At 42.4% G+C, this 72,089-nt stretch overlaps 2 protein-coding genes across 3 annotated transcripts; one reads left to right on the forward strand and one right to left on the reverse strand.

Moving 5' to 3' along the window:
• Window positions 1–10,627: 10,627 nt before the first annotated feature.
• On the forward strand, window positions 10,628–13,580 carry SMIM32 (small integral membrane protein 32). The gene is made up of 2 exons (XM_055812437.1): window positions 10,628–11,413; window positions 11,587–13,580. Exons 1-2 carry the CDS (start codon window positions 11,355–11,357, stop codon window positions 11,963–11,965), a joined length of 438 nt encoding a protein of 145 aa, XP_055668412.1. The 5' UTR covers window positions 10,628–11,354; the 3' UTR covers window positions 11,966–13,580.
• A 7,446-nt stretch (window positions 13,581–21,026) lies between these two features.
• On the reverse strand, window positions 21,027–51,541 carry SMAD5 (SMAD family member 5). Of its 2 annotated transcripts, none has more exons than XM_005242745.4 (7): window positions 51,252–51,541; window positions 32,445–33,062; window positions 30,979–31,230; window positions 29,694–29,813; window positions 28,845–29,066; window positions 26,083–26,339; window positions 21,027–25,123 (listed from the first exon to the last, which is right to left on the reverse strand). In XM_005242745.4, exons 2-7 carry the CDS (start codon window positions 32,845–32,847, stop codon window positions 24,980–24,982), a joined length of 1,398 nt encoding a protein of 465 aa, XP_005242802.1. In that variant the 5' UTR covers window positions 32,848–33,062; window positions 51,252–51,541; the 3' UTR covers window positions 21,027–24,979. The 2 variants fall into 2 exon arrangements, with proteins under 2 accessions (XP_005242802.1, XP_055668235.1); XM_055812260.1 differs by lacking the exon at window positions 51,252–51,541 and adding an exon at window positions 43,196–43,365.
• Window positions 51,542–72,089: the final 20,548 nt, after the last annotated feature.

Raw genomic sequence — 72,089 nt, forward strand, 5'->3', positions numbered from 1 at the left:
TCAGTGATGTCATTCTTCGGATAGCTCGTGTAAACTGCACAGCCAGCCCAGCAATGAGCCAAAGAGGCCTGAGGAACCGTGACGATTCGGGTGCTATCCCGTCAGCCACAAGAGACTAATGACTGGAATGACTGAGCCTAGATTTTGACACTTGAGAGTACATAGAGTAGGTGTCGAACAGATTACAGTTATGCACACAGATGGAAGAAGTAGATCACTGGAGAACAGAACTGTGACAGTATTAAGACAGATAAAGTAATTTATTTTATAGGAAACGATTATAGAGTTGAGAATCATGGGGTGCTTTTTTCCATCAGAGTGAAAAGGAGAGAATATCTGATTTTCTTCCACATGATCTACAAGATGTGTCATGTGCTTCTGGTGGTGTCAGAGAGAAATAAAACGGTTTAGAGAGTGGGCGAACATTTAGATTTCTGCCTGATTGACAATGTGCAAGTCAGGGAATTGGCCCAGCATCAATGAGTATCTAATTAATTTTGGCAGTAAATACTGCCAACACTGCAGGAAAATGGTCATGTAACAGGTTCAGAATCAATACATTGTCCTATATTTAAAGAGTGAGCAATGAAAATAATAGCAATTTTACTAATTCCCTGTCCCAGGCTTCCCCCTGCAGAAGCTGGAACAACTACTGGGTTTAGGAGTGCTTTTTTGCCAGCATTTCTGAGCATCCATTTAGTTTAGTGACCAAACATAAAAAACCCCAAAATACTGGCAGTCACCCACTAGGATATTACTCAGATCTCAGGGAGAACTTCCCTCCAAACCTGGCAAAACAAGGTCTTCTGCTCTGAATTAGAGGGTTTCACATCGCTCCGCAGCAGTGACACCACGCATGAACCAGAGCAGCCTGCACTGAGGCACAAACGCTTCTGTCCTTTGCACCAAGTCAAGGCGTGCACAGAGCAGGACGGATTTCTGACATCAGAACCGCTGGCATTCAGGCATGCTGAGGCCAAATCCTCTCATAACCAACCCAGAAGTTTCACAGAAATTAAAAGAAGAAATCTGAAATTAGAAAAAGATGAAGGAAAAACACCCCAAACAAAAAAAACTACCTTTAAGGAGGAGAAGCAGTTTGAGGTAGCTCAAAATTATTTCAGAAATTAATTGACTTTGCAGTAATTGGCAATGCTATTTAGGCACCAGGTAAGCAGTTATTTCATTTATAAATTAAGAGCTCTAAGGGATGTTAAAAGCCGATGGCAGAATACTTGTAAAAAATATATGGGTTTTTTCCTGCCAATCCCCCATAACATTATCTGTAAAACACACACAGACAGCACAAAGGTGTCGGAGCCTTTCAAAGACTTTTGTATATGCTTCCCCTGCACATTAGAGATAGGGACATTAGGAGTTGAACAAATCATCAAAAGAAATGCATGTGCCTAGATTCTCTTCATTTCAGTAGTCTACATATTTTTCTGAGGCTCCAAGTCCAGAGACACCAGATGGTCGCTTCTCTCAGATATTTAGGCACCTACACATGCAAATAGGTGCCCAGCGGTATTTTCAAGCATGTCCAAACACTTTCCTCTCTAAATAACCATTAAAAATATTGATGCAACATTTTCATCCCACGAGATTTTTCTCAAATATCAAAGGGAAAAATAGTTCTACAGAAATTTGCCAGTAAATGAAAAGATGCGCACCTCCAGGCTACAGAGTGGGTACCACATAAATGTGATGTTGCAGCCAAACGCAATAATGTATAGGGCAAAGCAACGACAGTGGCTCGGGAATAACCTGGCATTGGAAGAGTTAAAAACTCCAGTTAAAGCTAGATAAAAACTTCAGCCAAATTTCTTTGTATCGCAACCACGTGGCTATCGCTGGCTGTGCCCACGAGGTTCAAAAGCCAAACGGCTCCAGCCCTCTCTGCAAGGAATGGGGACACAATAATCCACTTGGGAAAGCTCATTTTAAGAAATTCAGCTGAAATTTACCCTATAAACATTCAGCAAACAGTCCTGAACCACAAAAAGAGAAGACCGAGGCAGCTCCGGGTGAAGACGGGAAGTATAAACGCTACACAATAGCGAGATTTATCCCCCTTTTCCGGGAGAGTGGATTGTGTGTACTGTACCACCAGCACCACACTCTGCTAAAGCACACAGCCTGTCCTGGGTTTTATTAAGGAGGAATAGGATGTTACTCTGGTTCTTAAGAAGAATATTAAGAAGAATATATGATAGGGTTTGTCCCAGATATTTTTTTTTCTTTAGGTTCCTGACACTTCAGCAAATTACAGCAAAATAGAAAGGAAGACTGTCTTGGGGAACAATTAGAGAGTTTTAAAATGCAGTAAAAAGTTACAGATGAAAAAGAACCCTTCTCTTAGCTATAATTCATACTTTTGTCTTACAGGGAATTAACAGAATTTTATTACTTTGATCTTCTAAAGAATGAGTTTCTTAACTCCATTAGTCATTTTTGCTCAATTTTAAGTTTGGATGCCACAACAGACAAACCCCCAGCATTTTAAAAGGGAAAGTCCTTCCTATATTTGTCAAAATTGCCCTACTGAAAGTCAGTTCAAAAGTTCAGTTAAAAAGCTTTTATGGCAGACAATCTGTTATAATTAATGAGCATTCATAATTAATGGCTGGCCTGATGTAGCCTTTGAGAAAGTTCACAACCTTTCTCTTTATGATCTCAACAGAACAATTTCTCTTTATGGCCACAACCTTTCTCTCTACTTAAAAATTTAGCAGTGGGTTAAACGATAGCAAGAGTTAGATAATTTGACTATTAACCGAAGTCCTTTCTCTTGCAGTTCTCAGAGACCATACTAACTGTACTGATCATAAAGCACGAATTTTAATAACAATACCGTACTGTATTCCTCACCAGGATAGGCTGAGAACTAATTAAAATACATCGGGAATGTATTTGCCTCTCTCTAGGCAAGGAGCATGCCTGAGTAACAACATCTTTCTGCCTCATCTCAAACAGAAGCAGCACTCGATAACCCTGCTTTCCTCTGCACAGTTAGAAGTCAGGTGAAGTTTCATTTCACTGAGAGGAGGCATTAGCTGCAAATATTTCAAGGGGCTGCGATCGGAGGTATTCCCATTTGCTTTATATTTCATGCAGGTTTCCTTTTGCGAGCACTGTTATAGATGTGAAAAGACATGTTGTTACCCTAACTGATACTGGGTATTGAGCTTCTCAAATTTATTTCCATGAAGTTAGAGCAATGAAATTAAAACCAATCTGTTAGCTCCGTGAAAGAGCAGATATTCCAGAAGCAATAAGATTTTAGATTATTACAATAACCCTTGTCACATGCTGATAGATTTTCTTTCTAAATTTATTCAATAAGCACAAGTTTCAGACCATTTTTGCTGAGGGCATGTTCCAGCTTCCCTGGGTGGTGGCCAGTGGCTACATGCCCACGGACGAGCCCCCACCCCATGATGGAGCATCCCTCCGAGGCTTCCTGAAGTAAGGGATGCTCCAGCATGATGTAGTCCCATCCCATCTGGCAACTGTGGGCAAACCTTGCCTAATAATAGTTACAGGCTTAGGCAATGAGACCCAAAGACACGGAGCAATCAGTTAATGAGGACTCACAGGTTAAGTTATGCCGGCAGGAGAACCCAGAAGATGAGTAAGAGCGGTTTCCCCTGCAGCAGACACCGCCAGCGGGGCTTGCCGCTCGCAGAGCTCTTTTCCCACTCACAGATCCCTTTTCCCAACCCTGCCTGGCAGCTGGGCTTTCCTCTTTCTCCTGGCTTATACCAACACCCAAATAACCTAAAGCAAACCTTGCTTTCCATAAAGGCCTGACCAGCAACGCCCCAGGGAAACAAGGGGAGGGTGCCTCTAGGTTTGTGGCAGGGCTTGGAAATCTGGAACACAAGAAGATTTTGATTTCACCTGATTCAAGGCTGGGTCTGCCCCAGGCGGGATCATTTCATATTCACTATATAATTAAACAGAACTTAAATATAGAGCACTGACAATATGTATCAAGTCCTTCTCCAGGACTCAGATGCCACCACAGAATAAGGAATAAACAGGCATGGAAACCTGACAAGTACAGGTCTATGAGCCTTTTTCCCCTTTTTTGGGACAAATACATTCAGTGAACAGTGCCAGCCTTTCAGACCAGCTCTGCTGTAGGAATTGAAACGACAACTTTACCCTTTCCTTGTACATCTGCAGGTGGTTTTGGAGAGCAGAAAAAAGGGAAGAGCTGTTTTTTCTTAACAAAGGATTTAATCAACAAAATTGAAACAAATCCTTTTGTTCTGCCATCGTACCATTGAGGAGACAACAGTTCAGCTGATGGAAACCTTGGCTCTGCTGAGGACTGACCACCCTCTGCCGTGGGCAGGCCACCCGCTTCCAGAGATGCTCCATGTGTTCTGCAGAAGGTTTCTATCTTCACACCAAAACTACCTTTGAGTTAAAAACAACGAGCAGTGGGATTTCTTGAGTCAAGCTGTTATGAATGACAAATCAGAAATCACAAAACCATTTTTCTTTATCAAGCAGCACACAAACCATTAACCTCCGCAATTCCCTGGCCTTCTGAGGAACACTGTGTTCAATTTTCCTTTAATTTTTTTGCAGTCATTGATGAAAATATGCCTTAAAGTGCCAGCCAGCCACACTGAGAGTCTGCTACTTCCCCAAATAAATTTTATGTAAAACTCTGAAGTTTATGCCCAGTCTGAGAAGGGTGGTGTGCTGCTCGGTCTCTAACCTGATCTGTTCCTCTCCCCACGGGGCACCCAAGGAGCTGTGAGGCAGCCCTGTTTATATGATCGCTCTTTCTCTGAGCTCACGCTGCAAGCAGAGCTGAGCTCACACCGAGACCAGTAATAAATAACCCACCGTGAGCAACACATTTGCTTTATTAACTCACACAAGCAGGGAAGCACACAGGCAGCAAACTGAAATGCTGCTCGCTGGGGCAGAGGTGCTGTGTTAGAGCAACGGGACACAGGTTTACCCTTCCAGTGCTGATACCTATTCAGCCCCCTCTGCCACCCTGATTTAGCTGGTTCTTTAGTCCTTTTTACCACATCAGAGCACCTTGCTACCTTCAGCCATTAATCCTCCAGACCCCTGCCGGGTAAGGAAGCATTATCAAGTCCATTTTTCAAACAGGGAAGGAGGCTGCAAAGTCATCACCATGTTGCACAGAACCTGATCAGAGAGACGTGCAGGCTTAGCAGGCATGCAGAGGGGCAGAGTGCCCCTGGTCTCTGAAAGAAACTTCCATACACATGTCTAGGGGATCACCTAGGTTTAATAACTCACCCTCATTACCTGGTGTTGATTCCCTTGAAAATTCACAGTCAATACAGACCTTAAAAAAAAAAAAAAAAAAAAAAAAGCAAAAATCAATAACCAGGAAAGAAAGGGGAACTGTGTCTACCCAGCCTGTCATCTGCTGTCTGATAGACGCAGTCACACCTTCCCATCACTGACAGACCATGCCCAGACGCCTGCAAGAAAGGAGGAAAAACTTCTGACACCAGACAGGTGAGCTGTACAAGCAAGAAGCCACAAATAAAGACAGGCTCTGCTAATAAAAGAACCCTGTGATGATCTGTGAAGCTTCCAAAACAGTCCTTGTCTCACCCTAAACACCCAGTACTGGGAAAATTAAGGCAGAGAGAAGCAGAGCAATTTCTAGCTGAGTGTTCAGCATTTTCTCAAAAGATGACATGGACCCCCCAGCCCCTCTTGATCTCAATTCCCCGCAAGGAAACTAATATTAAGGTTAAACACAAAGTTTTAAAGCTTACCGGTTGAACAGGCAGGAGGGTTATATATGCAGGTGGGATGCATTTTGTGCAGCAGCCTGGAGAAAGACTCATTTTATTCCCTTTGAGAAGAGACATGAATAGGAGAGAGATGAAAAGCACAGATCCCCCACAGCCTCCCCAAATTGGCTTCTGATCCCCAGAGAGCACATTCAGGATGGGGCAGAATTGCTTTTATTCATACCGCAGTTTGGTAAGGCATTGCTAGTACCAGAAGCAAAACGTATTCAAAACCAAAACCTCGCAGTGAGCTGGAACACTTCATCCCTTCTTTTCTTTACTAAAATTCAACCTTCAACAACTGGAGTTGTATGCTAGGAGTTACAGACACTGCCTACAGCTCCCAGCCCTGTCAGTGCACATACCTGCTCTGGGACGTGTCTCCCTGGGTAGCACCAGGGGAGGACCAGGAACCAGCCCCAGGCAGCACCGGTGTGCTGAAGACAGGACTCTACACTCACAATCTAACACATCTCGGCAGCCCACAGAGCAACAGCCCGTGTCTGCCTGAGCATCGAGCTGACACACACCTGACGACCTGGGAGAAGCCCTTCTCCTGCCCAGAGCTGGGCTGTTGCAGAGCCCAGCACAGCTTATTCCTCCCCTTTCGCACCCAGCTCAGCTCACAAACCAGTGCCTCATGACTAGAAATCGGTTTAAGTGTAAAGGGGGTACCAAAGACAACCGCTCTCTACACTTACACCTTTTAGTCTTACTTCCAACACACCTTCCTGCTCACGTTCTACATGTGTGGATGCACTGATGCTGCATCCCCTGGAGCATCGCTGGATGCCCACCCACACAGTGCTGCGTGAAACTCTTACCAAGCCATGCTTTCCCTTCCGCATACACCGAGCAAGCCACTGCAAAGTGAAAAGGATTTTTTTTTCAGCATACAGGGAACCCACGTATCTACCACACAAGAACACGAAGCTTTCTGCTGAGGGTGAAGCTCCCAGTACTGCAAAACCCCTTGGAGGCTCTGTCGAGCTGCTGCAGTATGCTAGATGGGTGATGGGAGGGCAGGGAAGCTAGGATGCTGCCAATGCTCACCAAACAGCCCAAATTATTTCCCTACATCCACTTGAGCAGCGGTAAAGCTTACCGGGGTGCCAGGGTGCTTATTCCCCGACCTCCAATACAGCATGCCTTGGTCAATCGTGATGCTCCTCACAACCCAGAGAAGAATGACAGACTGGGATGCAGCCCTACCTGATAAAATGCACCTAAGTTCCCTTTTTCACAGACTTCTCTGGAAACTTTCTAAATACTTCTGCTTCAGCTGGTGCAAACATGCCCCAAGAAACCTAATGTTAGAAGTTGGTTTTAAATAGCACACACAAGCTCCTTCAAAACAAAATATTTGCAAGATGCCTCTGCACTTGGGCCAACTTCTTCAGGCATCAGCTCCATATTTAAGCACCAAAGGCAAGATCCCCGGCTGAGGCGCCTGGTCTTATGCCCACGCATTTGAAAATATAGCCCTTAATATCTGATTCTTGAGCACCTGGAAATAAGGATTTTCCTTTGGAGTGATTACAAAAGGAAATAATCTCTGTACATTATTTTTATTTTCCTTCCTTTATATGGTTTTAAGGCTGCTTTTATGCGGCACTGGAAAGTTACAGCCCATGATTTGTTGCATTCTGGTCTGCTAATAGAAACATCCCCCCGACTGCTGCTCACTCCTAAGAGCAGAAGGATCATAACGCAGATTGTAAATGGTTGCATTACTGAGAAAGATAATGTTTCTTTCCACTTTCATTTCCCTCAGTTGATATTTATCGTGGTAGGGGTTGTGTAAGCATATAAGAGAGAGATCATGCATTATTTACCAGTCTGGAAATGGGGAAAGGCTCCAGCCTTTCACAGCATGGCTGAACCCCGAGAGATTCCCTCCCACTAAGAACTGCATCGTGTTTGGTGGCAGCTTGGCTGAAGGTCCTGCCAGCCCAGCGAGCAGCAGCAGAGCGGTGCGGTGCTGAGGGTCCCAGGCTCTGCTCTCCCTTCTTGCAGTTCTGGGCAGTCTATGCCGCTATTTATTTCACACCATGGCAAGACTGGACCAAGCTCAGGCCAGAACCAAGTCACCACGATCATCGATAAATTTCTTGGGGTCAGCTGGGGCTCCAGGAGTCTCCAGCACCTCTGAAGAGAAAATTTCTTGCTCTTGCACTTAGCTGGGGGAAAATGTGCTTATAGGGGAGGGTGAGACAGGAGCAGGCAAAGGCCCTCCAGCCCCAGAACTGTCCCCATGATGCTACCAGGGCCAGCGATGCTGACCCAGCTTCCAAACACGCCAGGAAGTTGCAACACTCAAAGGTTTATTATTATTAAATTCCAGGCATGTCAGGGGCTCTGTGTCTGCCCTTGCAGCACCACTGCCCTTGCATGCTAAATAGTGACAAAAATCACTACATGCTGGAAACCTTGGGGGAAGGGGGAGAAAACAGAAAAAGAAAAAGAAAACAAATAAAACCAATGGAACTACTAAAATAAGTTAATGAGGAAAAATTACAAGGAACTGAAGACTTTAAATGCTCTTCCAAACTAAGCAGAAAAAAGGGAAAGGATCAGCTCTTCTTTTGCAATTAAAGGATTACATATGGCAATTTACCCTTTTTAAGATGAAGCCAGACACAGAGCTGCAGAAAGCACATCTGATTTACTCTCAGGGCTTCTCATCAGTTTCTAATCGGCTTCAGCCAGCCAGCCAAAAAGCAGGAGTTCTGTGTGCTCCCGAGCCTGCGTGCGAGCACACGCCACCTGTAAAATACCCAGAAGATTCATCCCAGCACCGAGTGGTTGGACGGTGACCACGAGCAACGGCCCCAGCCCAGAGCTGAACCGCTGCACCTTCAGGGCAGAAGAGAAAACTTCCAAGAATGAAAGATACTATTTTGTAGGAGTAAAAAGGAAAACATAAATATAAAGATTCTGGCTCTGCGTCTGCATATAAGCAGGGGTGGAAAGAGGTGGCTCAGAGGGGGCACCCCATGTTTGCAGGGAAGAGACCCCCAGGCACACAAGGTCAATGGAGATGCTGACCTGGCAGCCCATTTGTCCCCTCCCAGCAGCGAGGTGACTGTTCCATCGATGTGACTGTCCCATCCACCTCCAGGGACACCTCGGATGGCTCAGGGGAATGCTCCCACAGGCTCAAGGGAGGTGGAGGGTGAGCACCTGGCCACCACGGAGCCATGCTGGCAGAGCCCTTCCTTCTCCACCTCTACCCAGTTCGACTCCGAGCCATCAAGCGGAATGCCACGGGGCTGCCAGGGGCCACGCTTCTGTGCAGGGAGAAAATGCACCCACCACTACGACATTCACATGCGTCTTTTGTAGTATTTTTTTCCCCTCTTGCAAAGTTGGTAACATTTGCAAGGAAGCTGTTTATACCAAACTTTTTGCTAAAGCATGTGAAACTTTAAGACTGCAGATACTATTTGTAGGACTCAGCCCCCCAAAGCCTTCCTGCTTTTCCTACAGACTAATAAAACCAATAAATTTTTTTTTTTAAAAAAAAAAAGGATGAAAAGTTTGTTTAAACTCAAAAACAGTTTAGGGAGGAAAGAGCTGAAGACAGGATGGTCCTGGGAAGGCATCCGGCTGTGTCATGCTGCTGCTCACAAAGCTTCCTATTTCAAAGAGCCACGACAGGTACCACAGTTGCAGACTGTATTAGCTTTTTTATGGCTGTTGATTTTTCCAACCCCTGTGCTGGCTGCCTGCCTCCGTGTCCCGTCCTTTGAACCCAGACAGAGTAAATAGGTGTAACTGCCACAGCTCTGCGGGCAGGAGACCCGTCCTCAGGAGGAGCATTAGGTGCAGGCAGGGAAAGACGCGCCCTCCCCCCATCCCGGAGAGCAGCATGGGGGGCTTAGCTCACCTGGGCTGAGAAAGGGCAAGGGGAGAGAGAGAGAAAAAACAGAATCGGGAAAGCCTTGGAGGAAGATCTTGTGAATTCAGAAGGTCCCCAAGGCTTGAAAGTAAACCCACAGGTAGTGGCTTTGCCAAGGCCAGATGCAGAGGACGCGAAGGAGGACGTGACAGCCTTCAACCGCCCCACAGGGCTGCTGGCGGCACGAGGGGCTTCGCTGGCGCGGCCGGAGCTTGGCAGGAGAAGAGGAACATGCTGAGCAGGGCCTCAGGGGTGTTGCCCTCTAGCAGAGACTTTTTTTATTTTATTTTATTTAAATCTAACTGACCAGAAGATTTCTCCTCTCTCCATTCCCCCTCTCCCAGCAGAAACATGTATTATGCTAAGTAAAACGTTTAACCAAGCGGGACTGTTGGCTGCAGTCTCTCATCTAAGCAGCTTTAGCTTGTTTGGATAAGCACCCTGGGACTGGAGAAGGTGTTTTATCCTTTCCTTTGCCCAGTTACCAAGTGCTCCTCTCTTCCTTGCTCCTCTTACCCCCAGCCCCTTCTTCAAGTTGCAATACATTAAAATAAAAGTATTAACAGCGCTTCTCTGATGCATGGGAGCTAAAGATTGCGAGAGTGAGCTGGCAAGCAGCCAGCAGCTAATAGCAGCATAAAAGCAATTTGATGGAAAAAAAAATAAATTAACATGCTAATTGTCAGGTTGGAGAGGGTGCTGGGGACTGTATAGAAGGAGGGGGAAAAAGAAAGACATTTTCTGATTACTCTACATTTTAACAATAAAGGTCTGAGGAAGAAAGGGAGGTTTTGAAGCAATTTTCTGCTTTTTGTCCCATTCTCTGGTACCCTCCCCCAGTTCAAAACCTCTAGCCAGAGCCTCAGGCACTCACGGGGATTTATCGGGGATCTCTCCCTTTTCAGCGTCGTGTCACTGCCAGACGCACCACGGCTGCAGAGCTGGCCGGCTCCACCACGCAGTTCCCCTTCCCACGGCACCAAGCGATGCTGGCGGCGCTTCTGGCAGGGGGGAAAAGTCAGGTCTGACAGAGCCCCCCCCCCCAGTCCCACCTCGCAGCTCGGCTGAGCCAGGGCAGAGGAGCTTTCCCAAGAACTGATCCCCCCTCCCAGACCCTGGGAGGCTTTTTTAGTGTTTCCGTTTTAAACAAAGGGAGGTTGATCAATTTCTGGGGTTGTTTGTATGGGTTTGGTTTTGTTTGGTTTTTTTGGTAATTTATTTTTCTCAAAGCAAGTGAAAGGAGCGCCTGGAAAGCTCAGGCAGAAAGCTCAGCCTCCTAACATCAGCTCCGCAGCACGCCGTTAACTGGGATTAAGAAAGTCAACTAATGCTTCACAGCACCAGGATTTAACAGCACAGAGCCTCCCGAGGAGGAGAGCTGCGACCGCAAATCCAGCAGGATCTCAAAGCAGCAGCTGCCTCTCCCCGCAGATGCCATTTATCCCTGGATTTGTGTGCATCGCACTTCTGGATAGCAGCTGGAAATCCATCGTGCCTCGCCACCCCGGACAGTGAGCGCTGCCAGCCAAAGCCTTGGCTCCCCTCCGCCGGCCGCTGGCACGGGAGCCGGCTTAGCCAGAGCCTTTGCCCATGGCACGGGGCTCCCAGCGGATTCCCAGCGCTCCCAGCTCATCCCAGCTGACCGGCAGATGATCCAGCACATTTCCCCAAAGGAGGTGTGCTGGGGCAACGAGGGCCAGGACACGAGGTACCTGTATCATTTTTGATTAATATATGTGGATGAATGCTGTAAATATGAGCCAAGAAGATTTAAAAAGAAAGTCACTCAGCTGTACAAGCGAATTAATTTGCTTTTAGACAAAATGTGGCTGGTTTTCAGCCTTTTACAAGCAGGAACATTATTTCTTTTCTATGCCAAAGACTGACTGCGTTTGGTCTCCTGCTTTACGGCTACCGTGGAGGAAATTTAAGCAAGAACATGTATAGTGAATTGCTAAATTCAACCAGTGCCACTGAAGCTCACCTAATCATTCAGACCAACACGCCCTACCTCAGCGGCACGCCGAGACCCGTGAGCTCCTCTGCTTTTTACATGTCGACAGCCAGGGTTTTAAAAGAAGGGGAAATAAATAAGCCAGACCTGGCGACTTACATCATTCTGTTTTTCTTTCTGCTCTTGACTGTGACACTCATCGTGCTCTTCATAAACTGCCAGCTGAAAAATTCTTTTTTTGCTAGTCTTCCTTACGACAGATCGCTCCGAGAAGCGAGGAGCCCGTGGAGGACACAAGCTGTCTGACACTAGAACACAGCTGTGTATTCCAGCAGTAGCAGGCACCAGGGACCCTGTGCAATAAGGCGTTACTGCCATGTGCCAGTGAATGGATGTGACCCTCTTTAGAGGAATAGGCTGCATGGCAGGAAAAGATTGATGAAAAAAAAACCTGTATGCAAAACCAGAATAGCTGTAAATAAAAAGCTCTGTTGTGAACTAAAGAGAGAATGCTTTAGCCAATTTATACAGTTTTGTGCAAAAAATTGCCCCATGATTCCAGATTAAGCTCTATATGTATGCAAATGCCATCATCCCCCCATTCAGTGTCCATACAAGGATATTTGCATTAACAACAATCTCTGATTTGGGCATCTGGTGGAGCTTGTTACCCATGTTTATGAAACCGTAGCATCAAATGTAAAAACCACAGTGTATTTACCTAACGGCTCCATGCTGAGGATATGAGTTTACTTTGCAGACCCATTTCTCTCAACTGCTGCTGAAACTATGTGGTAATGCAGCGGGAGTCCTGCCAGGCAGGAGGAGAAAATGAAAAATGTTTATTTAGACTTTTGATTGTGATTCTGTTCAGGGTGTTTTTGATGTTTTACCGCATCATCGATCAGGTTTAAAGTTACCAGTTACGCAAAACCCTAAATACCTAAGGAATTTGTTATCAACTTTCTTAAGCTACAAAGGAAGTTATTTGCCACAGCATGAAACCAAAATAATCAGGATGGGGAGAAGGAAGGAGAGAAAATAAATATCATTAATAGTGTGTAAACTCATGGAAGAGGAGAGCAGAGTGCTGCAAGTTCAGTACACAAAGTAGGCAACTTCTGGAAGCCATAAAACACAGTTTTATAGGAATAGTTGCTTTAATATACAATTATCCCCACTCCTTGGTCTTTATATAAGTCTAACACAATTAGAAGCATGCTTTATCAATACGGCAACAGCTTGACATAACACTGATCACTGACAAAAGGCACCATTTAAAATTAGTAGCTACCCAATTTTGTTCCTAAAGCTTCTGCTTAATCTTGTTAGCTGACATGATATTTTATAGATGCTTACTTCTAGTAAACTTGCAGTTACAGCACAAGTCCAGATCGAACTGCACAGCCCCCAGAACAGTATTTGTTATTCCCACAAACAGCAGGCAACAGGCTTGTTTTGTTTTGTTTTGACCCCGGTAACTCTACATATAACTGAACTGCAGCTATCCAGAAACACAGAGTCCTAAACCCTATTTTTGCTCTGGCTTTTGCTCATGGATCAGCTATCAGAATGGTGTTCAAGTGGTGTCAGATGCTGTGTCCCCAAACCCATTCTTACCATGCCGAGTACAGCAGAGGTGCTGTCTGTATATATGTACATAACTTATTTAATCCAAATGAGGAGATTTTTACAATGCAATTACACACACAAGCTAGGCTCGCACTCGAGCACACGGACAAACATGTACATACAGCAGCCTGTTCACAAGCTTTTTTTATACAGAAATTGCACAGTTGATAACACTTCCATGTCATTGTCTTGGTTACCATGTTTTATTATGCTCAAGTAATTTAAACTACGCTATAACAGGCTTAAATATTTTATTCCTTGATAGGTGGCCAATTTTTATCTCCTCTGAACCAAATTTAACTGGTGTAATTCAAAGTAATTAATGTACAAAGTGAGAATAAATTCAAGTGTGTTCATCTCAGCCCTTTTCGAATAAATCAAGTTTTATCAAATCAGGCATTTCTTACTTATTTTCAAGTAACGACAGCTTGTGTTCAGCTATCAGTCATAATGAGTTTGATCTAAGAATTTCTGCTGGCAAAAGCCTCAGAACTCGATAAAGCACATGTTGCATTACACCCTTTATTTAGATGTTCAAGAATAACTTCAAAATAATCCTATTTTTCTCTACAGCCTGATAGCTGGAATAATACCCCAGAAGAACCTGTCATGCTTAGAGCCCCAGTGGATTTATTGGGACAGACCTTATGCATGCCCCGTGTTGCTCTCATCAAGACCCAGAATCGCTTCCATTGCAGAAGAAAGAAAATAGAAATTAGTGACAATTTAACCAATGTATGAAATATATGAATAGAAAACATCTGAAATATTCTCTTTCACCAGGCCCAAAATCCAAGCTAAGCATAAAATCCACTTCCCGACCACAAGCACGCCAGAGAGGGACTAACAGGCATTTATTCACTTGGTGTAACTGGTTTATTAGGTGCATGCCACACACATCCCTTCCCCTCACCTTCTGCCAGTCACGCTCCTGTCCTGGCACAAATGCACCGTTCACTGTGTCTTTATAGCAACCCCCACTTTCTCAACGAGCCTTTCGAAAGCGTCTGGCGACACCGGCAGCAGCCTCCTGTCCTGCCCATGGCTTATCTCCCAGGCAGGCTGGAGCTCGGCATGCTGAAACACAAAGGGCAAGTGAAACGCCCGAAATCTGGGACGCGATGCTGCGAGAAGCCGGTGGCCCCAGTTCAGAGCAGCTCTTAATTACATGCTTTGCTTTTGAAGGATTAATAGCTCCCGTAACGCTCCACAGAGCATCTGCACCCTTAAAACACCCAGCCGTGTGCTTTGCTGAATGGGACCTGTGTGCGAAATAAGGTTTTAACTCTTTTTCTTCTGGGCCAGGGAAACAACTCACGCCTTCCACCTGGCAGTGTGAGACCCTTCGCACCCGATGCCACCCTCCCTGGTGGATTATTATTGTTATACTTCAGTCTGTTGGCTTTAAGCTCTTAGTCCGTGGCTAGTTTTGAATGCAGCTGCCCCAGCCGCTGCCAGTGCCCACAGGGCGTTTGGGGCAGCGATGGTACTGAGAAACCACGAGGAGCGGCCAGCACGATGCTCCTCTGCAAGAGCACCCCAAAACCGGGGGCTCACTCATTCCACTGCTCTGCCTGAACACTGGGTTTTTTAACATTTTGGGGACCCAACAGGACACATCTTTCTTCTCCTATTTCCTACCTGTAGGTAGGCTTTTCTATTGGCATTCACTCTCCTGCATTTCCCTTTCCTCTAAGCAAAAAGTAGGAGCTGAGTGTTTCCCACTCCCTGTGCCACGTGGCCATCACAACTGGTGCCTGGGAGGGACTCACCTGTAGGACTCGCAAGTCTGCCAAACTACACAGCAAGGCAAAAGGCAAAGAATAAATCCCAAAAGCTAAATATTTCATGTCCATTTGGGATGCCTCAGGCTGGTGAATACCCTGGTGCCACATGGCAAAGCAGAAACCAAAACTGCATCGCCTGGTCATGCTCTCCAAACCGGTGTCAAACCACAAGAACCACAGCAATGTGTGACCGCACTTGTTCTAATGAGTTTTCTTCTAGTAGCAACTCTGGAAGAAATGAAAAGCCCTTATCCCAGGACACCACTCCAAAACAGGAATTACTGAGACAAAGGCTCCTCTGCAACACCGCTCCCGTTAAGGGAAAAAAAAAAAAAAAAAAAAAAAAGCTAGAGACATGTAAAGCCATTAGGAGTGCTAGCAAGAGCAGGAGTTAGTTATTACCTTCCACACTTAAGAGTGATTTCAGAGAATGGCTGAAGAGGCTGAGCAGGGTCCCAGCTTTGATTTCCAAGTGACAAGCAGCAGCTCCTGACTCCTATACAGGAGCACCTGGCCAGACCTGATCCCAGCAGATGTGCTGGTCCTCATTCTCCTAAACCTTTTGAGAGCCAGGAGCTTTATCTACCTGCGTTGCAGAACATTTAAAACACTGGCAGATACATCAGACTGAGAAGATGAAAGGAAGATGCAGCTGGATTGCGTTCACAGTGCGTTTGGCTTCAGGAGGTCATTTCTTCAAGACTTAACTCACAAGACTCTGAGCAAATACACAAACTACAGATATAAGCAAGTAAGTTTGGTGTAAATCATTAATCCATACAGACAGTCTCCCAGGCAGCAAGTTACATGCAGTGTCACATCTTTGCAAGTATTTTTTCCTCTTCTCACCTTGTTTTTGCCCTCCTGGCAATGTCAAATTCCTCCCTGTGGGGCTGAGCATTTCCCTGGGCAGTGCCCCTAGTACTGCTGGTGAATAATCTTCATGGACACAACCCTGTTCACTCCTAAACTTGCACTTCCAAGTTTAACCTGCTATATTTACCTCTAATTTCTTACAGGGAACTTAAGGACAACTCCTTCTATAAAGACCTTTATAAAATGAGACTGTTCACCAGAGACCTGAAATCTCACAGATCTCAGGAAAACTGTCTCCATTCGGCTCTTACAGAAAAGAGCCCATTTTGTCTCTTCTGCTTTGTCTCTCAAATTCCTCCAAGCCAGCTCTAAAGTTGAAGTTACCCACACAGCTCAAAGCTTTCTCGAAAGGGTCATGAGTTTGCTGACAGCAGTTGCTGTATCTCAGAGACTTCAGAAAATGAGATTTTCCTAGGAGCGACTGGATTAAACAGCACTTACTTAGTCATGGAAATAACCATGTTGTTTGCAATAGCAGACACGCAACTTCAAAAACAGAATGGAAAAAAGGTATTTATAAAGAGCAAAATAAAACTGGCCTTGGAACAAGAGAGATGTTAATTTTAAAAGATTTTTTTAAAAAATGTCTTATGAATAAAAGGAGGGAGTCCTGCCTTATGGATCCCTTCTAACTTGAGATATTTTACGATTCTAAGGAGCAGGAACACAGAACAGCTGGAGATGACCCAACAGCCTCCAGCCCCTAGAACCTTAACCCCAAACCCCTCACCTTGCATCTCCATGGGAGTGAAGTAGTTTTACAGGGCTTGTCTTTATATGTGTGTGTGTGTGTGTTGATAACTAAGTAGGCTTATTTCTACACAAGTTGGAATTTCATTTTCAAGACTTCAGACTGCAAAAAATTGAGATTTCACATTTATCTACCGATGTGTATAAAAACTACCTATCATTTTGTCTTCACTAGACTTTTACCTTGCCTTAGTTGTCCTCCATCACCTGTAGCACATACAGGCACCCCAGGCACTTCCACGACACCGTCGCTGTTTCTGCACCCACTGGCAGTGGAGCAGTGAGGTCTCTGGTAACTCAGAGCATCCCTCCGACAACATCCAAACCCAACTGGTACCTCAAGCAGGAGGCAGGTGGGCTCCAGGTAACATACAGCAACACAGGCTCCTGTGACCCCCCCTCCGGATGTGTCACCATACCCTTTCATCCTGCTTTTCTTCCCTCCAGCACAGCACCAGCAAGCGCCATTCAGACAGCACTACAGAGGCTTAATCAATTAAATACAGAACTGATTGACCTGGCATGAAGCTACTTTGCATCTATAGCGGGTCTGACGTGTTAGCAGTTCCCCCCTCCACCACATACCTTTAAGGGAAACATTGCAGCTAGCACAGTAAACATTCTGGGTCAAGAAGAACGAACAACATGCTTCTCAGATGATTTTCTATCAATCTGCGTCTTTGCTTCTTGCGCAGAAGCGAGTATTTCCAGTGTTGTTCTGGAGCAGGGCTCCTTCAGCAGAGGTGGGCACACAGCATCGCTCGCTGCAGGATGGCCCAACAGCACCCGCCTGTTCTAGAGCAGCTGTGACCACCGCACTCACAAAACAGGACACTTGTCATCCTGGCTTCTTGCCATCCTTAGGGCAGATGATGATCACTCCAGCAGAAACTTAAAGTAGTGATGTTGAAAAAACAAAAACAAAACAGAAAAAAACCCAACCACCTTGCCTGGCAAGATATCTCTGCTGGGATAGATTTCCTGCCTCCAGCTTTTTGGAATGAATTTTTAGACTGTTTTTTTCTGTCATTTCAGTATTGTATGCTGTCAGTGGCTGCAACGTCTGTTTTTAACTGGATCCCTACGAGCCCGACAACCGTATTTACTAGCTGATGAAACTGTGGCCTCAGACTTACCTTTAGAAGCACAAAGCCAAACGTTCCCTTTGGTCTGCACTCAACTAGAGCTAAAAAACGTTGCTTACAGAGATATTTGTACTGCACACTTGAATATGCGGCCCTGTAAGGCAGTTAACAAGAACAGTATATTCAAAACAGTTTGATGCGAACTGCCTGGTAAAGCACCTATCACATGGGTATTTTTATGTGTTTGTGCTGCCTTTTACTAAGGTTTGTTCCCTCTTTTAACATGAACATACTACTAGAACTCCATCAGCTAGAAGTTTCTTATTTGGTACCTTGAGGGCTACACCTTTGACTATGCTGCACTCTGGAGACCTCTCAGGATGGTTTTAGAGGAAAATACTGCTAAATATAGGAACAGAGGGCAAAGAAAAAGCCAGACCACATTTTAGTCTACCTGCAACAGAAATATTCTACCAAGAATGAAAGTGTCGTACACACTCCCCACAGGCAGTTAATGTGGCCGTGGCTACACAAGCACACAGTCCCTGTCACCTGCATAGGGGACACCACACATGACAGGAGGCAAAAAGAACAGATACTTCAAAATTACGTTTCCTACGAGGTAGAAGGACCCTTGTTCCAGCTTGCAGGAGTTGGAAAATCATAAAAAAACCCCTGAACATCTGGGAGAAGCAGCAAGACACCAGGACTAGAGAGTACTGTCCTTTCAGTGGCTCTGGTGATGGTTTTGTTGTAGGGGTTCTCGACCCCACCCCCCAGAATTTGCTATTTTGACTTCTGCTGTTCCACAGCACAGTAGGAAGCGCGAGGACCGATGCTAGACAGCTTGCACAAGTCTCATACCTCCACTGGATAGCTTGCATAAGCTTCATTTTTCAGTCTAGACAAGCTACCTGCCAGCACGCAGCTTTCTTCTGATTCACTATTCAATTTGCAAGTGGTTGGAGTGAGAACTCGCACTACAGAGCTAGAGGCAACCACCTTTGCTGCTCCTGTATAATAAAAATACACAGAATGACGTTTATTTACCTCAAAATTTATACACAGATATCCAAAACTAAGGGGAATTATTATTTCTGCTCAATTTTACCAATCCCAAAGTGCTAACGCTGACTACAAAACGCTCATCAGCATAAGCCAATTCTCTTGCCAATACTAACTGAGCATTAAGATGATGCAGTATCTAAAAAACATTTACATTGAACTAAGTGGCTGACAATTCACAGGTACTTTGGGACTTTTTACAAATGCCTGGGATAGCTCTGGATAGCTGCTCTGCATCCCGAGTCAGATGATTAACAGTGTTTGAGACTTCAAAGCAAACTAGAGCCAGTATCATCACCCAGTGTAGCCCAATTACTTTTTTTTTTTTCTTTTCTTTAAACTAGCAGTGTCTGGAAAACACAAGCTCCAAATCATACTGGCCAAAATACTGAATTTGACAAGTTAAATGGAATCAGCACTTCCAGGATGCCAAAAGGTTAGCTCAGGAAAGCTATTCGGAAAAGCCCGATTCAGTGCACTGACTTGACACTCCAATTGCTAATGTCCTCTGTCCAGAGTATCTATAGTAAAAGTAATTTCCCAAGTTTTCCTAACTTCTATGAAACCGGTTTTCTAGATGAGTAGGATTTCTTGGGATGGCGTCAGAGAAGGCTACAAGAGGGCAGGGAGCACTCCAGGACAAGAAAGGAGGACTTCTCTTGGCACAGGGTATAGGATACCCAAAGTTTAAGTACTTTAAATGCCAGTGAAATATTTGCTTTTTCCATAGCAGTGCACACAAGTAGCCTCTGACTCATTTAACAAACAATGCAGGTTGGAGTGGGAATGGAAGAGATGCGTTTTGCCCAAAGCCTTTTTTTCCCCCTCTGGAAAAAACATAAATGAGTAGTTTCACAGGTTACTTTGGTTAGTTGCTCAGAGAGATGTAATTATCGGCTGTTCCTACACCTCTAAATTCCCCAGAGAGAAAGACTAGCAAGATTAACATAAACCCTTCAAATTATTTAAAACTTATACAGAGATTTTCTTTTATTTGGTTAGTTCTTACTTATATAGAAAGCTATTTATACAAGTTCACATAAAGTTTTGGGAAAGCCAACTCCAACATCTATGTGAGATACTACTCACAAGTTACTGTATCATCTAGGTAATACTACCATAGTAAATCCAGGAACTTCAAATGGCAATTTTTGTCTTGGAAGAAAAAACATCAAAACAGTATCAGAAGATATATAAAAAAATTACTACCTGAATGACTGGATGCTCCTTAGTACAGTGCAGTTGCACATTTAGAAGAAAAAAGGCTACTATTAGAGATAAAAGAACTTCAGCGTATTGCTGCAAGGCACCAGCCCGCTAGCCAAATTAAATCCCGGAGCAAGAAGCACAGGCAAGATCAAGGAGTAGCACCATACTTGTTTCAGCTCTATGCTAAACAAATAATTTGTCTGTTCTGTAGTTTTCATATTAATATACCTCTGGAGTTGGAATTCAGTGTTTTTGTACTCATCCTGCCAAAAAAGATATTTAATTTATGCACACCAATTACTGTTTCCACCTTTATTTCTGTAGTAGCTTGGTAAACAAGAGAAAACTTTTCTTCCCCTCAATCTTAAAAATAAGGCTAATAGACAGCAAAAGCACAGCTCACTAAACTTCTCCTAAATTTCCATTTTATTGGAAGAGTACTTGAGTTTCAAGAGAGATTCGAACAGCCTTCATTTCAATGAAAAAGCTATCGGTCATCAGCTTAAAGCTCTACACATTCAGACAAGATCACGATTGTTTAAAAACGTTATGGTCAGCCACGAAGGTAAAAAAAAAACCCAACCCCAACCACCCCCAACACAATAATCAAAAGTGTTGCTGAAGTCTTACAGATACACATTTTTTTGTACTGGCGATTTAGGTATTTTTATGAATACCGACAAATTGACAGCGTTTTGGCTGGCTGCATTCTAGAACAAGAAAAAAACCCTCTTAAATAAGTTAATGAAATGATTTAGTCTCTGCTTCCAAGAGCATGGCAGCTTTTGTGTTACCCAAAAGCTATCAAAAAGTATTTTTAAAATTACAAGATCACACTTGTATGAGGAGGAATATGTAGACGGTAAGGCATCAGCAGCAGGAGTTACAAGAAGCCATAAACCAACCCTTGTAAACAAATATCTGAGACGTACTGAGTTACAGAAAAAGGAAATCAGAAAAATCTCAGGGTTTGTTTTGTTTATTGAAATATGAGCAGCAGTATGCAAAAAATATCTTTAAAAACATAACATAGCAAAACCTAATAATTTTAAAATTAACAAAATAAAAAGATGTTTATAGAGTTATATGAAAAAACTCATTGCTAGAACTGTGTTTCCTACAATGTAAACAAAAGCATAAAGGTTATGCTTGCAACAAACACAGAAGCAGGTTTATGGAGCAGCACAACAAAGCAACATTACTGTGTAATCTGATGGTTTGGTCTACTGATTTGAATTCAGAATGGGATACCTTCCTAAACAGAAACTTCACAACTACAAAAAAGAAAGTTAGTCACGTTTGTCTTCTGAAGCAAAACATTTAGAAAATGTTGCTTTTTTTTCCTTTGCTTTTTTTTTTTTTTTGGCTAAAAAACATCACTAGCAACACTTTGGGAAACTAAAACAATATCCCAAAAAAATTTAGAACTATGAAGGAAGCCTGACACATTTTAATGTTCTCTAGCCTTACACTGCAAGAGTATCTGCCCAAGGATTGACAACTTCCACACTGTAATACTGTGTGCATGGTGGTGGTGGAAATCATAGCTTCAAGCAAAACCCAAAAGAATTCCAGCATTTTAAATAATTCTATACCAAATTACAAGACATGGGCCGTTTCATGATTCTTTTGAACTAATGGGCTGTTCTGTTAGATTTGTCTCTCATCTGTCAGTCATACTAGAAATTTTTATTTTGGTCCTATAGATACTATAACCCAATGTCATCCCTTCATGTACAACTACTTCACGCCTAATGCAATTAAATGAACATAATACTTACACAAGGCACTGGATTGACTGCCAGCAAGACTGAAGTCCTCTAAGAAGGAATATCCAAGCTACGATCTTATTTTAGTGACTATAAAAGCAAACCCAGAAAGAACTTCTGTGTGCCTGTTCTAAACTCTTTGCTGGTATTGCCAAAGCTGTTAGTTAATGCTGTGGTTGGTGCAATGTAGAAAGATGCCCCAAAAGAAGAAAATACACTACAAAAGGCCAAAACAGTTTTCACTGAAGAGTAACATTCAGTCTAAGCTGGGCTACACCAGAAAGCGTGGTAGTGGAAGTTGGAGCCTACTGGCTGTCTCAGTTTCTCCATCCCTCCATCTAGATCAAGAAGTGACTTACACATGTGTATGCTGCAACAGAAGCAGCACTCTCTTGCTATCACTACACTTAAATCATCTTTAGAGTCAAAGAGCTCTTCAACCAATCTATCCGTGCACTGGTATCTGAATTGTGTATCAGCAGCACAGATGAACTAAACATGACCAGGAGCACCATGAACCAGTAGCACACAAAAATCTGCTAACTAGGAAGCTCTCAAAAAGTCCTACTTAAAAGGAACAGAAAAGCAGAAAACAGACAAATCTTACTGGGTCTGCTCCTGTACACCTACCCTGGCAAGATCAGCAGCCACAAGGATATCCCCAGCACTGCATATATTACAGTTCAAGAATATGTACACAAGTAGACAAATGCCAGAGTGCTCTAGTACTTAATGACAGCATCGCAAGTGGGTTAACTGGATATTATTGCAGGAATTACGGTTCAGTGCATGGATGGCCAATCTAACCACAATACTAGCACTAAGCAGCAGCTCTGGCTCATGAACACCCACTTCAGCACCCATTCGTAAGTCATTTAGTTGGCCACATCTAAACATGCAAGTGAACATAGACGAAGCCAGGTGAAAAACATTTAGCAAAGATTTTACTTTATCTGAAAGTACCTAACAACAGAGATCTTTCCCTAAATTCAATGTGCCATGACATTTATTATAAAAGCTAGTCAAGGAAAAAAAAAATATCCTGTAGTGTCAAACATACGTATTCAGCAATTTGACAAGTCAGGCCCAGGGAGAAGAAAATAGAAGCCCGATCCTGTGGCAAACCCACTTCGCATCTTATTCGATCAAAAGAACCATCTGTGGGTTGCAGTTCCAAAGAATGAAAGAGAAGACCCCAAAGGCGAGCCACAAATAATGTTATTCCCCTTTGCCTGAAGATGCACTTGTTTGTTTTTAAAACACACTTGAGAAATTGCTTTAACAAACACCAAAAAGCCAAAACACCAAGTAACATAGAAATTCCTGTACAAGAGAATATTAGGGTTCTGCAGAAGTGTAACAGTTTATTCCTTTAAGGCATTTCATAAGAAACATTTTAATGACACGTAAACAATTTTATTCCTTTAAGATCACTTGTTACTTAGGTACCATATGATGCATGACTTCCACATTTGAGCAGAAACTTCATTCAACAGAAGACACAAGAAATTGTGTAAGCAATCAATGTCTCAGGATTGCAGTAATTGCAATATATCTTTTAATAAGTATTTGCATTTTAGAGTTTTCAGCCTCTCCCCAAACACTGAAACCCTTTTCTGAAGGGGTGTTCAGGAAAGAGAAAAAAGGAGGATGAGAAGTAAAAAAAATACAATAGGTCTTTTTCTGCATGCAAAGGAATTTTGTACATAATTCACTTCTAATTCTCTTAGAATATTTCTTTCAGCCTCCTTTTATTATTATTTTAAGGGGGAAAATATGCATGTTATTTAACTGATTGCTTTTAGTCTTTAATACATAAATTCTCTACTGAGTAATACAACAGCACAGGCAACAGGATTCCTTACGTGCGAGGAAGAAATTTCATCATCATATCAATGCAGTCCTTCAATCCCATAAAGCTGCCAACTACAGTTACGAGTCTTCTGATTGAACACCTGCCACCAGGGACAGGCTCAGGACCGCTGTTTCACATAGGCTACAAAGAAGTGATTACTTTTGGTCATTACCAACAGGTCTGTATTAAATTACATGATCTGGAAGTAAAAGCTTCTGCATTCAGTTACTAATTTGCTAAGCCACTCACAGTCTTCAAAGAGACTCAAACTCATACTGAAAGTGAATTAAATACAGTGTAATCACTAATACTGCGTAATGTCTACTGAGAGATTAAAAAGGCCTAACACAGATCAATTCCAGACAGGTAAAATAAACAGCTAGAACACCAAAAAGAAAACAAAAAACTTATTCCTTCCAAAAAGTAGTAAGCACTGCCATTTACAAATAGTAGTGTTTATGTTAAAATAGAGAAGGGTACCTAAAAAGAAATAGCCTTGGCAACCAAATCCAAACGGCGTGAGTGTAAATCAAAGCAAAACAAGAATTACTACTCCAGAAATGTGCAAGATGTTTACCTTGTATCAATTAGTATTTAAAACTGTGGTTAAAAGAGATATTACAAAACTGAAGTGGGAAAAGGCTAAGAACTGCTATTCTGCATTAATATACAGTGTGTTTATGACAACATTTTCCAATAGACAGTACAAGTGTTTTTACACCACTCCAATATTTGTAAAAAGTATATTTCATGTGTACACTTAGAAAAAAAATCACATTGTTCAATTTGAGGCAAATTAGCCATAATAAAGTCTAATTTTGTTTATGACAGTTGTCAACCTTAAGATGTTAAACAAAATGCTAAAAATACAGCTTGCAAGCTGGAGCTGCACGTGTTCAAACAGTTTCAAAAACATTTAAAAAATACCAAACTATGATATGTATTTCTTTTCTGAAGTCAGTCTTCACAATTCTTGTCCCTACAGGACAAGAAGAAAAAATTTTTTTTCCAGTTAAGACATATGCCTGTTTAAGTTCTATGGGAAGAAGGGGAAAAGTGTTCTGAATTTTTCAATAGACTTTTTTCCCTTAGGGCTCAACTGTCACTTAAGCATCACAAGAACAAATTGAAATGTAAAACTGGTTAGCTATACACAATGGAATTGGTCACAAAGGGATTTTAAAAAAAAAAGTTAAATCCATTCTCCATATAGCTCACAGTATCCACACTGGAAGTTTCTCTAGAATTAGAATAAGTTCACTAAAAATTAGGCTGGAGATAGAATTTCAGCACTATGAAACAGATGAGATGGGATTAAGAGGAGAACCCATTTGTGTAAGTACTTTATCCAGCCACTGGAGGGGCCCATGAAGATGAATTTCTATCCAGCACGGGGTGCTCGTGACGTCTTGTCGGTGATATTCAGCTCCCCATCCCTAAAAATGAACAAAACATTATCAATCAAGTTGATGACATGCTCGTCTGTCAAAATAACTGTACTAACAAGAAGCAGGAAATCATGTTCCAAGATACTTATCTGAAGGGAACTCAGAGTTTAGCAACACTTCTTACCTAAAAGAAAAAACTCGAGATTGTGAAGGAGCAGGAGGGAAGCTGCACCTGGAAGGCTGAATCCAGTCTTGTCTGCTACACACTCGGAGCAACTACAGGAGCTCCTCTGTGGAGCGCACTGCCAACTCAACTCAAGAATGCCTCCTGACTACGGCCACATCTCTTTTCTGTTTCTCCCTCCTGCTCCCTTATCCTCTACATTCTCAGTCTGAGCAGTATTTATCATAACTGACAAAACAATCAATATTTTTTGGGCAAGATGCAATAAAACCCTGGAAGGCCCATGTCTATACTCCACACTAAATCTGAAACAGACAGCATCTTGATTAAACAACACTGAGAAAACACTACTGTCAGAATAACAGTACAGTTTGGCTTCATAAATTCAAATAATGTCTTTTTTCCTTTTTTTTTTTTTTTTACAAAAAGTATTAATGTCTTTGAAGGAGTTGCAATTTTTTCTGAAATCACTTATGATCCTCTCTACTCACATTCTTTTAGTGGTCTTAGAGTTCATTTTGTTCCTTCAAATTGAGCATGATCTCAAATCTCCTTTAATAAAATTATAGCAACCACAATGATTAAATCCCTGTCCTTAATACTGAAGTAACTAAATACACGGACAACATTCTGTACAGCTAGCTCTGCTTTTCCCTTCTTGCATCAATTTCCCACTCGCCAAATTAACCAGTTTCCACACACTTATCATTGAGAACACCACCAGGTCAGAACAGCTTTGCTACATTGTTACAGTGCTAATGCAATTACTGCTGAATACCCAAATCCACAATAAATTTAAACACCCTCAAAATAATTTGTTTACCTTTACAAAACTCATTCGAATGGTGCACATTTTGGTAAGCTCATATACTGCTTCAAATCCATGGTTGACAGACTGAGCTAAAAGCTGAGCGAACTCCTGATTGTTAAAAATTTTCAGACTGCATCCACTAGGAATCTTGCATACAGTTGTTGGATGAAAGCCATGGTGGTAGTTGCAGTTCCTGCTCTGTACAAATATGCTGCTGTCACTTAAACACTCAGCATAGACTTCTCCACCAACATAATAGAGATGAACTCCTTGAAAACAAAGATAAAAACATTTCAGATTACTTTTTTCCAAAAATATCGTACTTAATACAACTCCCACAAAATCAGAGACAGATTTTCTGTTTGAGGAGCTTTTCAGAAAAGCCCTTTTGTCCACACTACAACATACCTTCTCATTTCAAAATACAGTAGGCTCCGTTATACATCAGCCACTAGATGTCCTTCTCTCATCAATTACAGAATAGAATGGAAAAAAAACCCTTCATGTCAACAGTTATTTCAAGCTATTTTTCTAGAGTACTTCAGTGGATTTTCTAATTCCAGTTTTATAAAACTGGTACCTTCTGCCTATGGAAATTCCAACAGAAATAAAAGTGTCCTGGGAGAAAGGGTAGTGATAGACATGAATGAGAAAATATATTCATAGTCTGCTCTGATTTCCAGTGTATTTTATCAAGTAAAAGGAGATGCAAGTCCAATTAGTTGGACACTTAAATACCATCAGGCAATACCAACCTTAAAAAAAAAATCAACAAAGCCCCTAGATTTAATCACATCTGCCTGGTTTCAGCTATATACATAAATGCTTCCCTCCTTTTATGTTCTAAAGCCTATATAATACTACTACTAACTAAAATTTTATATATAAAAAAGCTACAGATCCTTTCAGCTTCCAAACACAGATTCTCACTGCTACTTCAGTTGAGATATTCGCCTTCCTTCTCCCAGATCTTCTCCCCTTCCCCTGCCCACCACTGTTAAATGACTGGGATACAGTTCAATCTTCCTTGCAATACCCTGACATCCACTGCAGACTACCTACCCCGTGGTTTGCCAGATGAAGCTGCAGCAAGTCAATAGACACAATCTTTCAGACAGCACCAACTGTTGTGAACACTGCTAGATCCGTTTGGGACTATGGATGAAGGTTACATAGAGGAACCACTGGCTTCAAGAACTACAAGCAGCTGTCAGAAAATCTGGAGTGGGCAAGAATGCATTTTCACAACACAACCCTATTTATTTTAAAAAGACAGGGACCACCACCTGGCCAGCTAACTACTTCTGGTAAAGACCTTCTGAGAGATCCCTGAAGAGGGGAGCTGCACCACGTAACAGTCTGAAGGCAACACAGCTACTTCAAAAATAATCCAATGCACAATTAGAAGTCACTTATGCTTGCAATGCAATGCTTTTACAGAAAAAAGTTTAGCAACTAGGATTGGGTTGTTTTAAGGAGGCAAAACCCCAAGAATTTCCAAACAAAGCCATAAATAAATAGTATTTTATCCCCAAACAATCTTAATTGTTCCCAGAACTGCTACCATAAAGCAAAGTTTTAGTCTAATCATTAGTACTAGATATAGACATTTTAAAGCTCACTGCAGCTAATACTATTCTACAACATGATGCTGGATCCTTGCTACGTTTCTGACCTTAGGCAGTTGTGTAAGATTTCTCTGCCAGTACCATCTAAAGGGGTAAGCCAAAACAAAAGAACCTGACAAACCACCCATGCCTCGGAAATCAGTTGTTCCCCTTCATAACACTAACTTTTCTCAGACAACAGGACTGGAGAGCCAAGTTTCCAAGAGATATTAATAGAACGCATGGTCTCCAGATTATCTGCAAAATTTTGCCATATTTATAGTCGTTTCTAATTGAAAGACTGTTAAGGGACAGGATGGGTCTTGAATATATACTACAAGCAACAGCAACTTTCATCAAACAAAACTCAACACCAACAGTTATCAATCTCATGTGTTAAAAAGGCGTCTAGTTATATCTGCAACAAAACCAGGTTCTCAGCACTGACTTAGTTACAAAAAAGGAGATATTCAGAAAAGGAGTACTACATTTCAAGATAATCCACGCACATTCCATCAAAGATGAAAACTGTGCGTCTATATGTGCTATCAGCCAAACAGTATGGGAGAACTAGAAGATCTTGCAAAACCTGCTGTCTCCAGGAATCCCTCCCACACACATACACGCCCCATGGATTCACTCAGCCAAATGAGTCCTTGCAGTTCTGCATTAGCACTTCAAAGTCCTGCTGCCAACTCATGCAAGATACTGGAACACACTGTAGACAGCAGTGTAATACCTTACATGAACAACAAAATAAAAAAGATCTTTGATATACTGTGAAGTGGTACGAAAAATTTGATTTAGAAAGTAGATATACTATAGAATATCAGAAGCCCTCAATATATTTCCTGGTGCTGAAACACAAAATTCTACATAAAATTATTAACCATAACAAGCAAGCCCCTATGACAATATAGTTTGGCAAGAAAGAGGTAATATTTACTCTTTTAAATTAGTGCCAAAGAAAAAAGTATGCAATTCCTAGACTAATTAGAATCAAACCATGCCTAAATAAGTTGTCTTCTGATACTGGAGGAGTAGGTAACATATCATAGATTACCTCTACTACTCATATCGAAGAGTAATCATTGTTGCAGTATACAGAAGTTGAAATACCAACAAGGACTTAGCTTCTTGACCCTGTGTAACACAACTAAGCTTTACCTTTTCCAATATGTCGTCTAGTGTTCTCAATTGTTGAGTTGCGATTCACATTTGAGAGCAAACCTAAGCAGAACCTGTTTTTATTATTGGAGGGATCTGTAAAGCCATCTACTAAGACGCTTGTAGATGATGCATGAAAGGCTTCCCCAACACGGTTATTTAATTCGTAATATACAATTGAACACCAGTGTTTGGGTTCTTCATAGGCAACAGGCTGAACATCTGCAAATAAGCAAAACAAAAGTACCAGTTTATCTTAAGTGATAAAATATTAAACGTAGAACTGTAAAGCAGGCCTTCCAAAATATCAACAGATAAGTAAAAGCTTAGTTAACAGTTACGATGTCCTGATCAAGATCTTAACGATCTTTACTGTCACACATTTTACCTAGTCCACTGATTTTATAACTGTTTTACTATTTTAAGCCTGATAGTAAACAAAACTACACACAAAAAAAATAGATGTCTGTGTTATCAGGTGAAACATGATTCTTCTGTCCAATTTTTAAAAAGCTGTTACAATTGGTATTTTGAGAGTCCATTTTCAGAGCCTTTGTGCTTGTACAATTTCAACAGCACGTCAAAGTAGCAGAAGACTATTTCTGAGAAGTGAAAAAAAGTTCAACTTTTCAGTTGCATAGCATGGCTTACAAAATTTTAAATACCAGAGATGCAAATAAGCAAAGCAAGTTTTATTTAATTCTTTCTGCTACAGCCCCAGTTTGCCTTGGAGGACTGCCTCCACTTACCAACAAGGTTTACTGCACCATTGGAAGTTATTAGTTCAATTTCATCATGAGTTGTAAGAAGTCAAACTATGCTAATTTTACACTATACTATACAACTTACCTCGGGTCGATATATTTGGCATGATTTGAGGGATCATTGTATTGCTTGTGTCCATAGACTGAGAATTATCCTGCCCCATTTGATCATCTGGGGGCATATATGCAGGAGGTGGAGTATCAGCTACAAACATGAAAAAATCAGAATAAACTAGAACAAACCTCAACAAGTTAGAATATTTATTTATTTATTCATTCTACAGGTGTAAACACACAACAATACTCTTGAACAAGAGATGTTAGAACATTTGGACCCATTTTCAAAGTAACCTGTCTTTATAGTAAACTCCTTCAGTAGCTGGATTCCTACTTATAGGACTAACAAGAAGACTGGACACTTGAGAAATCTTGATGATGTGCTTTTCCCCCCCCCCCCCCTTTTTTTTAACAACTGCACTCCTGCAGCTGGGCAAGGTAAAATAGTTCCCACTTTTTGTCACACGGACATTAGCTTTCTTGCCTCCCCTATTCTCTGTGTTCAGAAAGCAGTAGAAGAAATAACTTTATTTGCTGTAGCATAATGAAAGTCTAAATCAATTAATTTTTTGCTGCTTCTGTAGGCTGAATTCATTATAGAAGTGTAGATCTCTATACTCTTCATCAGCACAGTACTCACTGTACCAACACGCTATTACCCCTTATTTCAGAAACTCTCTCCAGTTACCATTAATGCATTCATCCCAGTGATCACAGTACTTGTCCAAGAGGGATACCCCACTGAATGGGCACTTTTTGTGGCACTGGGCAGCCAGAAAGAACAAAGACAAGGGCACTGAGCTAGTGGAAAAATATATTCTTTAATCTATTAGCTTCTTGGCTTTATAAACCACACCAATTACCAGACTCAATAAGGCTTCTTTCCTTTGCCCTTAATTTTTCTTCCCTATTTGCACTCAAATCTGTGAAGTTCCTATCAAAAATTTGCTGGTTTTCCCCAGTTAGACACCACATGTGTCTTTGTTCAGAGAAAGACATCAATTAATTTCTTTCTCAGCCTCTTACATCTATCTGTTTTCTTTTCAATGCTAGATATTATTCTAAAGTATGTATCAGTTATTCTACACTGAAGCTGGCAAAATAACACTGCTATTGTATCCATGACAAAAAACATTTGGAAAAATAAAACTATAACAATTAACTGACCAGTGACAAAACTAGGAAGAACCCCCCCTAAAATGCAAATGGAAAAACAATTTACTGCAAGTATCACAAGAGGCTGAGGTACTAAGTTGTAACAGCATGTGACATTTCAATTTTTTTTATTAAGCTGACATTCAGCCTGTACTTACCTGGTAGCTGAAACGGACTAGATGGTCCAGAGCTAGCTGGGGAGCTTGGGTAAGTGCTGCTGGCTGGAGAAGGTGGATAGGGACTGTTTGGCGAAATGGAAAATGGAGTGCTGTTGGGTTGCTGGAAAGAATCTGGAAATGTCGCGTTGTGTGGCATATGTGGTTCATTGTGGCTTAGATTCCTGAACTGAACTAGTAGACTGTGCTGTGGATTGAATTCACTATGTCTAGGCACTAACACTGGAGGTAGAACTGAAACAAACAAACAAAACCCAGACAAACTTAGATTAAAAACTGAGATACAAGGAAACAGATACAAATCATGTGCTATTCTGCTCATCACAAAAATATCGACACTAGCTGGGTGGAAAAAGGAATAAGGGATTCACCTGTCATGCCTTTACCCCATCCTCTTTATTTTTTTACATTTTGCTTCACGGAATGACTCAAACTTTAATCTTGCAAAAATCAGAGCAAAAGCACACTTGTATTTCATGCAATGGAAAGCAGACCCTCTTAAAAAAAAAAAAATCAGAAAAAAAGTCCGTGTGTGGCACATACCAAACTCCTGATTTAGGAGTGCAAAATTCACAGAATATGTACATTACCAAATCAGTAAAAATGGAAATATAGTCTGTATTACTACAGTCAAACTATATAGTTACATATAGTCCTTTTCACGGAAGTCAAAATCTATACTACAATATACAACTGTTGCTAAGCTGGAGTTTTAGCTTTTAAATGCAAGAGTGCTGGAGTCTGGAATTCAAGTGCTACAGTAGAGCACTTGAGCTGGTTGCAGGAGAGTTAGAACCATTTTGTGGAACAACGGAAGCAACTTTTCACTATACTTCCCAGAGCAACATACTTAATAACGACAATCCTCCTCACCTTCTCCCATGGCACCATGCCTTAACAGCAGACTTCAGACCTGACACAAATTCGGTACATACCTTGCTCTAACTGATCATCACTCTTTGTTCTGTTCAGCTCTGCTGCCTGCTAATGGTAAGTGAAGTGGTAAATGCTACACACTAGATTTTTAAAAAACTATTATTATTTTCTCCGTTCATGCCACTCACTGATGAAATATTAAGCCCCTGAAGGAAGGCTACCAACCCTGCAAGGACTGAGGTTTTCAACAAGTTTATCAAGGAAACTGAAGTCTTTTGATCACTGCTTTCTATTTTATTACAAATGAGGACTTTGCCACTAACTTTAAGGGTAGCAGGCTTAAGAGACCTGTGAGAAAGGTGTGATTTACCACAAAGAAAAACAGCTAGTACAGAATGGACAACACACCTCCCCAAAACCCCACCAGAAGAGTACACTTCGAACATTCCTTTTCCAAACTGCCTCAAACATCACATGTAAATTTTTATACAGTACTGGAGAAGGAGGGAGTGAACAATGAGTGGTTCCTGGAGACTTTCTTCATTTTTTAAGACAGCCATATTCAAACATACCTGGGCTCTCCACCCTCTTATAGTGGTATGGATTGATGCAGACTTCCTTCTGTTTAGATCCAAAAGGAAATTCACAAATATCCAATGGCTTCAGCTCATGATGGCTTTGTAGATCAGGCCAACGCCAAACACGACAGTAAATTACATGGGGAAGGCCTTTTCTGTGAGAAACTTGAAGTCGTCCATCTAAAGAGCGGGGGATAGTAACACACTTGCTGGGTTGTCCTGGGCTGCTCAAGGCTTTCTCCAGTTCTTCCATAGCACCCTTTTTCTTTTTCAGCTTTTTTACCAAAGCATCAACAGCTTTTTCTGCCCATTTTTCCTCTTCATCTCCTTGTTTCCAGCCCAACAGACGCTTTACAGCTGGGCTAGTAAAGGAGAACAAACTGGCCATTGACGTCATTTGACACAAGTCTTCAAAAGGTTTGCTGGGTTCTATCTGTTGGGGGTTTTTATGTTTGTTTGTGGGATTTTTTTCAAATAAATGTCAGTGTACACCAAAAGCAGTTACTGCCACTGATGAGCTGTTTTATTTCTTGATGGCTGACATATGAACATATGGATGTCAGTGATGAAGTCTTCACATCAAAAATGATGATTGATTCCTCCAAATCAGTTCTATTAAAAAGAAAATTTAAGAAGTAATTAATAAACAAGTAAAGAATGTGGTAAAACAGAAAGGCAGATATTAAAATAATTCCTGTTTCAACCCTAGCCATTGCACCTCATTTTGTTTCAAAACAAAATCCCAGAAGTCCTAGGACCTCACCCCAAACCTAAATAAAAGTAAAACATGATTAGAGTCCCCAGTCTTTGCATTACTGATGAGCGGGGAAAAGGACAGTCCAGGGTCAAAAGGGACAGCATGGCTTCTGTTAATGTTCATTAAATCCGTCACTTTCTTTCAGAAGACAGGCTTGGGGAATATGCTTTAAGCCTGGTATTATATCCCTGTCCCATGTGCTTCACCAGAAGACTTAAATTTGCTATGAAGAAACAGTTAAGCGGCACGGAACCAGTAGTTCCACAGCCAGTACAGCATTGAAGTACTCAGCTTCTCAACTGGATCTTTATTGCCCAGAAGGAGAAAATACTAAAGAATCTTCTTCTTCTTGAGCTCCATGTCCCATGTTTTTTGAAAAGTATTAAAAAAATGAGGCAGAAACTGTAGATAACTAAAAGAAAAACAAACAATTAAAAGAAAAATCCAAAAAAAAACCCAAACCAACCCTTCCTCAGCCACTCAAAGGTGGTCAACCTTTTCAGCTGTGGCTATTTTTATGCTGCACTTCCTCATATCTTGTAAGAAGAATATTTGAAGCGCTGGGTATTTTTAGCCTTTGGCCAAAAAAAATATGTTTTCTTTTCCCCAGAAAAAGAAGGGGGGGAAAGGCACGGCAGAGTAAAGTACTATGTGACCTTTAGTACAAACTGCCTCAGAAAGGAGAGAAGCAGAACATCACCCTGCAGCCCAAACAGCCCTCATGCTCATGAATGGTGGTGGTTTCTACCACTCACCAGCTCTAATGCAAATCCTCCCCCCACCAATTTAAGGAGTAAGGATGACAAGAGGAAATGATGTGCTGTGGCAACGAACTGATAAGAACTTGTAAAATCCCTTGTGAATACTAAATAAGCAAGTATAGACAATGAGCAGCTGGCAAAAAGCAAGAGCAGAGCTAAGAGAAAGGATGTCAATAACAAAAGATGCTTCCTTTCTTGCTACAGAGACTGCCAAACAACATTGTCTCTCAACTTTTGATAAACCGTGGTGAATTAGAACACCTACCGTATCCCGAGACACCAAATCTGCACATAAGAGAAAGGGGATGGGGGGATGGGGAGCAAGGTTTAAATACCTCTGTGCTGCTTCTCTTAGATTAAAGGTAACAATCAAGGGCATCTTTTTTTTCCCCCCCTCCTATCTTTGATTAACTAAAAGTCATCTGATAAGGCTTTTTAAAGTGTCTAGGCACATTTACAAGCTTAGTCAGACACACGGACAGGTACTTTCCTATAACAGAGCCACATATTAAACACCACCAGCCAAAGATACAGCAAACATCTCTAGATGAAGCATTTATAATATCCCACATGTAACCACCTTAGAATTTTCTACTAGGGAGGTGGAAGGTGAGGAAAGCAGGGAACAAACCCAAGGAGAGTTGGCTACTATGAAGAATGTAAATTTTAAAAACCCCAACTTATAAACACCCTTTACAGGAAAAAAAAATAAATCCATTTATTTCACACAGTAGCTTAATCCTATTGGTACTTGTTTGATTATTCAGCTTTGTGTCCATAGTATGGAAAAAACTGAGAAAAGCAAAACAAAGCAAAAAACTGTTTGAAAATCTTTCTTCCTAAAAAAAAAAAAAAAGAAAAAAGGTCTACACTGCTTCAGTAAGTCCATAGAAGAGGGTACTGAAAAAAAAAAAGGGGGGGGGGGGGGGGGGGGGGAAGAAAAACACAATTATGTATCACCTTATTCCTTCAGAAATAGGACATTTCTGTACTAAGTATAATTCAGCTCCCTAGAACTATCACATATACGAGAAACTTTGCACCCTTCAAAGTAACAGGAAATACATAAAGGGAGATAAACTTGGCCAAGAACACAGACTAAATTTATTCTTTCACTGAGGATAAAAGCTGACTGTTCTAAAAAGTAAAAGCTCTTTATAGTCACCATTAACTTACTTCCAAGCCTTGCGTACACTCAATAGCTGTAAGATATCAGCAATTGCTCACACTCCTAAAAAAGGAAATGAACCCACCTAGAGCCTTAGACCAGAAAGACAACAATTTGCAAAGTTCTATTTTTGTTTCTTAGCTATGCTTTCAAAGAACGTTAAGCATCACCAAGGCAGAAAATAAACTAGAAATTTCTAGAGTTAAGTTGAGCTCAAATAAAATTAAGAAATGCCTCTTGACTGCTGCCACTCTCACCTATTCCATTACAGCTGCCCCATCTATAAATATTAAACAATCAAGTTTACAGATCTATGATTCTATTCTATCACCATATATAATTTTATTTATTTATTTTTAAGTATTTTGAACATAACAGTAACATGCATCAACTTGGAATGAAATTTTACTGGTTGTGTATCATTTCAACATCATTAACCCACAAGCATGTGGATGGGATAAACAAGCTAACTAAAAGCAAAGAACATTGGAACAGTTCTATTAAAATGATGTTTTGCAGTAACTAGTATTTGTAGGGTAAGTGTCAAGAGAATTTTGGTAAATGACTCTGCCCTATAAACTATGATTTTAGAAATATCTAAATTAACTCTAAAAACTTTACATTGGTCTGAATAGCTATCAACAAAAGCACAACACAATAGAACAAGTATTCCAGAAGCATCATAACAGATTTAATCAATACTGTTTCAGCTTCTTCAAAAAAAAGTTCCACATACATGCTTGTACTATAACCACTGAAAAATGAGACTGTTGAAGTCTTTAATAGCTTTTATTGTAAATCCATTCTGGCCACCCATGAGACTTTCAAGACTCTTCTGCTGAAGTGTATTTTCTACCTGTTCAAGAAAAGCAAAGGCAAGAAAGAAACCTTGCAACACACTACTAATAGACTTTGAGAAGTACAAGTGACATTAAATTTATTTCATTATAGGCCTTTCAGAAGTTCAGTTTGGAAGGCAAAAATACTGCAGGCTTACAGGTTTTGCTTTTTTTTTTTTTTTTTTTTTTAAGAAAACAAGGTAGAATGAAAAAGATTCATGAATTCTTTGTAGACTAAAAGCATTTCCCTCTTTGGAGCTAGTTAAGGTTACAAAGCAGTAGGTTCAGGTATTTATGTAGAAACCAAACATTTTCATGTAGAAACCACCACTCTTGTAGAGTTTTAAAATATCTGAATGAGCAGCATAAACCACATTTACAACATTTACTTCCATTTAATGTAATTTCAGCATCTAATTTTTGAAAGGTTTCTAAGTAATCATAACCTCTGCTAGGAACACCTTCACCAGATCATCTGTATTTACAATCAATTTCTTCCAGGGTTTTAAAAGTGCATGTTATGAGCTGTGACTGCAGTACAACAGTGCATCGCTATAAGATTTGAGCAGAGAAACAAAGGCTGTAAGGAGTCACATTTTCATTCATAGTGTTGCACAAATTACTTTTATTGTTGCACTTCTAGAGGCAGCTGGTAACAACTTTCATGGGGAAAAAAGCTTTCTTAAATTTCAAGAGGCAGAGGGTCTATTAGGCCTTACCTTCTTTTATTAAATAACTTTTCAGCTGAGCTGCAAGAAAACATGGGCTGAAAAGCATGTTATTACTTTAAAAAAAAAAAACAGTTACAAACATTCTTTAAAGAGTGAGTGTAATGCATTGCATGGGGTAGCATGAGGGGGCTTTTAATGGCTGAGTATACAAGGAAGTAATCGCTGCATCAAAACTAGACTTTGGGGCATGCGTTATTTATACATTTAAAGTTCTTGTTAATGACTACAGCAAATGGAAGGAAACTAGTTGTGTGAACAGGTCCATTGTTTGAACCCTTTCTTATTACCTCATCAAGCCAGCTACATAGTAACAAAGTTGGCTAACAGCAGAACTTACAAATTACATCTCATTTGTGAAGATGGAAGAAACAGACTACCTTTCATCCACCATCACAAATACTGAGCAACTCAACTACTTTTTGATTCCTCTTCTGAGATTTTCCTAGCCTACTATATTAAACTGGCAAATTTAGCAGATTACTTTGATTCGCTATCAAGGAATCTTCTGGCTAAAAGGGCCTGAGCAAGATCACAGCAGAACAGATCAATATAAAACTGTATATGGTGTATTTACTCTAGTGAGATGCACTTTTTATGTAACATGTTCTGCCACCCCCAACTAATTTCCCACCGGCAAAAACTAAATCTAAAGCAGCATTAACCAATCAACCTATCACCCCAAGCAGCATGGCAATGAACAATGGTTTTCACAAGCAAAAGAGTAAAATGGGTAACAACTACACAGTCCTCATCCCTTCCTACTGCCAATACTAAGCTTGTATTGCAAATGTACAAGCACAATTCTTTCCCTCCTTAATTTACTTGTTTGCAAATTAAGAAAGCTTCCCGTAGCATCATATCCAATCTGAAATAAGGAACTTCGCTGCTCATGATTAGAAGCTGCTTTGAGACTCAATTTCATCATATAAAACTACCACTTACAACTAGCTATGCAATTGGTAATTCATTAGGGCTGCTGCAGATTTGCAGTTAAAGCTGTTCTGCAGTCAGCTCTTGTGCTTAACTTCACTGCCCTTTCAAACTTATTAATGCTGCCGTATTTTGGCTCCATATATACATTAGCATATTACATATTCATACAGAAAGCTCAGGAACTCAATTACAGTATATTACAGCGTATTACACTACATTCAGTCACCAATATTTTCTTTAAGACTATCTAAAACTACAACATCACACATCAAAGTCATCTGGTTTTATTAAGGTCCTTCTTTCCTTATAAATTTCCTGACAGGAACTGCACAGGATTGTGCTTGGGTTTTCTTAACATTTTCCCAAGTTGACACCTTACATTGTAGCCTAGCTCACAGTCCCATGCAACCGCATGCCTTCAAGCCTTTTCTTGAGGACAAATACAGAAGAAATGTCAACCTCACAGTTTTTCCATACACATCAAGGATAAAATAAATCCTAAGGTCACACAGTGGTTAAAAAACCTGGGTAATACACTTGAACACCACTGGCATAGCCTCTCAATGGAAAACATTTTTCTTCAATTATCCTGTGCAACATTTTAGCCATGAAAAATATCATCAGTGGTATAACCCACTTTTTTCCCCTCCTACCCTTCAGGATAGGTAAAAGACGAAAGGAGATCTTATAAACGGTATCAAAAAGGACTGGTGGTATTTTCATCATAACTGGGCTTGCACATCCAAATGCACAACCAGTTGACCAAAACCTGTAATAAATGCTTTCATACTAACACTAGATTTCCTTGCTTCAAACATGCCTTGTAAGGCAATATATTCTAATAATACATGTAAACAAGAACAGAAAAGAATTGTCTGGTATCTTCAAAAATTTTACTAACTGTGACTGCCCTCCAAACAAATGAAGTATATTGACAACTTCAGACATGGCTTTCTCACACAATACTTGTTCTTTTCATTTCCACATCTGTACATCATCTAACACAGCTTAAAAAAAAATAAACAAAAAAAAACCCCAAAAAAACAACAACCAAAAAACCAAAACCCAAACCAAAACCGAAGCATTTAGCTCTGTCAGCTGAGAAGTATTTAACTAGCACTCTCTTAAAAGCAACGTAACAAAAACTCTGAGGCCAATCACAAGCAACAAGTAATACATTGTACGAGGAAGTGGAATCATAAAAGCCGCATAGCAAAAATGATGCTTCTGTTTTTTCTTAAAGTCTTTTCAAAAATTACTGTTAAAAAAATAATACAAGTGATAATGATTTGTATCACAAAAGAGGTCCAGTCAGGAAGGGTTCACTAACAGAGCTCCACTGCATTTCAAAAGCACCCTCACTTCCAACTGATGCCAAGAAAACCTCAGTAAAACTGTAACCAAAGAACATAAAGTTTTGAATTCGTTCTGCATCATGGCAAAACTTGAGTTTAACTGTGATACTGGGGAGGCGAGAGGGAGAAGAAACAAAAACTTCCCAAGCTTAAAAAAGTTAGTATCTATTTCTTATGACATCCACTTAGAACACAAAAATCCAATGCTCACACGGCCCCGGCCTCCAGAACTACTCTAATTACTGAGCAATTAGCTTTTGTAGAAATTCCCAAAACCTACAAATTCTGTCTTAGAACCAAAATCTCTCTCCCTTAAGTGTTTTGTCAGAACCATGCATTTTCTCACACTTCTATTTCAGCTAATTGGCACTTTCCAACAGAAGCATTATGCTGAAAAATGCCACCATCAACAGCAGTCAGCACATCTGAAAGTCAGTCCTGAAACTGCCTCATGTTTTCACGGTTATTTAAGATCTATTCTAAGCACAGCAGATAACTACAAGTTAGCATCCATTTCTTAATTAAAATTGCATCACTAAATTTCACTGAACATGAAAACAAAAGCCTATGCCTCCATTGGTAAGTTGGTGGACACGGACAAGCAATTGGGTGAGTAGGGATGACCTCAGTATACCTAGAGAAAAAAAAACGTGAAAACAAAGAATGTGTTTATATAAGGGAAACCTTATAGTGGCCTTTCAAATACTTACAGGAGGCTTATAAGAAAGATGGGGACAGACTTTTAGTAGGGCCTGTAGCAACAGGACAAGGGGGAATGTTTTTAAACTAAAAGAGGGTAGATTTACATTAGATATTAGGAAGAAATTCTTCCCTGTCAGGGTGGCGAGGTGCTGGCACAGGCCTCCCAGAGCAGCTGTGGGTGCCCCATCCCTGGCAGTGTCCAAGGCCAGGCTGGACGGGGCTGGGGGCAACCTGGTCCAGTGGCCAGTGCCCCTGCCCGTGGCAGGGGGTTGGAACCAGATGATCTTTAAGGTCCCTTCCATCCCAAATCGTTCTATGACCTTACACTTTTCACAAACCCTAAAGAATGTTCAAAAATTAACAACCTGGAAAAAGCCTTCCAAAAATTTAGACGCTTAAATACAAGACTTCAAAGAATAAGATCCCAAACACTGCCACGAAAAATGTGAACTGGGAACAAAGAGCATAACCTGAAAGAAAGGACTTTACACTTTCCTAAAGCTTTAAAAGAGGGAAAGAATAATAAAGATGTATACATACACACTTCCACTCCAACTGAATTGCATCAAGACTGTGACAAGTTTACAAAAGCTATGGGATTTGGAGGGAACACTGACAATAGTAATTCAGCAAGCTTTTTTTCCCCTCGCACAGAATGAATGAATGGCAAAGTATTCTAAATTTGTCAGTTTGTGACATCCACTGACCCAGAATTCAGAGACACTACTTCATAGTTGGTGTATCAGTAGCAGCGATTCTGACAAAGATCCTCTGTCAAGGATGACAGTCCTGGCAGACTCAACCTTGGTGGTAGGTCAGTAGGGATACAAACTTGGCAGGCGGCATTCTGCACCTTGCCAACGCACGCTGGTCAGCACACTGAAGTGCCAGCCAAACTGTTCTACGTGGTCACAGGAACACAGCTAAAAAGGCTTCCAGAAAACAGTGCAGGAACTTGCACTGCGACTAATGATAACTGCAAAAGTCTTATATTACTGTTTGACTTGCTTTTAATGAGCTGTTTATCAATGTTAGCCATAAAAAGTATCCAAATTGTTCTCAGCTCACACAAGAATAAATCTTTTAGTTCTGAGCACAAGCTCCTTACCTGATGCTATTAAAAAATCATTTAAAGGTCTTTAAAGAAGAAACACTAACACATTACATTTAATTTCAGCAAATCTATCACAGACATTAGAAGAAAAGTGCATTTTAATAGAAAAAAAACAACCCACCACTTAACTGTCAGGGAAGGAAGATATAGGGACTTGTAGAGAATTGCCATAGCAGTATTTCTGCAGGTATGTAATTCAGCCAAGAGCAACAAAAGTGTTCTTAGAGTCTTCCTTACAGAACTATACAGAAAATACAGAGGACATTTTTCTGAAATTGAAAGTGTCCTCTGGAATATTAAAGATCGCAGTTTGCAAAGACATTTGAATAAACCCCAAAAAGTCACTTTAATAGAGCACAAGCATTCCACCTCAAGATACAGAATTTCTTCCAGCTCAGACAGTATTTATTATCATGAAAACTCTGCAAGATCACGCACTCAAGGTGCAAGATCAGAAATCTGAGTTTGTAACAAGAACCAAGTAGTACGGGATCCACAGTTATAGCTCCTTCAGGTCCCATCAGAGGTTAAAACTCCAAACCTCAAACAAAAAACACCCACCACAGCTGTATGCAGCATCATACCAGCACGCCCTTTTGCTGTGATCTTTTGTCATTAAGAGAAGCCTCTCTCTTTCCTTTCCCACTTCTCATCCCCATCTCAACAACCCATCTTGGGCTTCCACTAGAAAAGTTTCCTTTAGAAGAAAATAAAATTCCTCCCTCAAATCTATTTTTGCCACATTTGAAAGGAAAAGAAAGTTTTGACAAAGGCAGGCACCTTGATGCACATGGCCTGTTGAGGTTTTGTTTTGCAAACCTAAGTGCCAAACACTCAGCAGCAATTTGGAGGCCAAGTTAACAAAATTTTAATATCAGAGGTAAATCACTATCAAATGGTAGGGATTAAGACATTAAATCCAACAGCACCCTACACTGACAGGGCACTCAAAAGTTACAACACACAAATTATGAAACATCTTCAATTAAGTTATTTGCTGCTTCTATTAACTTCCACTACCAACTCCTGCTGCCAGCTTCATAAAGTATTACAGCTTTTGATGAGCATGGGCACATGACTGCAATAGTGTGTTTGCACCTTTTTTTTTTCCTTCTCCTTCTCTTCAATCACAATCTGTGATGCCTCAGAATATCAAAAGGATATTCTGTGCAGAGCTTCCACAAGTGAGATATGCAATGAACAATACCCATTTCAGTTTTCAGTATTTCAAAGCCATTCATGGAAGGTAAATTACCTGAAACTTACAAAGGAATGAAAACCAGGAAGAGATTTCACCTAAAACTATCACATACTGACAATCTAATTTCCCATGACAAGACAAAACTTACAGGCTGATGCAAATGTTGACAGTTATTCCTCGGAGGTGTTGTTAAAGCAAAGAGCCCCAGTCATTCACTGAGAAAAGTCTCTTAAATCCCTACAGATTCCACCAAAAGAGTCAACAACTCTTGCTGAACCTATTCAACAATATATTCAGCAACTACCGCTGAAGCGGATCTTCTCTCCCTCATTTTGCTGTGAAATACCTTCGTTTCATTAGCTTAAAGTCACGTCAGAAATGCCACAATTGGAACAGAGGCACAGATCACTTGATTTCCAGTCTTGTGCCTTTAACCGCAAGACCACATTTCCTCTATTAAAGTTTACAACCCGCAGAAAACAAAACCTGCCATTCTAAATCACTCCAGCGGCCCCTGGGTTGGCAGGCAGCTGTCAGTGCGGGATGCAGGCGAGGAAGGCCCAGGTGAGGGGTGCGAGCCCTGCCATCGCCTCCGCGGGGACGCGCCGCCGCCACCGGCCCTCACACATGTGCGCTTGTTACTCAGCCCCTCCGCCGGCCAGGCCTGGCTCCGGCCAAGGGCGAGCTCCTCGTCTTTTTTTTTTTTTTTTTTAAAAAAAAGCAAAAACAAAAACAAAAAAAAACACAGGAAAAGAAAGAAAGAAAAACCGCCGAGCCTCTTATTAGCATTGCAACAGTTTGTTCCTACAGTTACGTGCACAGACTTATTTTTATCAGCACGGAGCGTGTTTTAACAGCCCGGCAGCGCGACCCTGCGCACCTCTGGCCCTCCCGGGGCTGCTCCTTCCTCCCCCCCCGGCCCCCTTCCCACCCCCCGCCGCCTCCCGCCCGGCCCGGGACCACCCAAACCCTGTCACCGCCAGGCCCGCGCGCCCGGGGGGGGGGGGGGGGGGGCGGCTGAGCTCTCCCTCAGTTTCCGAAAGGGCCCGTTCCCCCGCCACCCCCCCCCATCGGGAAGGCGAACCGCAGCGCTCCCGCACCGCTGAGAAGCGGCTGAAGAGGTGCCGCTCCCCGCGGCCCGCCGCCCCCCGGTCGCTCCCCGCCCCCGCGCCGCCCCGACCCACCCGGCACGGAGCGAGGCGGCCTCCCCGCCGCGGCGGCACGGCGCTCTCCGTTAGGCTTCAGGCGCCGGCTGGGCCGCGGCCGCCCGCTCGCAACAAAACTTTATTGGGAGCCCGCGGAGGGGACAGCGGCGCGGCGGCGCCGGCGGGGCCAGCGCCGGGACCCGGATGTGCGCGAGGGGCGGGGGGAGCGCGCGGGAGGGCTCCTGCGCCCCGCGCATGCGCGCTGCCGCCCGGGGGAAGCGACCGTGGCGGGAAGGGCCGGGCCGTGCTGCGGGGATGTGGCGGAAGGGCCCGCCGGGGGTCAAACCTGCACCGTAACAAAAAGTGAAATAAATTAAACAACCCTGACATGTTCGGGGCTTGTTGTCGAAAAAGGAATTTTCCCCGAGATGGTGGAGCAAAGCAGTTTCCTCAAGCCCAGTGTGGGCCCACAGCGAGCCCCTCAAGAGGGAGACGTGCCTCATGGCCGCCCATGGGCCGAGGCCTTGCAGTTGCAGGGGAATCCAGCACTCCCGCCGCTCGGAGCTGTGTGCCCGGCAGCTGGCACCGGCCCACCAGCAGCTGTTTTGCGGTGCTGGTAGGGTCTTACCCGCCATGGTGTAGCTGAGGCCCTTCAGATGGCTGCATCCCGTAGTAACTAAAACCACATAGAAAAGCTCCAAGAAAATGTGTTAGCAGTATTAGAAATTACTCTAGAAAAGACTGTAGGGATGAGGATTTACATACTGTATACGATGTCAGTCCTGGACAAACTCATAATTCTCTCACAACTGTCCTCATCGCGTGAAGTGGAAGCGACCACCATTTTCTCAAAAGTATTTTTTAAACAGTACAAAAGAATGTTTCGGAGGTACCAGGCTAAAACCACCTCCAACATGCCATAGCAATGCCTGACCTTGATTAAGCATACTGCTGATATAACTGTTTGTTTCTTGTCATTTTTCACTAAGTAAATTGGTATGAGGCTAAACTAAAGAATTGGGTCCACACCATGACTTGATGGCAGAACGTTTTCATTTTTAAAATTTTCCTGAATATGCAACTGACCTTTGGAACTCCACCTAAATTTCCGCTAGGTCTGAAGAATGTGCTTACTTCCATGAAATTAATGATAAAAATCAGTTGTCTGTTCAAAGGCCTTTCATCATAGGGAAGGACTGGCAAAGTGCGGAAGGCTAAACCATCTTCAGCTCTGCTCTTCCCTCTGGTCACGAGCAGGTGGAACTGCTCTCTACAAAGTACTGTTGAGGCCTGAACTCTGAGGGCATTGAGAAATTCAGCTTTATATGGACAACAGGAACATCCACAATTAGGGGAAAGTATTTCACACTTCAGCCCACAAAGTGATTTTAAGAGGAAACTTTACCTACAGGAAGTTTATTTCATAACCCAGAGGCTGCCTTCCTCAGAGGAGGTTGATCGGAGCCTGATTCAGACACGCTACTGAACTAAACGAAATCCTAGTCTGATCCACTACGGAAATTCCTACAGAAGAGTTCCTTCCTCTGGCAAAAAAATCTGTAGGAACAGATATACAGGGCAAAATCTTCATTTTTACGTAAACTTGTATTGCTGTTGTAGAACGTTTGACTACGCCATCTTGCAGCAGTTAAAAATCTGGCACACCAGTTGCATCTGGCCTGCCAACTGAATCTTGCTATCAAACAAACTTCTTTTGGAAGAAAATATTAGAAACAAGCAAAAGTAATGAAGTTATTTTACATATACATATATATGCATATATACAAATACATATATAATAAAGCTAAAAAGAAACTACATGAAACCCTATGTTTTATTTGTGTAAATTAAGAGTAACACATCTACTAAAAACAAAGAGAGAGAGAGAAGAAAAAGCCATGTAAAGTTTGTAGAAACGGAGAAAAATATCCAGTGACCCAAACTGAAGTTTCAATTTCAAATATACGTGAGCTTTGAAGAAGTTTTCTTCTGATTCAAATCTACATGGCACTTGATTGGTTTTGATGTAAACAGAAGTTTTTAGCCCCAGTGTACTCTGATCTATGCAGAGATCAACTAATAGCTCAGCAGGCTATCTCTACTAAAGTTCATGACAGCAGTGGAGGAGCAAGGCTTTCATGTAGTTCAGCCACAGAGCTAACCTTTAGGGACTCCTATGTATCTCTGCACCAGCAATTGTTCTGCTTTGGCCAGGCCGTCCAAAATATGGGACAAAAAAAAAATGTTGGTCTTTTTCCAAATCTTTTGTGTAACTTAATTAATAAACCAAGTAACAAACAACAAATTGGCAGCAGGCATTTTAGGTGTTGTTCATGTGCCAGCCATCATGTTTCTATGAAACAAAATGTTCTCTTACCAAGAAGTTACAAAACAGTTGTATACTGTCAGATGAAGCTACAGCACAGTGCTCTGATGTGCTTCTTCCTGCAGAGGTTTTAAGAGTTCCAGTGATGAGGAAAGCTGAAGGTGTGCGTGCAAGTGTATGGGAGAGGACAGGGAAAACTGCAAGTTTTCCAAAACGTTCTCAAATCTACACGCAAGTTAGACATACCTGCTTGCAGCACACCACTCCTCAGAAAGCAGAAAGTGATTCTTAAGCACAATATACAGACTGTTTTGGAGTATGATAATAACGAATGTGATCTATGGGCTGAAAAATAGTTTTCGTCTCTTGGGTTTTTTTGCCGTTTTATCGCAGTCTAATGTTGAATGGGTAAAACCCAAATGTCTATAAAGTCAGGTTATCTATTCCTAGACAATGAGACAGAGTAAAGGACAAAGTAAATTACATTGGCTATCCAATGATTGAATTCTGTATACCCTTAAGGTCACAATAAAATGACCACCGCTTTCACCACTGTCTACTTCATATATGGTTTCCATCACTTATATCTCTACTGCCATGCTGCAGTGGGACCACTCTAATAACTTAGCAAGTTCAGTAAAAGGCTCGCAACAAGGAGACTCACAAGGTGTCCTGAACACAGCTGCCAGAAATCATGTGGTTTCATGAATTCATTAATTTCACAACTCATGGAACCATCAATCCTCTTTTAGCGTCGGCAAACCTAGGTTTTCCAACAGAGACATGCAGGTTTGATAACCCAAGGAAAAATTATTAGCTAACCTTCTACTTACCTGCATGTTTTAATTATTATTGTGTGTTCAGATTCTGCAGAGACAACTGCACATGTTTATACTTTTGGTCCTGCCTTTTAAAGTCAACTAAAGTATAAGTACCTGCCTCACTTTCCTCTGCACGCAGTCTGATGGCAATGAAGACAGAAAACTGTCTTCTCATAAACCTGCATTGCTGTAGATGTTTATGGTGGAGCTAGCTATAACCTTACAGTCTGGTCAAAGTACAAAACAATCAACAGAAGAACTGCCACCAGTTTGTGTCAGGCCTTGCATGGTTGAGAAGTAACCATGAAGTCCAACAAGTATCTTAAATTACATCATTTTGAATTTTCTCTCCAGATTTTGAATATGATCCCTATATATCTTAATGAGATTTTTGTTTGGTTGGAAATGAATAGTTTGAAAATAAAATAGATTGTTTGAATTATAAAGAAATAGTCTTGAAAAAAGTTGCATTATTACGAAACTCTGGCCTTCCTGTGACTTCTAAAATGACTGCATTGTTCAACTTAATTTCCTATCAACTTTCTAAATTGCAGGGGGGAGAGGGGGGGAATGTTATGTAAAAAAAAATATAATTAATTAATTAAACACACACACACACAGAGTTACCATGTCTCTACACATTTAAATATTTGCAAAGACACTTTATAACAATGTTAAAAAAATTCCTGTAGTGTGAAAGATGGCTTGGATATTTAAACCAAACCTAGCATAAAAACAGAATTGGGGGAAATGGATAGGATAGCTCAATAAAGCTCCACTCTCACAGCTGTCAGCTGAGAAGAAATGGGGGAAGGGGGAAATGCTGAGAAAGGAATTTTTTTTTTTTTTGGCAGTGAAGAGAGGAACATGCCATCCCTGTTCAAAAAGTTTCAGGGTGGGAAAGGCTAAGGAGGGGCTAACATACTATACATACCTTTACATATATTTTTGAGGCAGAAAAACAGCGTTGTGTTTGAGCAGAGTTCAGCAAGTGGAAAGGGAGGTGGCATTCACTCTGGCCATGTGGTCCTTTTAAATAACCCCGCAATGTACAGCACACTGAGTGAGAGCAAGCGTGATAGATGGTAAGCGGCTGCCTGACAACAAGAAGGCAATACAAACGTGGTATACATTGCATCACATATGTAAGAAAAAAAAAAGAAAAAAGTTTAGTGTCTGGAGGAAATATATTAAAAGTGTTCATCTACAAGGCCCTTGGTGGTGTGAGCTCCTGTGAAGTTACACTCACTGGCTCACAGCCTTTGAATTCTCGGATAATAAATTATGTACCCTGTTATTGTTAGAGCCACACTTTTGGGTACCATGCATGACTCAACTCACACAGCAGTACAGAGAAAGGGAGAGAAGAATTAGCCTTGTTTCCTGAAGCTACGGGTAGAAGACATTAACATGAAATTGTAGACCAGGGGAGGGAAAGGCAAGCCAAAGTTATACTTCCCAGCAAGTTTAAAGCTGCAAACTTGTTTTCCTAGACTGGAAGAACAAATGAGATGAGACACGTAACTGAATACTGGTACATCTACAGAGATGTTAAAAACAAAGACATTATGTAAAGGTTTTGTAAGTTCAACTCTACCGTGTCTTTTCACACTCTACAGGATAAAAATGTCACTATCTTGGGGATAGCGTATCCAGTTTGACAGATCTGAGAGTCAACTAAGGGTGCAAAACTGAACACAAAAAAAATTCAAAAAAGAAATAAATACATACAAAAAAGGAAAGGGAAAAAGATCACTGCAGGAAAAGTAAGACATGTAAGAAGTAATAAGTAAGAGAAACCTTTGCTTGAGAATTATCGCAGAGTACACAGCAGAGCGTGAACCCTCTTCCGTTGACACCTGTGGATAGAATCTGGTCAGGGCAGAGTGCTGCTGAACTGGGTCTGCTTTGTGGAGCAGGGGGTGGAAACTTTCCCAGAGGAATGGAAAAAATGTCCCAGCTGATTAACACAAAGTCATATACTACTCTTACGGAAGAAATTATAAAGAATTTTAAATGGCACAATTCCTTTGAGTATTCTGCCAGTGTTGATACTTTTCTAGACCATCACCCAACTTGCCCTCACCATTGCATCAGCAGTACAGAAACATGTAGTACTCTCGTTCTTCTAAATCAGTGATTTTCAACTATTTCCAGAACATGACCTCATACTGTAAGAACGCTTTCTGGAGCCTGACACCCACAACTAAGCTCAGAAGACAGACAGCCCCTGCCTCCTAAAAGCTTTCTGCCACAATCAGACCAAATACCGGTGGACAACAGAAAAGTTGGACCACAGAAGTGGGATAGAAAAGGTAGTACGGAAAGAGAATGAATCACAGTTAACTTCCTTCCCCGTACTGTAACCACGTGATCGCTGTGAGCTTTTTTCTTTCACGAAAACTCTGCTCAAAACTAGCCATGAACAAAATTGTCTTATTTTCTGAGAGATTTACTCCATTCCCTACCACTTGTTTTACATCCCACACCATTAGCCAAACACGGAGCCTCGTGGCTGTATTCTTCTATGGTATCACTTGCATAGACCCAGTGGTCCTCCTCGGGCTCTTTGCTCCCCAGCCCAGGCACTGCCTTCTGAGCATGGTCCCTCTTTTGGAAGCGACTGGTGTTTGGGTGGGATGCATTCTTGCTGTGGGACAGCAAGGAGATCTAACGTGCAGCCTCACTCTCAACATAATCATCTGCTGACACAGCCATGAGCTGAATTCCATTTCTCGTAGCAATAGTTGGGATCAACATCCACAATAACTGTGCACTGAAAACTTGTATTTGTGGCTTCATGGCCAAAACCACAGGAAAACTATTTTTAGCTCAACGGAGCTCTAAATAGTGGAAGAACTGAAAATTTAGCTCACATCACAAGCCAAATTCTTCTCCTGGTTACACCCACTCTATGGAGAAGCTTGAATATAATAAACAGAAACACTCTGAAACAAATTTTAAAAAAAAAAAAAAAGCAAAGGGAAACTTTTGCTTAGGAGTAAAATCAGTATTTAAAACTCTAAATGAAGAAAGGTACATATCCTCCAGCATTTCCTCTAGAAATATATACAAGGAAAGGAAAAAGGAACAGTTTGAAACAGAAGCGATCTATTACAATAATTGTACCTATTATGATAAAGGTAGTTGATCCCACTATGTATGTCTGAACAATACCTATAGCTAAAATCCCTCTCGGTTCATTATGCGGGTACCTTTGGCTTAGACCAGTGAAGAGGACACGGAGTTTATCTGTATCTCGAGAGAAGACGCAACAGATGAGTGTAGCCTATGAGTAACAAATCAGGTTTTAATAGCTAGACCTGCATGTAATTACTCACAAGCAAACTTTCTAACAGCAATTTTATCACCTTGGGATTTCACAACATGAAACAATTAGCGATGGCAATGCAGAGTGCTCAAGCTTTCTCATGTAGGAACCGACAGGACCTGACTTTCTCCTTCTGGGTGCCTCTCTGCCAAAGTCCCCAAGTTACAGGATGCCGAGCCTTTACAACATGTATTTAAATCTCGTGGCACACTTAGGGACACAACTTTTTTTTCTACCCTCCTGACCAAATAGTTGGGCTTTATAATTTCCTCTACAGTATCAAGATCTGCATATACAAGCATAATAATGTCTGTTATAAAATTAAAGTGCTTTTGGGCATAGTGTAGTGCAGCTTTTGGACAGCGTGTTGCAAGCTATTTGCTTCTCTTTGAAAAATTTCCACAGAAATTTTATTTTCCTTTCTTCGCTTTTTGTTAGGAGAACAGGGAAACTGTATCATTTTCTAAAACAAAAATAAAAACTTTTCTGGAGAAGCCAGTAAGATCAGAAAATCACAAAATAGGGTTTTTTTCTCATAATAATAATAATCATAATGAAAATTGTTTTTCATTCACTATTTTATTGTTGATGAGCTTTCTTCCATTCTTTAAGCACTGCCCTGTGAACTAAGTTTTAAAGGGAAATACAGGAAGGAAAATAAAAAGGCAAACAACACATTTTCAATTTTGATTACATTTTTTGCAAATCTGAAATAAATAAGGGTTATTGTTACTGTCTAAACACCTTCACATGTCACAGAGTAAAGGAAAGAAAGAAGTTCATAAATGCTCCAGCTGCTTAGACGGGCCCCATGTAAGGCACTGTCACTAAAATAGTTCACAACCTAATTACAATTCACCACATCTTGGGAATGACATTTAGGATTCTCGAGGTGCTTTTAGATAATTTTTAGACTCTGTGTAGAAGTTCAGCTGTCACGAAGTCGGTTTTATTTTGTAACAGATTTTATCCTTTGGAATGTTATGTTTGGATTGAGCTGAAGATATGGAAAAATACATGCAGTATAGTTTCCTTACCAGACTGAAATATAACTCCTAAAACAAAGCTGAAACTTTTTTGTCCTTTAATGTTCAGATTCTAGCCTGTGCTTGCCTATAGCTATTTAGATTGGGGGGGGGGGGGGGGGTGGGGGGGGGGGGTGGGGGGGGAGGAGAAAAAGGTTTCCCTTACTGCATTATTCCAACTCCATTAGGGCAGTCAGAGGGAATGCCTGCTCTTTATCCAGTAATTAAATAAATATTTAACATTGCAGGATTTAATTGGAATCCCAAAAGTTAACAATAGCCTCTGCTGTCGGTGTCGCTATCTCAGGGGTTCTGTTTTCACAGGCGTATATTTAGATCTCGGCCACATTGCCCACTTGCATTACAAATAGTACAACTCCCCCCCCCCACCTTAAAAAAAAAGAAAACAAACAAGAAGCTCAGTAAAATCTGGAAACTTTTATAAAGTGACGCCATCTCCGTGAATCTCCTTCCCCCGGCTGCAAAACGTACTTCAAAGCTTAAGAAATTAAGTGGCAGGCAGGCTCTCGTTAAAAAAAAAAAAAAAAAAAAAAAAAAAAAAAAAAGCAATAACAAAAGAACACAGCTTTACCTTCCAGCAAATTACTGCAGCTCCATTTTCTGACCCTTTATTTTTTCACTAGCTCCCTTCCAAGTGATTTCTATTCCTCTCTGGCTCATGCTGGCGGCAGGGCGGCTGGGGAGGAGCCCTGCGGAGGGTCCCCAGCCTGCCGCGGAGCGGGGAGCGGATCGGGTAACACACCCCGCCGCACACCCAGAGCTGGCTGCAGACAATTCAAATTCCCACTTTAGAAACTTTCAGCAAAACTTGTGTGTCGAGTCTATTTTTGCCTCCTTCCTTCATCCTGTAATAATGCTCTTCGGTCCGATGCAACGCAGCCATCTTTTGTGCTGTGTCTTTCTTACAATCTGTAGATCAAAAGTGCTTTGCCAGGGTAAACCCTGGCTTTGCCAGAGCAGGCTGATCCCTTTCGGTGAATAATGTATCTAGTTTGCAAAATGGGAAGAACTGCAATCACAGTATATTGACTCTTTGCATTAAGTCTCTCTGCACAAAAAGAATACTCGCCATCTGAATGTATTTAATGGCTATAAATGTGTATATACATGTATAATACATATACATAGATATATACACACAGATAAATATATATATGTACACACATTTAAGGCATTCACGCCATATGCCTATGCACACATACACCTCCAAATGGGCCAGTTTAATTAGGATAATGGCACTTTTCATGTAAAAACTACAATTAAAAAGTATGAATGATCTTCATAGCAGGCCTTTTATGTTTGCATTTTACCACTCTGTGCAATATACAAAGATGGCAAAGAGAGTAACATTTATAAACAAGAATGTGAACCTGCAAAAGACAGCTCATGCTCTGTGAATCTACAGAGCTAAATACAATAAAAGCTGATTAGTCTTGTTGACAACAGAGCTCACAGACGTTTCAAAGTCCAGTTAATCAGAACAGCCTGACAGCTGCACACCCTAGAAGAACCACTTAAAACAGAAAGTCATGCAATTAGATGCTTGCAGAATGAAAGCATTTCTTACTAAAATAATGAGATTAATATAATTATGTGCAATCATTAGCTGTTGGTCTTCATGAAGATGACTAGGGTTGTGTCTAAACGATCAGCTCAACTCTCTAAAACCCTAGTTCATGAGAAGCCTCATGTTTCCCTTGTGCTGCAGGCTTGAGCTCCCACGCCAAAGCTCCAGCTGTCTGGCAAGATCTGAGCCAGCAGCAGAAAGGAAGGTTCAGAGACCCACTTTGGTCATCCCCCTTGGGGAAGGATGAGCATGGCTCGTCAAAGGGAAGTCAGACTTTGCAGATCACTACTGGGTTATTTAGAAGGATTCAGTCAGAGTGTGAGGAAGATAATATTCTTCTTGATGTATTCTACCTGCATTTCTAAAAAACTCCTGGCCGTGTCTCCCACCTTTCTCAGGGAAGATAATCTGCCAGGGGAAAGGAGGTAATGGTCTCCTAAAAAGGTGTAACTACTCAAAAGAAAGGCAGCAAGGAGTGGCAATACCTGGTTACTCTTCACAGCAGAGGGAAGTGGAACTTCACAGGCAAGCACATGCAAATTGGTGCTGCTCAATGTGTTGCCTGAGTGAGCTGGAGAACGCAGAAAGACCATCTATGGATAACAAAAATCTCTTAGAAAGTGAAGATGAGGGCTCAGAGTGGAGAACTGAAGAAGGAGTTCATCATACTGAGTGGGAAACAAAAGACAGATGGAATTTGGTGGAAATATAAAGTAACACACGTGGGAGTGAAGTCACATCCAAGATGACGTGCTCTAACATATTATTAGGCAGGAACAATATTTTATAGTAGTTAATGCAGGTGTTGAATACATTTTTAATCACCAAGGAGTGCACTGAATGCCAGGAATTGCTACAAAAGGAATAGCAAACAAAGCAAAGTAGATCACTCTGACGCAGTGAACTCCTGGTGCACCTGCATCTCGGGTTCCATGCAGAGGGCTGGTTCTCTGTCTCAGAAGAAACGCTATGTGTGGCAGAGGTACACACAGGGCCAAAAAGAGCGATGTGAAGCATCAGCTGGGTCCCATGCTGGGAATGTCCAAATAGTCTTTTCCATGTGGAAAAGAAAGTGCTGAGAAGGGATATTACAGACAACTGCAAAAAGCCCAAGTGGAACAGGGAAAGTGAAAGAAGACTTTTTCTTCCAGTTCTGGAGGAGGTGAAAGGAAGCTTAGCTGCAGGCTTTTGAGAAGAAAAAGGTAGTTCTTCACACAAAGCATAATAAGGGGTTCAGATATCTGCCACCAAACATCGTGGGTACTAGAAGATTACACGAGTTCAAAAACCAAAACCGGTGCCAGAGCAAATTCACAGAAGAAAAACCCATTAAAGGTCACTAAATATAAAGACACTGACCTCTGGCTCCAGAAATCCTCAGCTGCAAATTGCTGGGCAAGTGTTCCGTGCCATTATTGTGTGCCCTGTACTTACATTCTTCCTCTGGGCATCCTCTGCTGCTGGCTGTTGGACAGGACATGAGCCACACGGACCTTTGATTCCCCCGGGTAGGGTCATACTCGTCTCCTTCACATGCTGTTAGGAGAACCGCTTTTCATCCTGAAGCTCGGATCTCACTGCAGTCATATTTTATTGTCTGAAATAGCACAAATTCTGGCTTGCATTTTTTTTTCAAATGGTGTGATAGCCCAGTTCTTTCTCTCCCCCATTCTATAAACATCTTTACATATTTAAAAATTACACATATAAATGCATCTGTTAATAGGAATAAAATTCTTCTGGTAAAAAACTGTTAAATCATTTTTATTTAGTGTACTACTCTGGCTTTCTCAATATGTTCAGGAGCAAAGCTTCCAAAGAGTCAGTAATGAGTTTACACTATGTAACTCAAAAATTCATTAATTATTCTAATCTACAATAAGTATTATTAAGAACTCCACATTAAAGGTAATTTAAATAGAAGTTTCAATTTAGTGAAGCTTCAGGATGGTAGAGCACAACCATGCAGAGCCCAATGCAGATACTGAACTAACCATATAACATCTTTTCACCCACATTTTTATATCATCATATACAACACAACAATGAACGCTACTTTTTGAAATGCACATCTGGTCTCTTCCATTGATGCCAGAGCTGAACAATAATGAGGAATTTCCCCTTATGCCAAATGGGGGGGGGGGGGGGGGGGGGGGCGGGGGGGGGCGGAAAGGCTTTTTTACTTTTTCTGTGAAGGGAAGATGGTAGCAGGCAAGACAGTCATTTGGCACTTGAGAAGTTGTGTTTGGATAGAAAAAAAGTTCCTTTTAAAACAGTAATGCAAATGAGGAACAGCTAATGGAAAAGTAATTTCCAAAACTTGTGTTTTGACAGTGATGAGATGGGATTGCAGCTGAACTTTTCCATTTGTTCCTTCTCCTCCTTCCCTAAAGTAGCAGTAAAATGCAATGTATTTCACTATGTATTTTAACAGATTTATATATGCCAATGCATCAGATTTAGGCCTGATGTTTCAGGCCTGATGATGAAATCAGAGTTTCTTTGGTCCAGCTCAAAAGGACAGCAAAATACTTGATGAGTATTTAATTCTCACAGTTTCTAAGAGAAACAGATTTTCATTTATTTCTATTAGAAATACAAAGGAAATTAAGTTCAGCTAGAAAATGCCACATGTCCAAACCCAGTCAGATCTATCAGTGGTAACTTCAAAGGTGAAATTTTTAATTCCACCTGCAGTTTTGAATTCCAAAGACTAACCCGACACAGAGGATCTCAGGTGTAAAAACTCAGGGCAGCAGTAGTTGCACTGCAGTTCCCAATACCCCCTACGTACGTTTGTGAGCTTTGTAGAACAAGGAGGTGTTTCCATTCTAGATTACCAAGGATGTGCTTCTGCGAAAGCCACACAATTCAACTTGAAATAAGCTTTTTCCTGTCTTTCTTATACATAACTTATCACACCCAGATTTTAATATTTGTGTTCTTGTTTCAAACCTACTCTGCCCATTTGTTATGTAAGTGGCACTTTGATCTTCATTCTGTTCCACAAATTTCGTAGAAAAGCTGATTTTTGGTGCCACTTTTTATTAGTGGGATAGTTGGAACTGCTGATAAAAGGCTATAAACTTTGGTTTTAGGAAAATACTGATTAGTGCTTACATTTAAGTATGAGAACAGCCTCCCGTCTATTCCACAAAGTATTTATGGCTGTGCTTTACTTTAAGCACATGCTTAAATTCAATTACCTTCATTTTAATCATGGGCCTAAGTGCTTTGCTCTCTCAGGGTAATAAGAACATTTAGCTGGCTGGGCTTGTTTTTAAGTAAATCTCATACTCGCAAGCACAAACTGACAAATATGCAAATGAGAGTTACCTTTTTTGCCTAAAGACAGAAAATGATAAATGCAGTAGTTTTCCAGTCCATGAGGGGAAACACCTAGGCATGGAACAGATTTCCATTTCCCTGATACTATCATATTAATTGTCTGGTAGTGAAATGCTGCCTTGCAAGAACAGATTGTGCTATCTTTGATCTCCTTCTGTCCATGAGCAAGGAGAGACATAAGTGTTATTTTCCATTAAAATGAAGAACATTTGTTTGCTTGTTTGCTAGACAAAAGCAAATGGCTTTGAGACATTGTGGGCCACAGCTTCACTTGATACAAATTGGCACATCTCTTTCATTCCAGGGGAATTACACTAATTTTACACCTCAGAGTACATCTCAGAGACTTTCCACGTCATGTATAAACTTGAATAGAGAGATTCTGTATCTTGAGGTGAGATCATAATATGCAAGTGTTTCACAGACATAAAACTATGAGGTCTGGGAATGCTTGACGGTAGCTAGTAAATACAGTGTGGTCTAGTCATTAAGTGGGACCAATTGTTTATAAGAAGAATAAACCAGTTGGTAGGCAGAGCCAAAAAGCAGTTTTCTTTACCATGGTACTCCTAATTAACAGCTTCTCCCCACCGAAGCAGTAAAATGCAAAGTTATGGTTTTACTAAGTCTTACGTGGCTCAAAAAAGCCCTTTCAAATGTCATTAACATTTGAACCATTCACCAGAGGAGTGAGCATTTTAAAAAGAAGTAAAAGAATAATTGAAAAATTTGAACATAAGCCAGTTTACACCACTGGCTAGAGTATTTCTAATGCAAATTGAGAACTGACATAAAATAACGCCAATTTTACTACCATTCAATTTTAAAGGAAATAAATTGTGTTATGGTGTCATGGTTACTTAATTAACATGAAATAAAAGATGTTCAGAAGTTTCTAACACTCCTAGTGCTTATGGAGAATCAATCCCAGCAAAACTGGATTTTCTGTTTCCCATATAATTATTCTTTCCCATGCAAAAATTCTATGAATAGCGATATTAAGGAAGGCTTGGTGTAAAAAAAGTACATTGAATGTGGGTAGCATGCTTCCATTTTTACCTGGTGAACATTACGGCAATTATTTTCATATACAGCAAAAAATATTCCTAGCGGAAGAGCAACAATGCTGAATGGATATTGGGAGAACTTCAGACAGGAAACTTGGTACCTTCAGAACCAAGAGTTTTGAAAAGTTTTGAGTGATTCACAACCAGTTTAGAGAGCTGAGAAACCACCACTGGCTGCTTCATCTCAGCAAGAACTGGAAGACGGCTGTGGGTACAGCCAGGGCCCTGTGGGTGCCAACACCCGGACCGCCACAGGCACCTTTGAGGATGTCCCCAGCAGAAGGAAGAGCCATCGCTCGCACCGTCACGCACCCAGGGAGCTGGTCCAGCCTGGAGAGCTGGAAGCAGAGTGGACTTTCCCTCCTGCGGGCCAATATTGCTGCAGGAAGCAAAGATGAATGATCATGAAGTGAAACTATGAGAAGCTTGCAACGAGCACCCAGGATTTTCTCTCAAATTACAACATATTGGTACGGCTGCTGATTTGATGCTCCAAAATTTATGTACAACAAAATGCTGAGTAGGATGGATTTCCCAGTTCCTACTCCTCACTGGACTGACAAATACCTTTTTCTAACTTGAAGAAATATCAGTTTTGGTTTGCAGAGATCAGGCTCTGGCTGTTGCTTCCCCTGTCTGCCTTTTGCCCTTCCTGCTTACTTTGCACAGAGAAGAGTGTAATGCCATGTATAAGCCCTAGATATATTATTTGGTCCTTTCTTCTAAAAAGAAAAAAAACAATCGGGGGCAGAATGTTTTCAGGCTGTTCAAATTCCTGACATCGAAAACCCTGTGGTTAGTCAAAGATAATCCTGTTATTTCCACCAGTTTTACACCACTATAACCATCACTTCCCTTTGGGTGGTTATGAACCTACATCAATGCAAAGGGAGAACAAAGTTAGACCATCCCAGCGTCTGAGTACAGAAAGGCTTTTGGGCCACCATAAAAGTTCAATTCCTTGTTGTAAATGACAATAATTCAGGACAATTCTGCATCGCTTCTTTGCATTTAAACATCAAATAACATGCAAGGCTTCAAAAATGCTTTCAATCTGCACTGCAAATCAGAGAGGGGAAAAAAACCCAGTAAGAGTTAATAGTTTCTTTGGAGCAAATTATCATTTACAGGTGGCTCACCATTAATGTGTACCTGAGCAACCACTCCAAGTTCACAAAGTTCAGTGAATTCAGTAATATTTAAATGAATTATTGTAAATTAAAGGCCAAGCGTTATGGGGTTTTTATGCAGGCAAAAGCCTCGCTGCTTCCTTTCTGAATAGGGCCTGATTAACGACAGCAGAATTCAGCTCTATGTTAATGCACCATTTAGTGCCCCGCTTTTGCGCACCGCAACGCTACATCTGTGCCCATTTCATGTTCTCAGTTAAATTAGAAGCAAAAAAGAATAGAGTAAAATGGTGCATGCCAAGTATCTCACACACAGTCTTGCTCATAAGCTGAATGCCCCTTTTTGTAACCAAAAAGGACCAGAAACAGCGTCCTTTCCCAACTGGAGGTCTTTTTTAAATCTGGCTTTTAAAATCCTTTATGGTAGCAGAGAGAAAAAACCAACCAAATAGTCCATACTGATGCTCTGCTTGCAGACTGTCCTCCATTGCAAGGGGCACAATGCGCTTCCCTGGCCAATGCATGGTTGCGCGAGAATCATCCATTTTTATCACTTTCAGTTATTGTTTCCTTCCCTCGCCACAAATATTTCCCACAGTGCCACTGTTTTCTCTTGGCCTCCTTACTCATCCAAGCTAATAGTTAGGGGCACACTGGGTATTTTGTTATGCTTTTTTTTATGTTCTGGTAGGCATGAAAACACTCAGTAGGGATTCCATTATGTTTTACCATTTGTGTTGAAGGGTGAAATAACTTCACAGCCTGTCAGAGGAGTGATGCATCATGAATAGTTCCTTCTTTATTCTACATATTTTTATTTAAACATTCTTAACCATGTTTTGTAACAAGCTGCTTTCACTGTATTAGACTGTCTGGAGGAGGAGGATCTGTTTTAATTTTTAAATGACCGTGAAAGATTGGAGAGAAGCAACAAACAAGAACATCTCTGTATTAAGTTGTCAAACTTTTTGCAGGGATCTGAGGCTGGAGAGTCAAAAGTTAGCAAAGAGTTTTTACCTTCGTTCAATATTTTGCTGCCCTTGTTTTCAAAAATTTGCATTGTTCTCACCTGGGTATTTGTTTCAACTCAAACTTTGACAACTTTGTCTCTTCTGTGATTTCCTTGAAGACTGAACGTATCAGAATTTGCATGGGCAAAGGGCAAACCAGTGTAAAAACCCCATTGGCACCCCTTTGCTGATAACCTTCACATTCTTGTCAACAAATCCTATGTTTCCAACACAGATGATGTCAGATTTGCCATTTTTACTGTGTTACTAGAACTCATATCATTACCACATTCAACTAAATAACTGCGCCAAGCCATTGGTTAGTGGACATCTCTGATAAATTCATTTCCATGAAACACCCAAACCTCCTTGTGCGATATCAGATACGTGAAGGTTGCTTAGTCTTAGCAAGCGGCCCTGCCTGGAAGGGGCTGTGACGCAGGCCAAGGGTGGAGCAGCAGCGAGAGAGAAGAGGAAAGGGCATTTTCCTCCTCTCAAAGCTTCTCACGATAAGTGCAAGCCAGAAGCTACTGAGTATTCCTGACTCTTCCTCAGCTCTTTAAAACAAGTACGTCAGTGATGGAAGGATCTTGTATACTCACAAGATGAAGCTGAGTCACAAAAAGTCTGAAAAGCCTTCTCAGTCTGACAGCACCCTTCTGACTTACCCCAGCTCACTTTTGGGTTTGCCTTTGCAGTCTCTCAGGGGTTGGCCAACTCCACCAACTCTGATGGTACATCAAACTGGGATGACGCACCAGCAGTAGTACAGCCTTCATTATCTTGCCTTATGCACTAACCTGTGCTCATCACTAACATTTCTTCAATAAGCCGTGACATTATATATTCCACCCAGATGTCCAGCCTTAAAAACAGCCTAGACACTGAATTCTAGAATGTGAAGTTGAAAACGTAAGAGCAGTTTCTTCACAATACTTGAATCAGGAGCATCTGTTGTCCCTTTGCCCTAAACCCCACCCATGGTGAGCACGACACACGTGCTGCCCGGAGGCAGGCTGAGACTTAGGTCATGACTCAGAGTGTTGTTAATCTTCCTTCCTTAGGGTTTCCTTCCTCCCTGCCTCCAGGAAGTGGGTCTTACACCAGCTTTCTGCCTGGAACAAAGGGTGGCCCCACCGTGGCATCTTGGGCTAACTTCTTGCAAAGGAAAGGAGTTCACTGCACACACAGCCCCATCAGTTCCTGCTGACATCCAGGGAAGGGACAGAGCTGCCCTGCTGAGACCGCTGGCTTTGATGCTCCTCCTGGTAGTAGTATCAGGAGCATCAGGCTATGGGTTTGCTAAGCAGACCTGGCCAGGTTTGAGCACTCTGTGCAACGTCTTTCATTTCATTCAGCATCCACAGTACCAGGATGCCAGTAGCCAGCAGCTGTGAAAAGCAGGGTCATGAAGTGCAGCGACTGTTGTATGGATTCAGTGGTGTGGATGTGCAAACTAACTAGCACCAAAATAACACCAAAAATTTTTAGAAAAGCAGTAAAACATTTTGGACCTGTCCTGAAGATGAGTTGTCATTCATTTACTATAATAGGAAAAGCTGAAAGGAAGCTTTAGCCTCAAAACCTGTAGTGTACAATAACAAGGTGCCTACAACATGATGGCAAATCTACCCAAAATAAAGAGAAAATTTTAGGAAGCTCTGCACCGTCAGTCTAGGCTAAGGAATACCATGTGATGGCTGGGGGCTGCAAAAGGGATTCAGTAAATTTAGAAGTACGGAGGTAACAGTAGCTTGTTTTTTCATCAGTTCCATGGTTTTGGTAACAAACTCCTTTGCTGCAATTTTCTAAGAATTTTGAGAAAACCTTTTTTCCACTTTCTGAAAATCAAATCAGCAACTCTCTTACTGATCCACTTCTGGGGATAACTGTGAACCGCAGGGTAAAACTGCTGGCTGCATGCAGCTTATGCCTAAAGGATAGACGAGACTACGCTCTCTCCTGCCTCACAGACATTTTATCAGCTGGAAGAAAATTAATAACATCCCAGCACTGATTTGCATTCACAAGCTCAATGAAAGAGAGGCAATGTAGAAAAAGTAATCACATGGGAATGTACAGAACATCTAAACCAGCAGGAAAAGATAGCGTATAGTCGAAACACAGGTGCTTCATCATCATATTTTCACTCAAGTATGCGTATCCTCAAATAACCTGCACAAAAATCCCTGGAGAGGTGGTGGTAGGAGAACTCTGGAGGATGACGGGAACAGTCTGAGGAGGACACAGAGCTGGCACTGGAGGATTGGAGGCAGCAAGAAGGTTGTGGGTTAAACTTCACATCAATATAAAGCTGCCAGCTCACAGGCTGGGCTCTCTGGTGGGTGCCCTGCTTGTATTTTCTCAGAACAACAGATAGGAACTGAGTTTCGTGTAAGAGAGCTATGGTGGTTTGTGAATAGAGAATAAAGAAAATACACCCTTTGGGTTTTCTTGGCCGTGAATTTACAGCTAATAATTCAACATTGGGTTGAGAGGTGGACCCTTGCTGAAGAAGGGGAGAGGAGAGGGCAGAGCTGGACACCACAGTGCGCAGCAGTGCCAGCTGCCATGAACAGCAGCGTTCTCCATGCTGAATATGCTGAAACTAAATCACAATAAACCAGATTCTGTAAGCCTGACAGTGTCAGCATACACGTTACTCTGGTTACATGTTCCCTATCGTCAGGGTAAGAGAGGTGCTTGAACAGCCAGAGCTGTTGAGGAGCAGATGCTTGTGCACTTTTCTACCACCTCTGGTCAGAAGAAGGAAGGAGAGAAACCATGTATGCTTGCAATTATAAACCAGGGGCCTGATCCAGAGTCTATTGAAGTCAACAGAAAGGTTTCCATTGACGTCAGCAAGCTCTGGGATGGGCCCCCAGAGCTTCGCTGCATGTTAACAACGTCTTGACTGATGTCAGCTGGAGTTTTGCTGGGTTTCAGGACTGGCTTGGATGCCCAGGCTTCCTCTCCTTGCATGATGTGTAAAAGGGCAGCCTGCAAGCATGGGGCAGCAGGTTTTAAGGCTGGTTCTAAACAAGGACCAAGCTTCAGCATATTGTGCAGCAGCCTTGGGCTGTGCTAAATTAATGCCATCTGCTACTGGCCTTCCTCCCCTCGCCTCCTCCCACCTCCTCCCTCAGGGGGCTTCTGACAGTGGAGAATAGCTGGAGTACAGTCACAAGCATCACGCCTCTTCCTGTCCCTAACACACCCTTTACACCCTTTGTTTCTCTCTAAGTGTCATGGGTGGAGTAGAATCCCAGTATGCTGGCTCCAAACCAGCTGGCAGCATCTGGCCAGGCTCAGCCCCATTTTGCCCGGACTTGGAGGACCTGTAGCAGGCAGAGCCTCTGCTCTGCAGTCTCCAGGGGTTAATGATGGTGGTTTTTTTCGTCCAGGAGAGGAGTTATTTTCAGTGACGTCACCACCCTGCCAGCCGAAAGCTTATGAACTCTCCAAATTCAGAGAGAACTGCAAATACTGTGTGAAATCTCTCCTCGCCCTAGGTTAAAACCTTTGCCAACAGCCCTTTCAGGGGCTCCCACTGCTAGTCTGAAAGTTCAAAAGGTAGGAGCCATTTCTCACCATCAGTGTTTGCAAAATGGGATCAAAATAAAGTTCCTAATTACATTTGGCATTTCTAATAGCCGGTCTCCCACTAAACAAATGACATCATTTGTGGCATTGGCAGTAAAAGAGCCCACTGTAAAGGACTGTAAACAAGAGTCCATCCAGCCTCCTCCTGCGCTAACAAAAGAAAGGGAAAGGGGGGGAATCTTGCTAAATGACCACGATGTTCACATTGCTTTTTGAGTTATTAGACATGTCCTGATACCTCTACAGAACGGGTTTGAAACGGGGCATAAAAAACACTCAGAAACTGGGACTTTTGGCAACCATAAGGACATCACTGCACTCAGCACCGCGCAGCTGCTCAGGCTGGGGGCACAGCCAGCCCTTGCCTTTCTGGATCTGAACTCTGTGAGGCTGGATTGAACCTCCTCCTGATGACTGAATACTGGATTTGACGTTTCTGTGGGACACATTTTCCAAGGCAGGATTTATACTCACAGTTCCTCTTGGAAAAATGATTACATGTCATTGTGTTCTTCCTCACACCAGGTAGTGCGCTCCTTGCCTTCACCTGCGGGTATCACAGCTCCCACCTCTGTTGAATGGGGTATTTAAGGCTAAAAGGAGCTCCCTCTAGAGAGGAAGAAAGCAGCTTTTCCCCAGAAGGGAGGAGCTCTGCACGATTTTGGTGTAGTGTTATCAGTCTGGCCTTTCGGGGGAAATACAAGGGTGCGGGAGCTGCACACCAAATCATGGTTAAGGGAACAGACTAAAATCCCTTCCCTCCACCCCCCCAAAAGAACGAATTATAATCTCGCAGACTGCTGTATTTCAGTCTCAGTTCATGTATTTTCTAGTTTGCCCCTGTACAGCAGCCTGTCCCGTGGCTGTGCTGGGAATCAGTGCAACGCCAGCTCTGAGCAACCCGTGCTGCCAACACGGGAGCATTCTTAAGAGCTCTCCTTTCCCTGTAACGATCCTGTTCGACTCTGCTTAGTTTGTGATATTTGAGGGCATCACAGCGTGAAGTGGGATGAACACAGACCATTAATTGTAACAGGATGCGGTTAGAGGCTTTTTGATACCTACATGCCTGTAACTGTAACCTGCATTCAGCTATTTTCAGCCCTTCATGCAAACAGAAGTAACATTTGCATTCAGATTGCCCTTAGTGCATAGATGTGCTGGGTGATAAATTAAAAGTACAGTGGAAGGGCAATACCCATCTGTTCCATGTCAAATATGTATATTACTTTTTGCTTCGCCAGGTACTCTAGATGGGTAGCCTTTGCCAGATTTCTTTTTAGGCAATTGCACTCACCACTGAAAATCAGCTGCTCATTTGGACTGTAAGTCCAACTATGATCTTAATATTTTCCCACTGCTCGATTTTTAAAATCTCATTCCTAGCTGTGCTTCTGATAGCGTTCTTACCCTAAGGAAAGATCTTCTCCGTGGTCTTTCTTTCCATTTCAAAAGTAAAATACAGGATACATTCTGGATCCAAGCAAGTGGAAATACCCCCTCCGCTACAAAGTGAATTGGATTCATAATGTTCCTTTCTCTTATTAATTTAGTTGCAAGACAGTCTCTGAATCACTCGCAGTATCATCATGCAAACCCTTTCACGGTAGTTAGGCTTTATTCATAGGAACACTTGCCTCGCGGAGTGTGAAAGAGGCCATTTATGCTTAATAATGATAATAACCAGCAGTTGGAGACTGGGAAAAGAAAGGAAAATAAAACCCCACAGAACTTTACAGGAAAGGACATTTAGTGTTGCCAGGAGGGTGAGAAGGTCAGACATCTGGTGCTTAGTCTCACCCTGGATTACAGGCAGGAATGCACGGCCGCGGAGGTGGGGCTGGGCCGGCTGCCGTGGCAAAGGCGCTCGTGGCCAACAGGACTTTGGGGTGCCCCGGTGTGCCCCCCGTTTGCACGAGTCCTCTTTTGTTTGGGGGTGCAGAGCACAGAGCAGGCTCATTCTGCACAGCCAGACTCCCAGGGAACAAACAACAAGGAGGGGAAAATAGTGGCCTGAAAAGGTTTTGGAAATTAAGCTGGGGTAAAGACTACCAAGGAAGTATTTAGGAAACCCGTCAGAAATCATGTCGCATTCATCCTTGTTAATCATGAAAACCCCCCAACAAACAGGGATGACAGAGACCTGCATGGCCTCACTTGGTGGTCCCAAACTTTCAGGGCATAGACCATCAGATATTCATAAACACATGTGTGCTTTGAAAAGCCAGCTGCAAACCACCTTGCCATTTGTAGATTCTTCCATAAGGGGCCACAGACGTTGCTGCTTTATTCCGCTGTAGAAAGGCAAAAACATTGCAAGTGTGCTGACACTGCAAGTGTCAAAACCATGCAGTGTTCTCCTGTGAGAGTAGTGGGATGGAGAGCTCATATGGGCATCTCTCATTTGGCCACAAGTCATTGAAATACACAGAGTAAGGGGATCTAAGTTTTCCTACAGCCCAGAATAACTCTTGGGTTTAACCTCTTGAGTTTAACCTTCAAGAGCTCAGCAGCCCACAAGAAAAGGAATATCTTATGAAACCCTGCAAGATCTTACAATGTTTTTCCTTTGGTGCTGCAATTTCCGCACCCCCAGCATTTATTGTCAGTTACCTCAAACATTTTCTATGTTCAGTTATGTTCATCTCCATCTATTTTTAACAAAAAAATAAACTCAGATGCACATTGGAGCAGTACAGTATTTTTCTTGAGTATCGTAAGATTGATTGATCACATCTTTTCCTGGCATTTAGTCCATTGGTTTATGAATTATTTTGTTACGCTGAGTACATAGCTAATAGTTTAATGGCTGGAAGTGATTGTTCTCGAAATATGGATGGAGTTGTCATGGTAATACATTGCTAGGAAGATTAAGGCATGCTTAAATTAAGGCATGCATTGAATTCTCACTTGGTTTAGCTACTCTTTCCTTGCCATGTTTGGAGAACATCCTATCTACTTCAATCCTCCAAGACATCTTACTGGATTCCCCGTCAAGCAGTGACTAACCCAATGCTTTGGGTCACCCATTTGCCACCCCTGGGCTCCGGCCAGTCCCATGCAGCACACGTAGGGGCCAGCATGTGTAGGGGGCCAGCAGGGCCACCACTGGCCTCCAGCACTGCCTGGTTTGCAATACCAGGAATTCCTTCCAGCCCCTTTGAACTAAATCCTGAACAGACTCGCACTCTGCTGGAGCATTTGGCTCCAAGATACACAGGAAGGTTTTCAAAAGCTCAGAAGAATTCAGACAATAGTGAGAGCTGGTTTTCTAGAATTAGATTTTTAAAAGCATCAATAGTGAAAGGTGGGGCCTGAGGAAATTTTCATAATCATGTATTGAAAATGTTGCCCTGGGGTTGCCTCCCGCATGCCCCACACAGCAATTTGTTCAGAGAAAGTCACTGTAGCAATTCCTATCAGAGACTCTGATAAAGAAGATTTTGGTTGAGTGTCTCAGTGCTTCTGATAGAGCGATAGCATTTCTGGCTTCTGTTGGAAGAGATCAGGTGACACCAGTTAAATCTCTGGTCACCTGAGACCTGTCACTGGGGATTTTTTCACGCAGCCTCACTGACAGAGACAGGGATCGTGTGTGTGTGGGTGGGAAGGGAGAAGCATCGATTCCCCAAAAGCGGCTCCCTGGAACCAGCCTATTTCGGTGTTCTCATTCGATTTGGTCTGTGCCTCCCCATCTACACACAGTGAAAAAGAATATATACTAAAACCTCATCTTTGAGAAAATTGGGATGGGCAGAAGCATTATTGGCAGTCCCATGCAGGGTCTCAGATCCATGCTGGAAGTTGAAACATGAGCAAAAAGAAACCCTCAGACAATGAAACTCAAGGGAAAAAGAAAAAAAAGAAGAAAAAAAAAAGAAAAACCCCAAGAAAATAAGAGGCCAGTCTATGAACACGTGGAAATACAATTTTTAGAATTGCCTAAATGAACCAAAAGCCCTATATTTATTTCTGAACATCCGATTGCTGTGGACAAAGCAAAGCCACAGCAATAAGAGCAAAGAAAACAGTTAATTGTCAAACCCACTGACGTGGAGTAATAACTACTCGTTGCGATTGCAGTCAACACCTCTTGTAAATCCAGCAAATAAATATTCACTGCCCTGTACGTGATCTGCAGCTTGCAGCAAGGATGACCCCAAGTACATCCCAAGCACATGGGAAAAGGATCAAAACAAAAAGCACGTGATAGTTCTTAACAGAAACTACGTTATCCATGGAAGGGACAAACACACATGGCCTTCAGATCCGTGTAAAACAATACCAGGGCTGCAGCAGGGCTGAAGCTGGGAAAAGCAGATGCTGCCCAAAGCAGAACCTGCTCAAGAAGTTTAACATGCACAACGCACATCAGGAAATGAGAGTGCTTTCATGTGAGCAGAGACGAGCTCGCTGCAAGCTTATTGCCAGCTAGTGCCGATGGACCAAAGGACAGAGAGAGTTGAGAGGTAGAATTTAGCCCCGTAAGTTCACTCGGTCTGGTTGAGTTAGCCCCTGTGTTCAGCTTCTTGTGGAGCCGGCTACAGAAACGAGGCCTGGCGTAAGGTCAGGAGCTGCTGGAAAACATAGGAACAGTTCTGCAGCGTTTCCCCTTAAGAGACGCTATTATCCACAGCAAGGAGCAGAAAATTTCAGCTGGTGCTCATCCATGGGAAATAAAAAACTCACACAAAGCATGGCAGGAGGGGGGAAATCCCCCCCAAACCACATGTTTTTGCCTTCTTCAAAGATGCATTCAGTTTAACCCTCACATCTAGAGCCATTTCTGCAAATGTAAGAAACCCATCTGCAGCCTTTAAGAGATGCCAAATCCATTGTTTTGGCTAGAGAGTTGAATTAGTGTTGGGCCAGCAGAACAGACTAGATGATTTACTGAAGTCCCTTTCCCAGTGCTTGCCATAATTTTATAGACCAATTACAAGATGTAGAGAGTTTAAAAGCATCCAAGGCCAACGCTGGCCTCCTCATGCAGTACAAACCTGTGCGAGTTGCATGGAAGTTACTGGCATTGTTTCTAAGGACTGATACATCTTAATTCTTTCAGTTATTCCCAGTTCACAGTAACAGACATGGAGAATTTTCACCATGTTTATGGCTGATTTAGAACTGACCCAACTTCCAGCTCAGCCATGAAAAAGTGGCAGATAAATATCATTAAATGGACAAATATTGATGGTGTTTGAGTGGACTGGGTATCTCCAGAGGAATGCTCTCCTTGAGTAGTCCTGGAAGCGGGTGTGGGGCTTCCCCTGCGTGCATGGTTGGGCATTCCCTGTTTTCCACACGCACAGCTCACAGACCGGAGGGAAAGAAACCCCCGTACACAGCTACAGCTGCCTGCGTGAATAGGAAAGGTCTGTTCCCCACATTTCAGGTCCTCCGTTCTCTTTCTACACCAGAGTTTTGTCATCAAATCTTGATGTGCTAAGGCAGCAGAAAAGACCAAAGCTTTCCTCCTCTGTCATTACAGAGCATGAGAAGGTGATGCTCAGCATCCCAGCAAGGAGGTGCAGGTGTTGCTGCATCCATGATTCTCACCACTGCCTTGCTCCCAACCCCCATGGATCTCCTATGGGATCTTGCAGAGGAGCTGCAGTGCCATGGGAACAGGGTCAGGTGAACGGCAAAGTTCAGGCCAAAAGTGACATGGGAAACAGCTGGGTCCTGCGAAAGGGAGGTGGCTGCAGCACTGGTATTGCTGTTGGCTGCCTGCCCTGCCCGGCCCCGGGGCGGCCGCGGTGCCGAGCAGGGAGCACAGAGGCTGCAGCCGATGTGCAGAATGGAGCCAGCTGCAGCTGCCCCGTGTTTAGGATGTAAACCAAGCCTGTCAGGATGAAGGAAAAGCAGCTTGTGTCCTGAGGGTGTTCTTCCTCTTCCTTTCTAAAAAACAACTTACCCCAAAAGCCGAAAGATTATTAAGGGCATGGGGCTGACACCTGGATTTTTTAAAACTTTTTAGAGTGTTACCTTCGGGAGAGTTATCCCATCAGCATCACGTGAGGCTGAAACTCCCCTCCTCATCAGGAGCGACAAACGTTGCTTGCTCAGTGAATGCGGCTCTGGCACTGGTGTGCAAGCTGCCAGCCAGAGAAACATGCAAAGCAGCCACTTGAAAAACAAAATTCCCCACTTTCTCGTACATGTGGAATGAGCATGATTTATCTGGGAAGGAATTTGCCCTCAGTGTTGATCTCCTTAAAAGAAATGCTAACTAAAATAGCTACAGGCTGCTTGAAAATTAACCAGTTGTCATGTGCAGTGACTTCCTGATCTTTTCCCCTCATCCTAAACCCAGGCTGTTATCCCAGCATCCATGTCAGTACTTTGTTAGCCCCTGTCCCGCAGCAGGTCATGGCAACGTCTCTGCACGGGGCAGAGGTTGGCATCACTGCTGGGTGATTGCTAATGCAGCCCCGGCACGGGCTGCTGGGGCAGGAGAGCCGTTCCCGGCATGGCCCAGGCAGGGAGCTTCCCAAGAGTGGGAAAGAAGAGTTATTTGGTAGGCAGGGAAGAAGCCAGCTGACACAAATTGCTCACCCAGCCAAACAACCAGGATTGCAAATATCAGGAAGCAGGATTAGAATCACAATTTGTTGGCACAGATGTTATTGGCTTAATATTGTTTGTGAAACCTGAAGTGAATTGGTTGGGGGGAGGGAGGGGAACCAACCAACCAACCACCAAAAACCCTCCCAAACAAAACAGTCTGTCTTTTGTAGGGTCGTGTACAAACTCTCCCACACAGCCTGGACCAAGTTTTGGATCAAGGCCTCAGCCTGGCTTTCATTTACCAGCCAAAAACAACGGGGCGGATTTACGGAGGGGGCAGGGCTGGACAATGCGAGGGAGGTTGTCATCTCCTTGGGTTGCCTAGGCTGGTTTATGTTTCCCTGTCTGCATCCCAGTAGTAGCTGCCTTTGCATCCCCGTGCAAGGAGGAGGGAGATGAATCCTACTCGCTTTGAAGAGCTCCTCACCCCTGATGGGTGCCCAGGGCTGGGCAGGATCTCACCCGACACCTACAGCTGTCTGTCACCAAGAAGTGATATAAAATCTGAAACACCCAAGGTGGAAGGGGCACAGCTTGGGCAGGAGAGCTGCTGAAGGCAGCATATTCGTGGGGAAGCTCCACACCATTAGATGCTGCCCCACATCGAGACATCATAAGGATGTTCGTACTGTCATCATAAGGATGAGGAGGTACCACACGATGTAACAGAGTTTTTATCAAGTCTTTTTACTCAGATTATTATTCACAAAAATATTTGGTTTAGTCTTTTGCTTAGAAAAAACAAGAGTTCATTGAAGGGTTTAATGAACCTTTAAAGACATTACTGCAAGGACTGCTAAATTACCTGCCAAAACAGCATTATTGAGCTCCTGGAAATTCACGACAAGGAAAAATGTGTTTAATGTACCTCATTTAATTCCTATTATTCAGAGGAATCAGCAGGTGTGTTTCTCTGAAGCACACGAGATACTAATGGAGACAGCGAGCAGTCATTCAGCCCGTGCCTTCCTAGAACTGAAGAAAAACAGTCAGAAAGAAAAATATTCTTTCTCCTCTCCCCAGAGCCCTCCAGAGGCAAAGGGTGGTGGGTTTTTTTTCCCAGTCTCTCTTTAAAGATCCAGCATTTTATTCTTTTCCAGTGCTTCAACCAGCTTTTATCCCCATTTTCTGTGTGCATCACCGCAGTTCAAATGCCCCGTTCCAGCAAACTGCCCTTCATGCACCAATGCCTAAATCTGAAGGCACTGAGCTCTGTACTGCCCTTGCAGTGTCAAAGTAAATACTGAGTTCCTGGAGCACAGCTCAAATATCTGCCCAAACCAGCTGATTAGTGCTGTTGTGGCCTCTTGTAGCAAAGCAGCACAGACTGGCTCGATTGAAAGGATGTCCCCAGAAACCAGGGCAATGTCACAGGTGGGACAGAGCAGGTCCACGTTTGAAGCATGGGGCAGGAGACCTGGCCGAGTCTCCCAACATGCCAGAGGCATCCCCAGATCCATCTGACCTGTACTCTGCTCTCCTTTTGTGCGCTTCAGACCAGGCTGCAACCCTGCAAACCCTTACTGCCCCGCTCAACGCCTCACCGAAAATATCACCCAGCACTTCATGTCTGCACGTGCCCCAGACATTTGCAGTTCCCGTGGCCCCAGCACGGCCCCCCCTCAGTTTCCCTTCTGCAGACCCAGCGTCTCGCAGGTGCAGTCACATCCAGCCCCACAGCCGTCAGCGCTCCAGGCTCAATTCCTATTTTTAGTGGGAAGAAACAGAAAGCTGCGTCTTACGATTCCCAGGAGAGCGCCAGGGCTACTAAACTATTCGCAGAGTTATTTGTGACCGTGTTATTTTACCAGGCAGATAAAGATGCACAGGCAAATGATTGAAGAGTCACTGATGCCGAGAGCAGGGTGCTATAGCACGCTGCCCAGATCCTGAGCTCGGGCAAGGTGGAAGGGGAACAATTCTGGTCTTTGCTTCCAAAACTGCTCCATCTGATGGCGAATTAATGTAAAACATATCCCTAACCCTGGGAGTGAGAACCCGGGTCCGGCCCAGCAGCTGGCCCTTTGCTCCCAGCTTCCACCTCGAGCACCAGCTCCTCTGGTAGCATTGCAGCGAGGTGCAAGCCCTCACACCCAGAAGTAACCCCACCAAGATGCTCTTATCACAGCGGCTCAAGTGCTTAGGAAGGGGATTGTGTAAAACTGCCCATCACAGCTTCATCTGGAAAGGGCCTCCCAGTCCGACATTCCCAGGGCAGCAGCCCAGAACCTGTGCAAGACATTCAAAGCTGGGGTCTCTCTGTGCCCCCCACCCCAAGCCTGGCAGCACTCCCGGGTGCAGCTCATCCTCCCCTCAGAAATGCTGCTGGTGAGTCTGCAAATAACAGTACTATCCCCGGGCTTTGCCAAAGGGACATCCTCAGCGTCTGGGCGCGTAACAGCAAAGGAGAGATGACAGGAGAGTAAGACACAGATCTTTATGGCTTGGCTTCATGCTCCCTATGGAAAACAGCACTGGGGAGCTCTCCCAGCTGGCCAGTGCTCACTCTCCCACTCACTGCTGGTGCCAAGTGTGTGGCAGCAAAGGTCAGGAATGCAAACAGAGCCTGGCTATTGGGCTGGGTGCATCCTGACATAAGACAACAGAGACAGAAGAGAAAAAAGGAGGTTATTTCCCATAACGTGGCTCTAGATTGTGCTAATGGGAGACAAGGATACCTTCTGTAAATAGAGAAGTTTGAAGCAATAATGCCATTTCCCTTGTTTCATTAGACCTTGCCGTTTGACACTGAAGAGGACGATCCTTCCTGATACTCTCTATCTGCATTGCTCAGTATCCATGTCCCTTTTCCCCCCAGTTATCTCCACTTCCATGCAGGTATTTGCAGAGCGGTGCAACCAGCAGCCGAGGGGTGCAAGCTGCCCACTCTGCCCTCCATGTCCCTCAGTGCCGTGGGTTTCTGGAAACAATGTTGGATTGCTCCGGCTTACTAAATCAGTCCTGGTTTTTACAGCACCATTTAAACTACTTCCTCAGGAAATTTCACAGGCATACTGGCAGGCATTGATTACAAGCAGAAAATATCCCAGCAGGAAACTTAAAAAGGAAAGATGTGCTGTAATTATCTGTAATATGCTGTAATCTCTCCTGGGC

The sequence above is a fragment of the Falco peregrinus genome, chromosome 8, assembly GCF_023634155.1.
Source record: "Falco peregrinus isolate bFalPer1 chromosome 8, bFalPer1.pri, whole genome shotgun sequence".
NCBI lineage: Eukaryota > Metazoa > Chordata > Aves > Falconiformes > Falconidae > Falco > Falco peregrinus.

What these genes read in the sequence shown, in the direction of transcription:
- SMIM32 (XM_055812437.1), top strand. Translation starts at nt 11,355, where the DNA reads ATGATCCAGCACATTTCCCCAAAGGAGGTGTGCTGGGGCAACGAGGGC. An exon ending in AACGAGGGCCAGGACACGAG is followed by an intron (nt 11,414 to 11,586) that starts GTACCTGTATCA and finishes TCTATGCCAAAG; the next exon opens with ACTGACTGCGTTTGGTCTCC.
- SMAD5 (XM_005242745.4), bottom strand. Translation starts at nt 32,847, where the DNA reads ATGACGTCAATGGCCAGTTTGTTCTCCTTTACTAGCCCAGCTGTAAAG. An exon ending in TAAGAGGGTGGAGAGCCCAG is followed by an intron (nt 31,231 to 32,444) that starts GTATGTTTGAAT and finishes TGTTTGTTTCAG; the next exon opens with TTCTACCTCCAGTGTTAGTG. An exon ending in TTCGAATGAGTTTTGTAAAG is followed by an intron (nt 25,124 to 26,082) that starts GTAAACAAATTA and finishes GTTCATTTTTAG; the next exon opens with GGATGGGGAGCTGAATATCA.